This window comes from Callospermophilus lateralis, chromosome 7, assembly GCF_048772815.1.
Source record: "Callospermophilus lateralis isolate mCalLat2 chromosome 7, mCalLat2.hap1, whole genome shotgun sequence".
NCBI lineage: Eukaryota > Metazoa > Chordata > Mammalia > Rodentia > Sciuridae > Callospermophilus > Callospermophilus lateralis.
The window spans coordinates 11,969,908-12,039,495 of NC_135311.1; the positions used below are offsets into that span (position 1 = coordinate 11,969,908).

General features: G+C 49.3%; 3 protein-coding genes across 4 annotated transcripts in view; all 3 read right to left on the minus strand.

The window, feature by feature from the left end:
- Window positions 1–2,455: 2,455 nt before the first annotated feature.
- Cfap45 (cilia and flagella associated protein 45) lies at window positions 2,456–44,172 on the minus strand. The gene is made up of 13 exons (XM_076862399.1): window positions 44,137–44,172; window positions 31,002–31,079; window positions 24,252–24,377; window positions 21,820–21,962; window positions 19,824–19,968; window positions 18,972–19,142; window positions 17,753–17,931; window positions 15,580–15,709; window positions 10,705–10,851; window positions 6,564–6,677; window positions 5,808–6,001; window positions 2,876–3,100; window positions 2,456–2,534 (listed from the first exon to the last, which is right to left on the minus strand). Exons 1-13 carry the CDS (start codon window positions 44,170–44,172, stop codon window positions 2,456–2,458), a joined length of 1,767 nt encoding a protein of 588 aa, XP_076718514.1.
- Window positions 44,173–44,397: 225 nt separating this feature from the next.
- On the minus strand, window positions 44,398–51,676 carry Tagln2 (transgelin 2). Its single transcript, XM_076862350.1, has 5 exons — window positions 51,596–51,676; window positions 46,669–46,876; window positions 46,011–46,185; window positions 45,640–45,742; window positions 44,398–45,193 (listed from the first exon to the last, which is right to left on the minus strand). The coding sequence occupies exons 2-5, from the start codon at window positions 46,846–46,848 to the stop codon at window positions 45,052–45,054; spliced, it is 600 nt and encodes a 199-aa protein (XP_076718465.1). The 5' UTR covers window positions 46,849–46,876; window positions 51,596–51,676; the 3' UTR covers window positions 44,398–45,051.
- A 1,893-nt stretch (window positions 51,677–53,569) lies between these two features.
- Igsf9 (immunoglobulin superfamily member 9) overlaps window positions 53,570–69,588 on the minus strand; it is a 16,228-nt gene continuing 209 nt past the window's right edge. Inside the window, exons 2-20 of one of the 2 annotated variants that reach the window (XM_076861922.1) lie at window positions 69,304–69,492; window positions 63,608–63,760; window positions 62,702–62,856; window positions 62,370–62,487; window positions 60,380–60,521; window positions 60,123–60,268; window positions 59,890–59,984; window positions 58,602–58,742; window positions 57,921–58,037; window positions 57,599–57,749; window positions 57,289–57,412; window positions 56,878–57,053; window positions 56,376–56,626; window positions 56,082–56,166; window positions 55,821–55,997; window positions 55,511–55,553; window positions 54,368–55,222; window positions 53,976–54,103; window positions 53,570–53,751 (exon numbers count right to left, since the gene is read on the minus strand). In XM_076861922.1, coding sequence (XP_076718037.1) covers window positions 53,570–53,751; window positions 53,976–54,103; window positions 54,368–55,222; window positions 55,511–55,553; window positions 55,821–55,997; window positions 56,082–56,166; window positions 56,376–56,626; window positions 56,878–57,053; window positions 57,289–57,412; window positions 57,599–57,749; window positions 57,921–58,037; window positions 58,602–58,742; window positions 59,890–59,984; window positions 60,123–60,268; window positions 60,380–60,521; window positions 62,370–62,487; window positions 62,702–62,856; window positions 63,608–63,760; window positions 69,304–69,492 — 3,428 coding nt within the window. Of the gene's footprint in view, window positions 53,752–53,975; window positions 54,104–54,367; window positions 55,223–55,510; window positions 55,554–55,820; window positions 55,998–56,081; window positions 56,167–56,375; window positions 56,627–56,877; window positions 57,054–57,288; window positions 57,413–57,598; window positions 57,750–57,920; window positions 58,038–58,601; window positions 58,743–59,889; window positions 60,033–60,122; window positions 60,269–60,379; window positions 60,522–62,369; window positions 62,488–62,701; window positions 62,857–63,607; window positions 63,761–69,303; window positions 69,493–69,588 lie in introns of both variants that reach the window. The other variant, XM_076861921.1, reaches the window with a different exon arrangement.

Consider the following 69,588-nt stretch of genomic DNA (forward strand, 5'->3'; position numbering starts at 1 on the left):
AATAAAAACAAAAAAAAAAAAAAAAAAAAACCACCCTCACGGAGCTGGGTAGCCTAAGATCTCAACTAGTCCCGCACTCTCAGAAGATTCCCACTTCTAGGAAGTAGGCTCCTGTTGGCAATCCAAGCCAGCCCTGGAGCCGAGGACACCTGTGTAGCGCTTCTCGAGAATCCTGAGAGAAGAAACAGAACCTCTCTTTTGTGGGCCAATTCCAAGGCAGAATTTTTCCCCTCATACTGGAGATTGAACCCAAGGACATTCTACAACTGAACTACATCTCTACATCCCTAGCACCATTTTTTTTTTTTTTTTTTTTTTTTGAGACAGGGTCTCCCTAAATTACCCAGGCTGGCCTTGAACTTGTGATCCTCCTGACCCAGCTTCCCGAGTTGCTGGGATTACAGGAATGTGCCACCACACCAAGCCAAAGATATGAAATTCTTAGACTGGAGGGGGCAACCCAACGAGTTTCTCTCCCAAGCCACCTTCACTTGTTCAGAGGCAACCGTGTTCTCCTTTCTCCTCTAACTGCTCTGTGTCCAGGCCCTGTCCAGACAGTGTCACCCTTGGGCCTTGGGATCTGCCGTGAACCACAGCCCTGCTTTTTCACCAGCAGCGGCTCTTTGATTTCCACCTGTGAACATTGTTCTCAACATGGGTTCCCAAGCAGGCAGTGAGTCCAAGAACCCCTTTCTCCGAGCCTGCATTCCACAGGGGCCCACTCTTTCCCAGCCCTGAGATGGATGACCTAGGTGTGCACCTGACAAAACTCCAGGCACCCAGGAAGGGCTCTTTCTGACCTTACTGGGGAAGAGGGTTCTCCAAGATAGGAAAGGGCTTATTCTGTGGACCTTGGCGGTCTCAAGATGAGGTCAGCAGGGTGCCAGAATTCTTGGTGGCACTGCTGTGTCTTTCTCTCACCCTGGGCTCAGTGCCACGTCCTCCCAAGACCCTGACAGGGGCAGGTATCAGCTGGCTGCAGTTAGGAGTGCTGAGCGGAGAAGACAGTCTTTTCCCCCAACAGCTGGGGCGCTGCGCGCCTGGCTGGGTGGGGCAACGGTCTTCCCTAGTGGGGAAGGTAGAGAGGGCAGCCACTCAGTCCTGAGGAAGGGGAAGCACAGGAAGCAGCTTGCTGACTCTCCCGGGGCCCCATGAAAAGAGGACTCTTGCCCCAGGCCCTTGTAACCTGGCGTTGCAAACACCAAGGACGCGCCCAGCAGCTGTCCTCTGCCTCCTCTAGTGCAGGATGCATGGAGGAAGACAAGACTGGGCTTTGGATCTGGGAAAAGAAGCAAACCCCTGGGGGTGGGGAGGAGCAGAGGGGCACCAGAGTTTGGGGAGCTAGGTGGAGGCCCTTTACCCCCAGGCACACAACACCAGGAAGTGCTCCATCATTGGAATGTGGCTCTCCCACTCCAAATAACTCCCAGGGTCATTCCAAAAAGGCTGAGATTATTCTACAGGTACATAAAATTGGGGGAGGGCCGAGAGGCTTCCAGGAAGGGGCACCAGGTCTATTGTCGTCACTGAATGCTCAGAAGGTGGCTGGTTCACGGCAGGTACTCTGTTAAGTATGTGAATGTGTGAATAAGGAGTGGTTTGGAGCAAAATGAGAAAAGTTAAAACAGAAAAATGGTTTGGGGGAGCCCCACTTACGGGAGTGGGGTTGATCAGGGAAAGCCCAGCCACAAGAGTGGGAGGGAAGCTGTGTTTGGGTAAGGAGCTGGGTCCTGGGTGTGCCCTGGCAGGGCGGGGCCGGTGTCTGTGTTGCAGTAGTACATGGACCAAGCTCCAACACCAGCCCCCTCCACAGATGTGGTCTGAGTCATGGTTGTGAGCCCCGGAAGAGCTCTCCCTCCCCAGCTTCACCCCACCCAGCCCTCACACCAGCCCTCCCCAACCCAGCATCTGCCTCAAGCCTGGAAATGCCTCCAAACTGGCAAGTGGACACTGCAGGAGATGGCAAAAAGCCAGCAGAACCCAACTCGAAGGGACCCCCTGGTCTAGGACATCCTCCCACACTTGGGTTCCCATAACCTTTTTATTTATTCATGTATTGTGGTACTAGGGATTGAACTCAGGGTGCTCTACCACTCAGCTACATTCCCATTACTCCCTCCCCTTTTAAATTTTAAGTCAGGGTCTCACGTACCCAGGCTGATGACCTCAAACTTGTGACCCTCCTGCCTCAGCCCTCCCAAATCACTGGGATTACAATCACACCTGATTCCCCGGAACCTATTTTTCTCCACCTTTAATCCCCTGGAGCAGCCATATCCCCACAACAACAACAATTAAAAAAAAAAAAAAAAAAAAAAAAAAGCTGTTCCTTAGAAAAGTAGAATAGGTTTAATCCGTAACTATGAAATGTCTAGGTTAGCAGCAATTAAGGACACCCAAAGACTGGGAAGAATCTGTCCCCTGAAGGCATCCTGAGGGTCACAGAGGCTCCCCCTCAGTTCACAGAGGTGGTGGGCAGGATGTTAGCTTTGCGCTCAGCTTCAATGCAGTATTTCTCGGGAAGGCCAGTGGCTCTGTGGAGAGAATGCAGGGAGGGTGTCAGGAAGGGTTGGACCAGAGTGGACGCAGAAGAAAGCAGGCCTCGGGTGAGGTTTACAACACCTGGGGACCCGTACCCCAGCCTTCTCCTATAATCCACCCCCCAAGCCAGTATACTGCCAAGGAGCTCCCAGAGAGCCAGGAAGACCCAGTCCCAGAACCTTCTTCTGGAGCCCAGTTTAGAGCCCAGCCTAGAGCCAGGAGAGGGGTCCCTCCCTGAACACCTGTCACCCCCAAATCTACACTTTCCAGACTGCCATGCCAGCATCTCTTAGGGGAAGTGAAAAGAGCCAGGGAAGAAAGGGTCCCAGTGCACCTCAACTCCTCGAGTTTTTTCTTCTTGATATCATCAATGCGCTCACGGCGCTTCTGGGCCTCCTCTTTAAGGCGCCGGCCCTCTTCGAAGGTGGCGATCCGGTTCTGCACCTGCTTCTGCTGGTTCTCTCGTACCTGGCGTCTGAGCTCGTTGGCATGCTGTAAGCGCTCTGAGGCCTTTTTCTCCTCCTCCATCTTCTCCTTCTCAATCTGCTCTCTCTGAGCCCTGGGGGAGGGGCACAAGGAGTGGAAGGGTCTAGGCTGAGCTGGTCCTGCCAAGGGAAGGCGGCTCCTCTAAAGGACATGTTTCAGAGACCACAGCCCTCAGGCCCCAGCCCACTTCTTCTTCAACTCAGGGATTAGCATGAAGGCAGTGTTCTGCCTCCTCCCACCAGCCACAACCAGCCTCAGGATCATGCAACTGTAAGTCAGGGGCATGCTTTAAAGGGCCTCAGGCCTGGTGTAATGCTCTGCTGTCACGGTGGAGAAATTCTTAATAATTTTTTAACAAGGAGCTCCATAGTCTAATTTTTCATCGGGCTCTGCAAATTATGTAGCTGGTCCTACAACCAGGATTTCACCCCCTGGGAGCTATTTTTCCTACTCTTCCCTCATAATAATGCATAACTCCTCTCCAGCTTGTTCTAATATATCTTCCTTCCTACCTTCCTCCCTTTCTCCCTTCCTTCCTTTCCTAACAATAATAACGTTAACAATCTGCATGCATATTAGAATCATCTGCAAGATTTCAAAAGATACTGATATCTGGGCTGCACCACACACCATTTAAATCACAATTTGTGGTATAGCTTATCTGTATTTTTTAAAAGGTCCCAGGCATGTCTAAGAACCACTTGGTAGGATAGATTAGGCAATATCTGCTTAATCAACAAGCTGAGAACTAAAGGCATCCCTCTGCCCAGAATCAGGTAGTCTCTAGGGAGGCCATACTTTGGGCTTGTTTTTTTGTTTGGTTTTTGGTGGTACTGGGAATGGAAGCAGGGGCTTCCCACACGCTAAGCAAGGACTCTACCACTGAGCCACATCCCCAGCCTAGGTTATACTTTTGAAGTGGGAAAATTTGGATTGCTAGCTGTGGCAGAGGCACTCTTAAAGAAAAGGCACCCATCATGGAGGTCACATGGCCTGGAGACACTAGGTCTGGATGCTAATCTAGGACAGCAAGTAAAACTGAACTTCTCCAAAGGCTGGTCCAACTTTTAATAACTGGCTAGTGCACATGCTTCAAGAAAACAAAGCAAAGCAGAGACAAATGGGTCAGTGGCAAATGTAGAACTTTAATTTCATTCCATTAAAGGCACACAGATGTACAAGGGCACAAGGCCAGAGAGGAGAGGGGAGACATGGAAGGCAATCTGGAGCCCTAGGGCAGGATCTTTGGGAGCATTTAGGAAGCTGCCTTCTTTACCAGTGTCCAGTGACCACTGGCACAACCCCAAGGGCAGCGAAAGCTAGAGTCCCAAAGGGCATCACAGTTACTGGGTAAAACTGAACTTCTCCAAAGGCTGGTCCAACTTTTCCTGCTACTGTGCAGGAAAGATGGATAAATAAAGAGAGCTTGCAATCCTGCAGAAGACCAGGAATCTGGTTCTGGCAAGGACAGAGCTTTATGGAGAGCTGCTCTGCCTCCGTTAGGAGTCTAGATGGCCTAGTCTAGGACACCACTAACTGAAACAGGATAAAGAGAAAGGTCCTATAGCATGGAGACCAAGAAAACGAGGTCCAACTGTTCAAACTCCACCCACTTATCTAAGCATAATTTCTGATTCCCCAAATTTCAATTTTGTCTGTTTTTTTTTTTTTTCCTTTTGAAAAATTCTGATCTCACAGAGGCTGAACCAGAACAAAAAGGAAGCTGTTCCCAGTTAAGCCAGATCTGGTGGTAACAGATTTAACTGGTAAGAAATAGAGGGAAAACCAAAGGTACCTGTGATTACTGACTGCTTTGAGGGAGGGTCAGAACAGTGATGGATATGAATGCTTAGCTTCCACTTATATGTCGGAATTACCACTGAGCCAAAAGTATACAAATAAAAGGATAAAGCGCTACTGTGCAGGAAAGATGGATAAATAAAAGTGAGGTCAAAATATGAACCTCTAACATCCTTCCTACAAAATAGGAAAAAGCGATTTTGATTAATTTCTAATGCTCTCCGTGGCATCCACCACAGAGCCTGGCTGGATGTGCTCAATACATTTTTGTCGAATCAGTGGCAAAGATATACTTTAAAGTCCTGCTCCAGTGACACAACCCTTAATGACTGAGGTTCTTCTGTCTCCCCCCTACCTTCTCCTACTTGAAGCTTCATCACTAATCTGCAGACAGATGGGGACGGGGCGGGTGGCGGTCAGAAGGGACTAGATAGACCTTTATTTACATTTTACTTCTTCAGGATAAATTATCCCCATAACCCCCAATTCCTTAAACACTTCCCAGATGCTATTTTCAAATTCTCTAATCCTGAAATACTTGGCTTGAGTGTTTTGTCATTGTTGTTGTTATTTGTTTGGGATTGTTTTTGCGGTAGTTTGTATGTTTGTTTGGGTTCATACTCCATACTGGAGATAGAACCTAGGGACGGACACTCTATCACTGCACTACTTCTAGTCCTTTTTTTTTTTTTTTTTTTGCAACAGGGTCTCAGTAGATGAGAAACCTGAGTTGCTAAGGCTGGCCTCGAACTTTCCATCCTCCTGGCTCTAGCTGGGGGAGGCCTGCAACACCACCCCTGGATTACTGGGTGTCTGAAGTATGTCAACCGCCCATCTAGCTGGAGTACTGCATGGATGTGCATCTATCTGTTAAACTGCCAGAAGGCTCCCCTTCATGCACTGTGCCCCTCCCTGCTGCAGAGCCCACACTGGTCCACTACAGGGCAGACACGAAGCCAAGATTCCCGAGCCCCTCCTACCGAAGAATCCTCTCGAACTCTTCCCGGTCCTGTTGCACCTGAACGGCGAGCCTGTGCTCCTTGAAAGCCACCTGTTCCATCCTTGTTTTCCGTAGTTTAGCCTCCGTTTCTATCTTCTTCTGTGCATTTTCCTTCTCCTTTCTGCGCCATTCTCTGTCCGCAGCCTCCTGGTTGCGCTTGGCCCGCAAGGCATCCTGGGAAGGTGGGGGGCCAGTGAGAGCCCCGAAAACCTCAGGTCCAGACCGGGCCCAGGTATCTTTGGTCTGTTTTCTAAAGCACCATGGGCTTCTCTGGCAGCAAATTATTTTAGGAAAGAATGAAGGAATCCTAGCCTAGAAACTTCGGGGTCAGAAGGCCCCCTGAGGGGGTCATCTTGGCCTTCTACCCCTACTCAGTCCACTTCTTTCCCTGTTCCTCAGACTCCTCCAGGCAGTCCCCTTCAGTGCTTCTAGTTTTAAAAACTGCTAATGGTGGAGAGGCCATAGTTTCCTCTGGTGACCTATTTCCACTTAAGGTGGAAATTCCTTTGTGGTGCAGCCAAAGACTTTCACTCAGATCTTAAGCCATAATTCTGTTCAAGCCTTACTGCCATGGGCACTGGGGGGCAGAACCACCCCATCCTCCTCAGTCTACTATAGAAAGCCTGTGTCCTCTCTTTTATACCTCCATCCTTGAGGCTAGTTTACAGGCCGTCAAAGGTACAGCTGCTGGAGTAGCAGAGAAAGAGGGAAGTCGAGACGGAGAAGAAACAGGTACCTGTTCCGCTTGGTAATCCTGAGCCCTCTCCTGCAGGGCCCTCAGGCGGGTGAACTCCTTCTCTTTTTCCCTCCGGATTCTGTTCTGCTCAGCCTCAAACTCTGCTTCTCGAGCCTGCAAGGAAGCAAAGGCCTCATAGAACAGTTCTCATTGCCCCAGCCTTGCCCAGACAAACAGGGTCCCCTGCAACACATTTTCCAACATCTCCCCTACCACTCCTTTTAAAACAGGCAAAAGAGGCCAGGCATACGGTACACATCTGTAATAAACACAACTCAGTGGCCAAGGTGGGAGGATTGCAAGTTCAAGGCCAACCTCAGCAACTTAGTGAGACCCTCAAAATAAGATGCAAAAAAAATATTCTAGCTCAGAGGTAGAATATTCCTAGACTCAATCCCCCAGTACATTAAAAAAAAAGAGAGTAAAAAATAAAACAACATAGAAATGAATGAACATTAAAAAAAAAAAGAGATATAGCACCTGTAAAATGTTTCATTGTTGAAAAAAGGCTTCCCCCTGAATTATCCTAGGCAATTCTGATCTTATGGGATGGACACTATTGATGAGAAAACTGATGTTCAGGAAGATCGAGGATCCTACCTAAGATCACCCAGTCAGTAAACTACCAAACAGGATTTGAACACAGCATCCTGAGCCCAGTTTTAAACTCCTTCCATTACATCACAGTCTTCAAGTTGCAGGGCCACTGGGCCAAGTAACAAATGTGGCTCCCTGCCTGTCTTGTAAAAGCAGAGCGCAGGTGAAGGTTATCTCATTAGTCCCTGGGCAAAGGGCCAACCACCCTTTAGGCAATTCCCCAGTGGTTAGCAGACACCTAAAGAATGAACCATCAACATCAGTTCCCTTACCACCTCTGTGAAAGAAATGGCATCTCTAAAGCTTCCAATCCACTATTTCTGTTACTATTTCCCCGCCCCCCTCCTCCTTCTTTTCCTCCTCCTGTACTAGGGGTGCTTTACCCACTGAGCTATACTCCCAGCTCTTTGTTGCTTTGAGACGGGTCTTGCTAAGTTGCTGAGGGTCTTGTTAAGTTGCTGGGTGGGCCTCAAACTTGCAATCATCCTGCCTCAGCCTTCCAAGTCGCTGGGATTACAAGCATGTACCACTGTGCCCACCTACCAACCACTGTTTCTCAAGAGACCAGTATTTCTCAAGTCTAACAACAAAGGTTGAATGGAAATGTGATCTTCCTATAAAGAATCTCTGTCATCCCTTGTTCATCCTGCCCAACAAACTGTGTCAGCTGGTTCCTTTGTTCTACCTTGCCCTGTATGGCAGGGCAGGGAACTTGGGATGATTCCACAGCCAGTCTCTGCCTTTAGCTCTGAAGGGTTAGTTCTGGCTGCAACACCATTGAAAGGCACCAGTGGGGGAGGTGAAGGGCTAGTGAATATAGCCATGAGGTGCACAGGGATGACCTGCCATGTATATGACGATGGTCCCCTAAGATAATGTCACCCGTGGTGTTGGAGCCATCTTAGTTGGCATACACCTGTTACGTTCAACAATGATGAAATCACCTAATGACTCATATCTCAGGATGTATCCCATCATTCAGTGATGTGTGATTGCACTTAGACACTTAAAGTAGACTGTAGAAGTGCCCGAGTATCTGATCCTTTTGCCAGTCCCCAGCCTCTCCCAGCATCACCTGCCCATGTCCTTTCCATGGAAGAATACAAGACATATTTCCCTCCTGCTCAGGGATCTACAGTTCCTGATCATACCACCCCCCACCAGTTTCCTTCAAGGGCCAAGGCACCTGCCAACAATGGCTCTCAGCTCTCCAGCATCATTTCACCACCCTCCTTCCTCATCATGACCACCACAGACTCTCAGCTGCAGTCAGCAACTCTGTTCACCTGCTCCTGCACATGATCAACTCATTATCACCACAGCACCCATTCCGGGAAGCCACTGTTGCGTTCCATTCAGTGTACACTGCATTACTCTGGGTTCTCTCAGCCGAGTCTAATATTGGACACACATTGAAGCATTCAGTATATTCTGAATCAATCAATAGCTACTTCCCATGGCTGTTATCAAGATTAAATGAGACAACAGAGCTAGGGGTGTAGCTCAGTGGTAGAGCATATGCAAGACTCAGAGTTCAATCCCCAATACCAAAATAATAATAATAATAATAATAATAATAATAATAACACATGTAAAACACTTAGCACAAGAGCTTAAACACACAGTCTAAGTGCTCAGCAAATGGTGATTTTGTAGTCATTGTTATGCGCAAACCACCTCCATAGTTGTGCATTCTTGTTCCATTGCTTGCATAAATCCAAAATCCAGTAAGAAAACTGAAGCCAAAAAAATGAGCTTTCCTAAATGTTCAACATCTCTAGCAATTAGAGAAATGCAAATCAAAACTACACTGAGATTCCATCTCACTCCAGTCAGAATGGCAATCATCAAGAATACAGGCAACAATAAATGTTGGCGAGGATGTGGGGGAAACGTACACTCATACACTGCTAGTGGGACTGCAAAATGGTGTAACCACTATGGAAAGCAGCATGGAGATTCCTAAGAAAACTTGGAATGGAACCACCATTTGACCCAGTCATCCCACTCCTAGGTTTATACCCAAAGGACTTAAAATCAGCGTACTATAGTGGTGTAGCAACATCAATGTTTATAGCAGCTCAATTCACAATAGCTAAACTACAGAACCAACCTAGGTGCCCTTTAACAGATGAATGGATAAAAAAATCTATACATTCACAATGGAATATTACAAAGCCTTAAAGAAGAATGAAATTATGACATTTGCAAGTAAATGGACAGAACTGGAGAATATTTCACTAAGTGAAATAAGCCAATCCCAAAGAATCAAAGGCCAAATGTTTTCTCTGATATGTGGATGCTAATTCCCATAGGGGTTGGGGAGATAGTGGTATTTTGGACTAAACAGAGGGGAGTGAAGGAAGGGAAGAGGGGATGGGGGTAGGAATGATAGTAGAATGAATCTGACATTATTACCCTATGTGCATATATGATTACATGACCTAAGTAAAAACATGTATGTACTATCATGTATAAATAATTAAAGCAAGTAAAAAAATAAATTCAAAAAAATAAAATAACGGAGCTTTCCTGACTTTCATTTTCTGTGATTTTGTATTCAGCATAAATGGGCATACCAAGGATGCCTTTCCAAATTATAACCACAGGCCAGGTACAGTAGTACACGTTTATAATCCCAGTTACTTAGGAGTCTAAGATAGGAAAATCGCAAGTTCAAGGTCTGTCTCAGAAACTTAGTGAGACACTGTCTCAAAAAAAATAAAAATAAAAAAAAAATAAGGTCTGGGGATATGGCTCAGTGGTAGAGCAGGGCTAGGTTCAATCCCCAGTACCACAAGAAAAGAAAATCATAACCACACCCTCTCCCCACCCTTCATGAAGAACCCCTCTACCTGTTCTTCATGAAGGAGCACAGAAAAGTGAAATGTTTTCTGTTGTCATGAAACTTGAAAATTTGCAGAGGAGACAAAACTGACACATGAAGAAACAATTTTCCTGCCACATTGATTCCTTCTTCCTCTTTTTCCCTACACCACATCCATTCTAAATCACGCTTCCAAGGCTTCCCTTGTACTTTCCACAGACCCCAATCATTTTATCACTCAATTTTGCCCCAGAAAGAGTCCACACCTGTGTGAGCTAGAGCCACCCATAACCGTCTGCAGACAAGGCTCTTTGCTTCACTGGTTGTCTTTGCAAGGGGAGGGACAAGTCTTTGTTTTCCGAGTCTAGCACCCAATATAGGATGCTCAACACGGAATTTACGGGGTTACCAAGTCATGAGGAATCTAGAAAAACTTCACTTTCACCAATCATTTTCATTTACTTCCATTCCTGCCCATGACCCACAGACCAACTTCTAACGAAGGTGTTCATGAGGATAATCACACACTAATTTGGATGTCCTTTCTAGGATATTCGGTTAATGAATAAGTCAGGCCAAGGAGAAGAGGGGAGCCAGGTCCTTGAACAAAGGATGTACATTTTTAAAGTGCAGACGTGGCTACCTTCTGTAGGAAGCCCCTCTCCTGGCTACAGACATGCCATTGCGGCTCAGAGGCCCCAGGAACCAGGTCCTTACCATCTTCTTCTTGGTGAACTCCATCACCATCTGGTCGGCCAGATTTTCCTGAGCCAGCAGCTCTGCTTTCTTTCTCTGGTTCTCGTCGTTGATGCGCTTGATCTCAGCTTGCATCTGCACTTTCTCCTGATGCCTTCGTTCCAGGTCCTGCCGGTGCAAGCAAGAAAGCCTTGGAGTTCAAAGAGGTAAGAAGAAGCTCCTGTCTTCCTGACAGTGAAAAAAGCCACTGTCTCTCTGACGGCGGGGGGAGGGTTGGGGGCGGGAGATGCAAATGGACGCGGACACAGATGTGCTGCCTGCAGCCCGAACCTCTTCTTTCAAGGGCTGACGGTGACTGCTACCAATGGCCTCTCCACCGTCTTCACCCACCCTGAGTTTGCCATGGCCTCTGACACTGCTGGTCGCCAGACACCTTTAGGAAGTGGAGGCTCTTAAACTTCCACTCTGTGGCCCCCACATATTCTATAAATCCTAGTCATGTGGCTTTTCTCCTGTGCCATCCTCCTGCCTTCAATTTCCTTCTATTTTTAAACTCGATTTTTTTTTCTTTTTTTCACTTATTTTTGACTGATAAGCACAAACTTTCAATTTCCATTCAGCAGTAATAACTAAGAAAATAAATATTGCCTGGAAAAGCTGATCCCAGCCACTGGGGAGGCAGAGACAGAAGGACCACAAGTTCAAGGCCAGCATGGGCAAATTTAGTAAGACCCTGTCAGGAAAAAAATAAATAAAAAGGTCTGGGGATGTAGCTTGCTGTAGATTCAATCCCCAGTACTGAAAAAAAAAATTAAATTTTTAAAAAATGTATGTACGTGTATGTGTTGTGTGTGTGTGTGTTGTGTTGTGTGTGTGTGTGTGTGTGTGTTCCCCTAAGTGAGTACTTTCTATTCATTGGGTCACTTTGTATAGACTATCTTTTTTTTTTTTTTTGTATCAGGGATTGAACTCAGAGGCACTTGATCACTGAGCCACATCCCCAGCCCTATATTTGGTATTTTATTTAAAGACAGGGTCTCACTGAGTTGCTTAGTGCCTGGCTTTAGCTGAGGCTGGCTTTGAATTGGCCATCCTCCTGTCTCAGCCTCCTGAGCCACTGGGATGACAGGCGTGCACCACTGTGCCTGGCAGTATGGGCTATCTTTAATACCTAAATCTATTCGAAAACGAGGAAAGGCAGGCCTTGTGTAGGTGAAGAAACTGAAACCAAATGTTAACTGACATTCCCAAGACCACACAGCTAATATACCCTACGGCCAGAATTTTGAAACCTGCTCTGTCTGAATTAAAGTTTTACCCTCCTACAGAAATCACCCTGGATTATTCCAACTTTCGGTTCTCTCTCCATTTATGAATTCCCTCTGTACTGAGGTGATGCCACATTTCTTGAGAGTTGATCATACACGACCTTGTAGAGTCCTGTTCATTTCATAGGTGCTCACTGAGTCCCAGCTAGAGGACAGGGACCTGTGTCACATCCCCTTTCTTCACCAAAAGTATCTTGCTCAATTCAAGCAATACTTAAACTCTTGATAAATGAGAACTACAGAGAGTGGCACATGAGGTGGGGGGTGGGGGTCTTAGACACAGAAACGTGTTTCTGAGCAATGGAGAGCAGAGTACCAACATGACCCTGAGGGATAAAATCCTTTCTAAGGAAAGAACCCCTGCCTTTTCCAGCCCTGAGCCTCCAAAATCTCTCAATGATCAGATGTTCAGGCACGTTCTCAGGTCACAAAGCAAAAGGGCATTGCAATTTTGTGCAGCGGCCCACAAGCCAGCACCTCTGATCAGTCTCAGACTCCTCCTTGCTTCAAACTCTTCTACCCACCAGCTCACCCCACCTCCCATACTATTTACAGCTCCCTACATTTCTTCAAAGACTAAATCCTTCCAGGCCTTCCAGCTCCTCCTCGGCTCTGCTTCTGCCCTGACACACTCAAACCATGCAACCCTGCCTGTGTGTCCTCCTCCAGGGCTTGGCTCGCAGCCCAATTCGGGACTCCCTCCTCCATGAAACCTCTGAGCCAGGGAAACACAGCAACCATCTCCTCCAAGCTCATGTGGTGCCTGAGTCACAACGGTGCACATTTCCCCACTCTCTCTGTCCTCCTCTGCCCGTTCCACTCTTCTCCTTTTCCAGTTTCGAGCCTGTTGCCACCCCATGCCTTGTTTAATCTCATTGACACTCAAGGCTAAGGAAGCTGCTGATCTCTGATCCAGAACACACAGGCAATCGGGTATTTGTTGGCTTACTTCTTTACCTATTTACGCACTCTCTGGTTTGTTGTTTGGGTCGGTTCATTTCATTTCCGAGGAACAAAATGACTTTCCCTGTTTCTCATCTTTGAAGACCTTCAAAGCAGCCCAGAGAAACTCCCTGCACTCTCTCTCCATCTTGCTAGCAAGGTGGGGAAACTGCCCTTGCACCCCCTGAGATGACACGGCAGCTCTCAAGCTGGGCAGGCACAGGGATCTGCCCTGAAGTTGCCTAATAATAATACTTCCTGGAGACTCAGGGAGTGCCTATTGGAGGGACATCCAAAGGACAATGACACAACGCCAATGTGATGGTGTTGACTCACTGATTCCTGGAATTTCTAGTGTGGCCACCAAGTCCCGATCCCCACCATCTAGTTGGGTTTTCCAGTTTAGTTTCTCCCTTCCCTGCATGTTTGCCCCACACCTCTCCTTCCTGACCCTCTCTCACCCCCTCTCTCTTCACCAGGAACTGAAGTAACTTGGCCAGGTCTTTCTGTCTTCTTGACCCCCTCAGTCCCCTTCTCAAGCACCTCACCAAACCATGTGCCCTCGGCTTCTCCAACTATCCAGGTGATCTTCCTCCCACCCTTCACCCTGGGGCCTCTCTCTGCAGGACCTTCATAATTTGAAGTCTGCCCGACTGTGGGACTCTTTACAGTCCCCAGTCACTCACCACTACGGAATGCGCCGGTCAACATTTATGGATGTTTATCAAATGTAAACATGGGAGAGGGGCAAAAAAAAATGTGCTCCACAAGTTAAATGGTACCATGAAAAAAAAAGAATCAGACAAACCAATGCAGGACATTTTTAAGGCACACGGCCTGGGGCTGGGGCTAGGGCTCAGTGGTAGAACACTAGCCTAGCATAGGCAAGACCCTGGGTCCAATCCCCAGAACTACCAAAAGAGAAAAAGAAAAAAGCTAGCCTAAGGCATATGACCTGTATGCCTCAAAATTAATGCGTGGTGAGGGGGATGGGGGGATAAGACGGTTAATGGGTACAGGGACACAGTGAATAGCAGGAATCATTTCTATGTTCTGTAGCACGGAGGGATAATTACAGCTGACAACAATTAATTGAACATTTCAAAATAGCTAGTAAGGAAGATTTTCAATGTTCCCAACACAAAGAAACAATAAGTGTCTAAAATGATGGATGGGCTACTTTCTCTGATCTGACCATTATACATTGTACACATGCAATGTATACGATATGCAATGTGCTCCATAAAGATGCACAATTACTGTGTCGATTAAAACTAAAAATACATTTTAAACAATAAATCAATCAGCAAATGAGGAAATTCTTCTAAATCAAAACGTACTAAAGAGACTTAACCAGCTGTAATGTACAAACCTTGATTGGAGCCTGTTTTGAAAAGAAGAAAAGAGTTGAAAGTACATTTTTGAACAACTGAGGACACCTGAATATGAATTTTGTATTAGGTGATAAGAGGGAATCATTGGATTAGAGTTTTTGATGGAGGATGTGATAAATGGTACTGTTGGCATGTCAGAGTGACCTGGTTCTTCAGAAATGCAGGCTGGTACAATTGGTGACTACATGTCAAGATGTCTGTAATTTAAACTAGATTAACAATTAGCAAAATATGTATATACACCTAGAAAGAAACAAGCCACAGCTGGGAGAAGTGGCCCACACCTGTAATCCCAGCTAATCAGGAGGTCGAGACAGAAGGATCTCAGGTTTGAGATCAGCCTGGGCAACTTAAGAGAGACCCTGTCTCAAAATACAAAAATGAAAAAAAAAAAAAAAAAAAAAAAAGCCGGGAGTGTAGCTCAGGGTACAGCTCTCTGGATTCAATGCCCAGTACTGAAAAAGAAAGAAAAAAACAAGCCACTAAAACAAATTGTTAGCGATTGTTAAATCTAAATGAAAAATTGATGGGTGTGATACAGTGTTTTCACCTTTTCTGTGTGAAATTTTTTGAATAAAAAAAAAATTGAAAGGAACAAAACAAATCAATGCTCCAAATCCCTGCTGTGTCCCCTGCTGTACTTTTGTTTACTGAAACAGATCAGATAAGGCAAATAAAAGAGGAGTTTTTAAGTCTATTTAGTTTGGGCAGCTATTTCATCAGTTTTTTGTTTGGTTTGGTTTGATTTTGCAATAGATATTCCTACTAATTTTATTTGGGTTGGCTCCACCACACAATTAATGACCATGGGATGCTCTGCACTTTGAATGAGGTAACAGCGGGGAGCCTGGAACTAAGACACTGCTACTGTTCATACAAACTAGATAATAGACCTAGATAATTGAGGGAAGACTGTAAAACTTCCCTGTGTTTATTTGTGCAAAGCATGCAGCCAGTATATTTCCTTTATGTGTCTGTTCACATGGATATGTCACTGAGACCCAAAGTCCCCAGGAGACAGGGACAGTGTCTATCCAAATCACTGCTCATCCCCCAGCATGGCACCGTGGCCAAATAAATGTTTAACATGGCATTAAAAGGTTGATGGTGACGATGTTGTGAAATGAGCATGTGCCTAACAGAAATCAGCCCACACCCTGAATCCCAAAATCTTGGAGTACTTTGCTGTGGTTGCTGGGGGAAACTTGGCATGACCTGTCTAGCCCTGTTACCCGAAGGTCTTCCTCCTGCAGCTGTTCCAAATACTCCAGCATCTGTTCCTTCTCCTGCTCCCGCTGCTCCGAAAGCAGAGATCGCTCTTCCCGGTTCCTTTCCATCTGCTTCACAATGTGCCGTCTTCCCCTAGGAGGGAACGGCACCACAGTGTCTCAGGAACCACGGGTCCATGTCTCTCTGCTCTAACCTCCATCCAAATAATCCCCAAGACGGGCAGTTTCAGGGACAATTTGACACATGCCCCTTAACCTGGATAGGCTTGATGGGTCCAGACCAAAGTCCTTCCCCAGCAAGTCCTGGGGGATCGGTCCCTCTTTTCTCAGCTATTGGCTCTGGGGACCCATCCTTCCTGAGATTCCTCTCCAATCTGTTTGCCCAGGAGTCACCCGACAGCTTAATACAGCGTCTCTTTTTCAATATGTAACTAGTTACTGGAAGCCTGTTCTTCCCAAGTCTTCTCAGAGTATGGGAAGCTAGCATGGTATGCTAACCTCACAGAACTGCACAGAATTTAAAAGTCTAATTCCTCTAGTGCTTCTGCTATCGCCCAGTTTATCTTGTCTTCCACGCCTAGCGTGACAACTGTCTTTTTTACATTCTCCCTCACATTTGCGACTGTCGGCTGCTGGTAGACAGGGCTGAGTCTGACGAAGTCTCTCCACTGGGCAAAGCCCAAGCTCAACAGTAAGAAGCAGAGAAAGTGGGTCTACAATCAGCACTTCCAGGGATCCCTGTGTGTACTGGGATGTCAATGAACTTGGAAGCATGCAGACCCCCACATCATGAGTCAAGCCTGGGAGAATGGGAGAAGACCAGATCAGGATAGAAATCAAGGGCAGCAGTATGAGACTCCCATTCTGATGGAGCACTTGAATGGCTTCACACTTCAGATAAAATAAGCAGGAGTGGTGAGCAAAAGATCTACATGGAAGCCGGACTGGGCTCAACCAGGTCAAATCATTGGCTCTGCCTAATGAGGCAGAAGTTTTCCCTTTATCGGAGCTATTTATGCAGAAGGTAAACAGCCACTTAGCCACTAAAATAACTTTAACTGGGAGCCTAAGATGGTCTACTGGGTAGCTACTAGAAGCACAGAGATGAATGGTTCAAGAGCTTACAAAGCACAATTCTCTTTAGATAAAACTGCCCTCCAACGTGGCATGAAAACTGCTCACAGAAGTAATTCATGTATCATATGGTTCGTATTCTAACTCTAGGACACTCTGATTCTGTAATCTACCTACCCTAGGACTTTCCCTTTTCTGCAAAATGAAAAAAGGGAAAATGAATTTATTCATCCTAATGTGAATGAGGTACCTATTCCAGGCTGAACACCCTGCAAGGCCCAGGAACTTCAGAAACGAATGGCAGGACCTCTGTGCTCAATAAGCTCCCAGTCTAGCGAGGACCAGGGAGCCACAACACAAGTGGCACCTGAGAGTATAAATACGGAATGGCAGGGTACAGACAAGGAAGCCACTAAGCCTGCCTGGTGAAGTGAGGGAGGGTTATCAGGGGAGGTGACAGCAAAGTCACATTCTACAGAAAGAAAAAGATCCCCACGTAGATCCTTCGCTCACTGCTCCTGCTCATTTCATCGGAAGAATGGGAATCTCATGTTGCTTCCCTTGATTTTTATCCTGATCTTGTCTTCTCCCATTTTTCCTTTTCCAGGAGGGAAAAGAAGAAGAAGAAGGGTAGTCAGTCAAAAAAAGAGGGAACAACAAAAGTCATGAAAATTGCAGCCACTTGTAATGGCAGACGCCTGTAATCCCAGCTACCCAGGAGGCTGAAGCAGGAGGCTCACAAGTTCAAGGTCAGCCTGGGCAACTTAATGAGACCCTGTCTCAAAATTTAAAAAAAAAAAAAAAAATTAGAAGAGCTAAGGGTGTAGCTCAGTGGTAGAGCACCCCCAGGTTCAATCCCCAGTACTGAAAAATAAAAAATCGTGAACCTGTGACAAGAAGCCTGAATTGTGGCCAGATTGAGAAGCACCTGTTATGATCTTGGAAACAGGCTGTAAAACTTCTGGGATTCTCTGCCTCGTTCCATAGGGGTAACAGATGATGATGACCACCAGGCCTCACCTCCTCCCTCTTTTCAAAGCGACATGGACCTCAAGAGGTATGGAAATGTCTTAGCGGAGAAATGCCCAAGCCACATCCTTACCGTACTCTTTCTTCTCTCCTCTTCCTGTCCAGTTCCTCCTGCCTTTGAATGGACTTCTGCCGCTCCACTTCCATCATCTGATTCAACCGCTTCTCCTCTGCATCCAGTTCCTTTTGTATCTGCTGCTTCTCTAGGATTTGGGCATCCCGGATGGCATGGCACTTGGCATTGAGGATAATCTAGGGAATGGAGACCAAAGTGTGGCACCGGACCTGGGGGAAAGGTCAGGAAGGGATGCCCTGTGGGTCCAAGGAAGTGTAAGGGGGAGAAATGGAAGCAGAATATCTTGAAGTATACTGGCATTGTGCATGGCTGACCACAAATCCAGAGAAGCAAGAACATTCTGGTATTTGTTTTCCTCTTATAAATTCCTGGGTTCCTACTAGATGCTAGGATCTGTGCAAGGACAGATCCAGAATAGCTTCTTTCAAAGTGTTATGGTGTTTGGGGGTTAATGGATTGTCCTTTGGGACCCATGAGCCCCAAGTTTAAGCTCAGTGAAGTTAAAACAGTCTAATGAGATCAGGCCACTAAGAGTATAATAAGCTGGAAGAACCCAACATGATACAAAAAGGGATGAAAAACCTGGGTCCATCCATAAAAACCACGATGTAAAAGCCTTGGGAAATAAAAGGAGGGATACGTAAAAAAGATTGACCTGGAAGACAGAAATCAGAGATGAAGGTGTTGGGGAATCAGCATTTTTCATTTGGTCAGGAAATAAACCGCATGCAAAAGGAATTACAAAATAGAATTTCAAACGAGTCCCTGGTCTTTATGCTCTTAGCCAAAGGATGCGCTCTGAGTACTCAAAACAAATCCCATTGCCTCAACCACCCTCTGTGGCCAGAATTGAACTAGCAGGATAAAAATAAAAAGCAATATCCTCCCATTTGTTTATGAATCATGGTTCAAAAAGGATCTCCTACATCTTAGCTTATTTGATCCTGCCAATAATTCTGCCAAGTAGTGTTACCGTCCTCATTTTACAAATGAAGGAAGTGAGGCTCAGAGAGGACAAGAGGACTTGCTCAAGGTCACACAGCAAGCAGGTAGCAGAGCCGGTCCTCTCTGATCACAAGGACTACCTTGATCACAAGGTATACCTTTCCCCCACTCCCCAGCTCACCCCCACCGCCTCGCACCCACTGCTTCCTCACCTTGCCCTGTGCGTGAATTCACGAGGAAGTAGAGGGTGGCGGTGAGATAAGGCACCCACCTTACTCATGTCCTTGAGCTCCTCCTCCTGCTCCATCCGCAGCTTGTCGGCCCTCTGCAGGAGGTTCTGGGCCCGCTCCTTGGCCACCTCTTCCAGCTCACTGAGCTTCCTGTTGCTCCTCCACACCATCTCCTTCTGTTTCATGATCTTCTTGCGAGTAGCCACTGCATCCTAAAGGAGGTGAGTCTGGATCGGTGGAGGGGTTGTCCCCCTGTGCTCTGTGCCTCAGCCCATCACACCATCAGAACTGGGCATTTGCACAACCTGGCTTTATTCTCTGCCCCTTCCTTGGCCCAAGTAGCCCCCATTCCCTTCCAGGCATTTCTCTGATCGCCATTCTGCAACATTTCTTTCTTTTTCTTTTTTTAGCTGGGGATGGACAAAATACCTTGATTTTACTTATTTTTACGTGGTGCTGAGGGTCGAACACAGGGCTTCGCGGGTGTTAGGCAAGCGCTGTACCACTGAGCCGTAACCCCAGCCCGGCTGCAACATTTCTAACTAAGTACACCTTCACCCCTCATCTCAGGACCCTCAAAGTAGGGTCAGTTCTCACTATCTGGAGACGCTATCCTCTGCCCAGAACTTTTTTCTTTTCTATATGGTATTGGAGATGGAACCCAGAGTGGCAGGGTTCTTTACCACTAAGCCAAATCCCCAGCCCTTTCTGTTTTTCATTTTGAGACAGGGTTTCTCGAAACTGCCCAGGCTGGCCAAAGAACTTTCGACTCTCCGGCCTCGGCCTCCTGGGTTTTGCTGGGATTACAGGTGTGTGCCGCCTTGCCCGGATCCCCTGAACACTTGTATTCTGCCACCCATCTGCAGAGATCAAGGTGTAGGGAAGTAAGCTACCACAATGGCTTCCTTCTCCTTCTTGAAGGCCTGCTCCCTGGCCTCCATTTCTTCCGTGGTCGGGACGTGGGATGCCCCTTTGATTCGCTCAAACTCCTCAGGGCTGATGATTAGGGATTCTCCAGAGGGATCCTTTGATGGGACACTGAACCAGGAATGAATGGAGTTAGGGGAGCGACAGCCAAAGCCCCAGGCACCCTGCTCCAGACTCTCTCGCCCTCCCTGCGCCCTGCCAACCCTCCAGCACGGACTCAATCAGTGACAGGGGAGACTGCAACTGCACAGTCATTGGAGGAAAGGGCCTTAGGTAAGCAGTGTAGACTGAAAAGACACATTTTAAGTTCTTTTTCTCTAAGGTCCAGCTCATAGGCTCCCTTCTCGGTTCAGCTGCTCAAGACCCTCCCGACCCACACCCACCCTGCCACCCCGGGCCCCATAGATCACCTCCTCCTCTGAGCCCCCACCACACCCTGTTCTTCGTGCCTACTTCCTGGCCAAAGGGATGCAGACTCTGTCCTAACATCTTCAGCACAAGACCACTGATGGCCTAGTCTCTGGCACAGTGATTGGTACCGAGTGAGCACTCCAAACCAAGCTGTTGAACTGAACCTTAAAAATAGATGATTCCTGATGACATATAAAGGACAAGGGGACGCCAGACAAGGTTGAAATAGATGCTGGTGAGAAATGTAAATATCCCTGTCCATCCAGCTTAGAGAGAAGCTTTGAACCCTAAATATTAATTAAAATCTCTGATCAACAACTGCTGGAGACATGTCCATAGACCTCTCCTTGTAGCTGCCCAACGCATTCAACAAATCTATAGCTAATTATAATGATTACAAACAAATGACAGACTAATTAAAGATGGGGGAGGGAACGGTTGGGGGGTAGGAATTAAAGCTGCTTCTGGGTGAGGCAATTTTACAGGTACAAAGCCATAAGACGCAGACGGTATAAACCAGGAAGTGAAATCTCATCTAATAAAACCAGTGTGTGTGTCGGGGGAGGGAGTATTCAAGAGGTAGACCAAATGAGTGAGTGTATGTGGGACTCAGCCAGGTGACATGGCCCAGCTTGGATCTGGAGTGACAGATCTAAGCGACAGGTCTGAATCTAAGTAGGGAAAAAGGACCAGCGGTTGATTCCCAATGCATCTTCAGCACAAGACCACTCCAAAGAAGGAACCCTTTCTCAGGGCCCCAGGCCTGGCTGCACAGGATGTGACCACATCTGGCTGTTGGATGCTGGGGCTGGCCAGACCAAGCTCAATAAGAGGCTGTGGTCAGGCCCAGCTCCTACTCTATGTACCAGCTGTTCTTCCCCAGCTTATGCCTCAGTCAGCATTTTCTGGGAATTCAAGTTTTTAGCGGGTAGAGCCAGAGTAGGAAGAACAGTTACAAAGAGTGAAGCACTAACTAATACGAGAGCTAAACCACTGAGCGTCATGTTGGCCCGTTGCTTTTTTTTCTGAGCTTGGCTTGAACCTCGTCTGTAGGAGGGATCCATGCAAGGGCTGCTGCGCTCCAGTCGGGGAAGCAAGGCTGAGCTAATCCCAAAGGAACCCAAGGAGCTCCTCAGATAGCCTCAGAGTCTGGGAAGGCTAATTAGGCATCTGGTCAGTTTCCCTGTGCTTCAGATTCTTAATGCAGCCAAAAGGAAGTGACTCATCTGGATCACTTCCCTTTACCGGGTTTGCTAATAGAGACTTAGAGAGGACCCACTAAGCGCCTCCCCTCTCCCAGTTCCTTAGATCCTTTAGCCAGCAGAAGAGAGAGAGGAAAAGCAGCTGGGAATGAGGGGTGAGAGTAGACACAGCAAGGGAGAAACAAGAGAGGCCCAGAGGAAGAAGGAAGACCCAGGAAACTAAAGGGGGACATGAATAGGAAAGAAGCAGGGATGGGGCCCGCAGAAGGAAACCTGGTGAGTTTCCCGTCTCCCTGCAAAATTCTTCAGAGATAATACAGGCTGAGTGAGGGAGGCGGTGGGGGCTCACATGAGTTCTCGGACCATGTCCCGGGTGATGAGCTGGATGGTCTCTGGCTTGTGATCCAGGCCCAGGGCCGTGAGAGTTTTCCGGATGGTATGCTTATCTCGGAGCAGCACAATGGGGCTGTCGCTCTGGCCCTGGGCCAGGGGCTGTGAAGTCAGAAAGACAGCTTTAGAAGCTGGTCACCCCACTTCCTGCTGTTTAGTCCTAACTTCACATGAAGCCTTCCTCTCTCCCGCGCTTTCCACCCGACTCAGGGGCAGGGGAGGCTTACTGGCCCAGACGGCAGGACCACCTTGAGTACTGGGAAAGCAGCACCGTGCTCTTTATTTGAACGTGGCTGGATGCTCGGTACTGACCGGCTCTTCTGAGACCTAGGCCTCCTATTCTCAGCACAGCACGGTCAGGGACAGTAGCAAGAAGAGGGGAGGAGAGGAGTTACTAGTGTGTATCTTAGCGCGACTTTAAAATCATCAGGAATGACAAATAAATTTTGGATCTCTAGGTTCTCCTCGCTTCATAAAAGATTCTCCTCTATCAAAGAAGGAATTCTTATCTCTCCTGGATTGCATAGCGATTTTGAAGCAATACAATCTGTTATAGACTAATACAGTCTATGATATTAGTAATTTTTCTTTCTAATAATGAATCCCTTTGACCCACTTTCTAATAATTAATTTGTGTCAAACCAAAAATAAATAAATAAATAAAAGCCATACTGAAGGAGTTACACACAGCCAATTGGCCAGAGACGCGCTCTTAAAACCCAAGATGGTGAAAAAAATCAAGGAGTCAGAATTTAGCAAAAATTAATACAGATTAGATTATGATTTTTCTTAAAAAAAAACTTCTGACGGTGACAGAGTCAGATAACAAGAAAATGCTTATTTCTGGGATTGACAAAACACAGGAGAGAACTCATTTGTCATTCGTGCATCAAGTGGGACCCTGAGGGGTGGCGGGGGTGTGGCCTTGCCTATCCTAAGAACTTTCCACAGAGTCCCGAGCCCTGCTGCCACCTGGTGCCCATCTCGGCTTCCAGGCGAGCACCACTCGGTCAAGCCACAGGCCACTTCTGCCCCCTACTGCCCGCTGAGAGACTTCCTGGACCCTCACCCTCCCTTAGGGCCAAAGAAACTGGGATGGGATCAGAATTTTTCCTTTTTATTGGCAGCACAACTGCTCCTGGAGCACTTGGCCACTTCCACACCTCTCTTTGCTATTACTAGAAAACTCCATATGGACCCGAAATAAACAAAAACCAAATGGAAGTGAAATTACGTTTCTTTGATTCTTTCCCTTAAAAATAGGAAAATTGTGGCCGAGTGGGAGTCTTCTAAATGGAAAAAAAAAAAAAAAAATGCCCATCTGGAAACCTCTGGAAAGTCTGCTCCTCTCCACAACCTCCTCAGCTGCCCCAGGTATTCACACCACCTACAATCTCCCCCCACCCGCCGCCCCTGGAACTGGGGATTGAACCCAGGTGCACTCTACCACTGAGCCTCATCCTCAACCCTTTTAATCTTTGAGACAGGCAGTCTTCAAATTTGCAATCTTCCTGCCTCAATTTCTTGATTTACTTGGGATTACGTGCACGTGCCACCACATCCAGCTCACAGCTCGTTCTTCTGTCTCTTCTCTTTCTCTTAATCTTTCACGATCCCCCTCTCCGTGTCTCATTCTCTATGTCTCCTTCCTTCTCACCCATGGAACTGTTTCGGAGGAATTCTCTACCTCTCCCTTTCTGGACTAAAGGGATTGTCAACCTTGTAGTCTGGATGAGGCTTGCAAATAAAAACCTTCCCATTTCCCAAATCTACGTAATTGTTTCAGTTGAGCAAGTGAGAAAGGAGGTCATGTGTGCTGTTCTCTGATGCTCTTCTTTGGTGGAAAAGGAAGAAGCTCCTCTCCGTCTTCAAGCTGTGCCCACCAGCCCTCAGTTGGTTCATCCTGAGGCTTTCACTGAGCAACGGCGGAGCTCCCTGTGGCTGAGCCTCCCTTTGACATCACACCAGATCTTAAATGCTGAGAGGGAAGAAGCCAGGCAGCCCCGTTTACACAGGCCATGCTAGAGGCCACACTAGAGATCAACAGTACTGGTCTCAGGATTCCCCTCTGTTCTTTGTCTGAGATTTATCTAACAAAGTGTGATGACTTTGACCTGTGGGACACTGGTCTGGGTCACTGCCCAGGTGACAGATACATGGAGGGACTTGCTGAGGGCTACTTTTTTTTTCTTTTCTGGTACTAGATATTGAATTCAAGAGTGCAATACCACTGAGCTACATCCCTAGCCCTTTTTATTTTTTTTATTTTGAAACAGAGTCTCACTAAGTCAGACTTCCCAGGCTGCCCTCAAACTTGCAATCCTCCTGCTTCAGCCTCCCAAATCACTGGGGTGGTAGGCATGCACCACTGCACCCATTTCTGAGGGTTACCTTGACACCTCCAAAGAGGCTCTCGTCTACTTCAGAGTTCATAGCTTTGGTCCGATAGCGAGTCCTATTTCGTGACCTGTTGGAAGCTGAAGAAGAGGAGCTCAAGATGCCAGTTGTGCTTAACGGCTGGAAAAAGAAAAAAAAAAAAATTGGGGTCATCATAACTGAGTGGCATTCAGACTCTGGGCAGAAAACACTGTCAGCCCATGTTGGGAACAGAGGGTGGGCATGTGGGGAAAGTTAAGGAGAGCACTTGTGTGAGCCCTGAAACATGGGGGACAAATAGCAATAGGTAGACAGCATCCTCACAGAAGAAGGAGAGTCCCTTGGCAGAGACAAGGCACACTGGCACCATGAGAAGGAGCATTTCGGTAGCCCCTGCGGCTGAAGAAGGCCAAATTGGTCATGCAGTATGGAAGAAAGGATGAAGGAAACAGAGGTGGCAGGAAAGGAACGACACTTCAACTCATTACTCATGTGCTTCCAGTGTCCCGTATGAACAACCTCTCATGAGGCAATTCACGCTACCACCCCAGTCTTGCCTCCAGTCTTCTCAGCTTCAGCTCTAGGCCCCCTTCACAAATTACATATTAATTGACCTCTCCTCCATGCCTTGCAATCTCACAAGGTCATGGCAGGAATCAGAGGATATAAAAGATGGAAAAGCACTTCCCCCACTACTGAGCATGTGGTCGACACTTTAAAACACTTTAGGCTATAGATGGAAGATGAATGATCACCAGCTACAGTAAGGCAAACCAGTTAACCAGTTCCTAATGTCCACTATGTGGCTTTTCTCTCCCAGAACTCCTTTAGTGTACATTAGTCATTTAAGCCCCAGGATCTTCTTGTGTTTGCCAACTTTCCATTGTAATCATTGTGGGAATCAGGGCTCATCTCCGACGATGGAAACAGAAAACACCAGGTGTTTGTCTTCCTATTTGGGCAAAGAAGCTAGGCTTAGCCAATGAAATCACCCCAAGCTGACAATGCCTAGGGAAATACAGATGCAAGAAGCAGAATCAAGAAAGTCTTTCTGATAGAGCAGCATGGGCAGCCATACCCAGAGTCAGGGGTAACATTGGTAAGGACACAGGTAGCAGCATCCTGCAATCCAAGCTGACAGTGTTAGGGGACAATGGTGTACCAAAGGGTCTTATGAGATCCTTTCTACTTTTGATTTGGGCCTTGGTTCCAGCCATCTGTTTGTTCCTATTTTCTAAGCCTAGTTTCCCAGCTTTGGTGTCAAATCAGTGAGCTCTCCAAAATCCTCTCAACACATTCCCTTCTACTTTAGAGTCTTGCTATGTTACTTATAATCGAGAATTCCAATTCAACACCCTTCATTCCACAAGGTCAATCCAACTGCAGAAGGATTGATCCATCCAACCTCTAGGAGGCAGTTTGTACAAGGAATTTTTTTTCCCCCTGTACTGGGAATTGAACCCAGGGACACTCTACCACTGAGCAACATTTCCAGCCCTTTTCATCTGTTTTAAGACCTGGTCTCACTAAGTTGCCAAGACGAACCTCAAACCTGTGGTCCTCCTGCCTCAGCCTATCCCATCTCCTGCCCAAGTCCCTGGAGTTACAAGGATGTACCACCACACCCAACTCCAGGCTTAATCTAAAACTGACTCAAATCTGTCTTTGGACACACACTTTGAACACCCCTACACACACTCCCCCGCACACACACACACATATACACACAACACAGCTCTATAAGCTGGGCTACCTTGGGGGAATGGGCTAGACATATTGGGTCCCTCCAAGCCTGGGAATCAGCAGCCATCAAGGGGACAGGGTAAACAGAAATAAACCATGCATTCCAGGTCACTGAACACCGGACAGTGTTTTGAAAGCTCTCTGATCTGCCATTACCAACCAGACCCCCCCAAGCACCTGTTCCACCTGTATCGAGGTTTTCACACTAAATTGGGCAATTATTCTCCAGCTGGCTCTGTTCCGAACAATGAGCACTGCTGTGTGTGCCTTTCCCTTGCCGCCTGGCACAGCCAGCAAAAAGCTTAAGAGGGAACCTCCCTTTACATCCTCAGGCAGCCCCAATACAGCAGAGCAGAAAAGCTTGGATTTATTAAAAGGTAAATATAGCAGCCCTGAGGATGCCTAATAACAGCCTCTGAAGGGTTATTATATGGTGGGTGGTGAGCGACTGCTCCTCTTTCCACCAAAAATAGAATAAGAGGAAATGAACAGAAACTGCAGTAGGTGGGATTGAGACCGAACATTGGGAATAACTGGAAAAGATGGAAGAGGCTTTGGATCATGAAGGATGGTCTGAGTTCTGTACCTAATTAAGAATGTGCCTGACACACAGTGGGAACCCAATATGCATTTGTTGAAGAGCAGTGAATGAGGCTGAGCAAGATGACTCTCAAGGCATGCAGACCACATAGAGATGGGTGCTTTGGGGAAACACATCTGCCCTGCTCCAAGTCACTCCACCAATCCACGTTTTCCAGATCACGTATGTGGTCTGCATTGTGGATAATAATGTATGTGAAAGGGCTTTGGAGTACAGATGGAAAGTATTATTATTGTTTTGCATTTGTTTTCCTGTTTCTTTTCAAGGGCTCCTACAGGTTTTCTCTTTGTGTGTCGGGTCTACCAGGCTCTAGTTCCCGCGAGGGCTCAAGCTGCATCTTCTCCTTCCTGTGTTCTTAGTGCCATGGTCCAGGGCAGTAACCACAGGAAATAATTGATTGCCCGCGCTTAAAAGTCAGAGCAGAGGAAGGAGAACAGATGACCACAGAAAAGTGGCCACTGGGCAGGACAAAGGGAAGCTCTGAGCTCTAGGATTGGGTGTCTGAGAAAACCTCATTTGAGAACTGCTGAGTTTGAAGCCACAAGCCTTACCCCAGGGTTAGAATAATCAGTTTTGCCAAGAGTAACAAGAAGGATTCAGGAGGTCACTACGTAAAAGTACTAGAAAAAAATGAAAAACCAAGCAGAAATGGAAAGTTGGATCCCTCTGGGCTGGAAGCAATAGCCAAGAGTTTCTTTTAGGAGGTGAAGTGCTGATTTTTCATCTTGCATGACAAAATAAATATCTCCAAGAAGCTGAGCAGTGGCCAGAGAGAAGCCCAACTAGTCCTGCTTGGAGTGAGGGGGGACTGTTCTTGAAGGGAACGTAGCGCTCCCCAGCTCCCAATAGCTAAGGAGGCAAGGGGGGATTGGGAAAGATGAGGATTGATAAAGATGCCACCCCTGCTTGGATATGTTCATCTTAGTGACTCAGCTTACTCTCCATACACCATATCCTCCCAGGAGCGTGTGAACCCAGTTAGACAAGTGGAGGGGGATGCCAAGTTCAAGGCCAGCCTCAGCAACTTATGGAGACCCTCAGCCACTTAGCAAGACCCTGTCTCAAAATTGAACATGAAAAGGACTGGGGATAAAATTAAAAGCTCTGTGATGAAGTGCCCTGGGTTCAATCTCCAGTACCAAAAATAAATTAATAAAAATGTGACCAGAGCTAGGGGCTCTTTGAGACAGATGCAGGAAGATTAGCCTTTAAATGGATATTGATTTATACTTATTGATATAGGGTGTTCTTCATAACACATATATTTGGGGGGGGCAGGTATACTGGGGATTGAACCCAGATTGCTCTACTACTGAGCTACATTCCCAGCCCTTTTTATTTTTGAGACAGGGTCTCACTAAATTGCCCAGGCTGGCCTCAAACTGATGATCCTCCTGCCTCCACCTGTTGAGTAGCTGGGATTACAGGGGTGTGCCACCACACTCAGTTCAAAACATAGTTAGTTTTAAAGAAAACGCATTCTGAGAAATATATAGGTATTCCTGCAAAAATGTTTGTATGGAGGATATACACACAAAATGTGTCACCAAAAGCATCTTCACAAAGACGCTTAACAGTTATTTCAAATAAGCTTTACTGTCATAAGACATTTCTTGTGTTAAATAGTTTTTTCCCCGAAGTAGGTAACTATTTTTATGACCAGGAAAAATAATAAAACTATTTTTAGTTGAAAATAAAGTGTAACAGTGGGCTTGGAGCCCTGACTCTGATGGCAAGAGTATGGAGTCCATATAAACCACAGCACTGCACATGCTGGGATCCAGGATGTTTAATGCAAATCTAACAAGACAAAGCTGGAGCAGGACTGGAATGAGTCAGTGTGGAGTTTCCCTGACGTCATTGCAACACCTGTCAACTGAAAAAAGACAAAGGCATGTCCTTTCCTAGATGTCCTCTGCACCCTGGGATCTTGTTCCTCTTTTGTATACAGAATTACCACAGGCTGGCAAATTCAGACTTTAGACTCTTAGCTTGGTCTCACTTCCCTTTGTGTAGATTTTGGTTACCAAGAAGATGGGTATGCTCACACCCAAGGACCCTTGCCTTTTATTCTGAATGATCCATTCAGTTATCCTCTTTCTTCAAATGGATCGGGTTGCCTATCTGTACTGAGGTCCCTGACCCTCCTTTTGGAGGATGTTATTAATCATAACCTTTGTAAAAGTCCTGTGGGTCTGTCCAACCCTAAACCTCCCCAACCTGCCACCTCTTTTCACTCCTCCTCACCCTCTCAAAAGCTAGTGAGTAGGCTGGGCGTAATAGCACATGCCTGTCAATCTAGCAGCTCGGGAGGCTGAGGCAGGAGGATCACAAGTTCAAAGCCAGCCTCAGCAACAGTGAGGTGCTAAGCACTTCAGTTAGTCCTTGTCTCTAAATTTAAAAAAAAAAAAATACAAACTAGGGCTGGGGATGTGGCTCAGTGGTTGAGTGCCCCTGAATTCAATCCCCAGTATTCCAAAATTAAAAAAGAAATAAAACAAGCTAGTGAGAAACAAAACATGGTGAAACATCTAAGTAAGCCCAGCCACTCAGGAGGCTGAGGCCATATGATCACAAGTTCAAAGCCAGCCTAGCAAGACCCTGTCTCAAAATTAAAAATATAAAGGATTGGGGATGTACCTCAGTGGTAGAGCATCCCTGGGTTTGATCCCCAGTACTGCCAAAAATTTTTAAAAAGCTAGAGAGTAGCACCACACGTGCATACACGTACACACACACACACACACACACACACACACACATACACACACTGTCTGCCAGCAATCACTGTGACTCACTACTTCTCCAAGATGTCCATATACCAGTCTTGTCTGAGGATTTTAGAAGGGCTCACTCAGCTGGCCAAATACCTTCCCTGAGTGGCCCTAGGGTAGGGAATCCCTGAGCCTGTGATCCACAAGTCTTGTCCAGTTGCAACTTACTAATTCTTGAGGGCTTGGAAATAGAAAACTTTTAAACAGGAGAAAATGAGAGTTCCATTACTGTATGCAAGAACAAACAGACATTTAAGGACATGCCAGGTGTGATGCTAGAGCCTCACATACATAATATATACCCTGTACCAGGGGAAGGGGAGACACTGAATCAAATAAAATGCATAACTGAAAGGGGACTTCATTTCAGAGAGTCCTCAAAAATTGGGAATTGCTCTTTATTGAAGACGTTTTTATTTCACAATTAACAAAGTTCTTCAAAAATCCATTAAGTCCCAGAAGAGCAACGCAGCCTCTAAGCCTGAAATGTCTTCAAAATTACACCCAAGTAGCCACCTTTAGCACTGGTATGCCAAACATTCTACCGTGAGTTTCAATAAATATTGAAATGAGTCAGTGTGCCTCCCCCAACCCTGCCAGAGCCAACACACTCAAGCACAAGTGTCCTCCTCATAGCTCCTCCCATGTCTTGTTGTCCTTTTCTACGTCCATGACCCTATGCAAATTTCAAGCCTGCCAGACCTATCCCAATCTCTCTTCAGGGCCTGGCGAAAGGGGACCATTCCTGTTCATTCATAAATGAATGAATGTCTATTGGCGCCCAATGAATGATCCAAAGCCCTGCTAGCAGAAGAGAAAATGAGGTTCAAGAACATGAGGTGACCTACCCAAAATCACCCGATTGCTTGTTAATGGCATAACAGGTACTAAAACCCATTATCTGGCCTCCTCACCAGTATTTTTCTCCACAGCACATCCCACAATCCCCATCTTTGGCGGCACCCCTTGATAGGGTGGGGAAGAGGGTCAGAACCTCCCTTTCTCCCCAATTCTCCCACTTAGCCCCATTGCACGTTGACAAACCCCTACCGACTCCGCCCTTAATTCCCCTTTTGAACCCCTCTCTGGTCTTCCTTTGCTTTTTCCAAGGTTGTTCTACCCACTCCCAGACCTTCCTGGCCCCCAGACCCAGACCCAACTTCTGCCCTTGCCAGCCCCCACTTTACCCCCTAACCCAGTTCAGGACACCTGAGCCACCTCGGCCCAGAGCCTCACCATCTCTGCGGCCTCCTCCGCAGCCCGCACTGCCTCAGGGCACTTGATGTTGACGCGTTCCCATGGCAACCAGAAGCCCGCGCTCCCGGCCTGGCCCCGCCCCAGGCCCCGCCCTTCCCAGCTCCGGAGGGCGGTCCCAGCGCGCGGCTAGTTTAGGAACCGGAGCTCCTCCCTCCGACCTTCCCTTCCCGTCTCCAGAGCGGGAACGGTGGCGGTAAAGGGTTGAGCCGACGGGATGCGCCCTCCTTTGGCTGAAAGGAGTGGCATTATACAATTGTCTTAAACCGGACTCGAGCCGTGAAGACCCAGGGGCGACTCACTGCCAGCTAGCTGCCCCAAGAGCTAGACCTAGCCGGGGCAGAAGCTAGACCTTCCCCAGACCCCCTCCTCCCCCGGGGTTACCATGGTTACCGTTGCCCCAGTGCGCGGGAGGCGCCCAGCCAAACCTGATCCTCCTGAGTTTGGTCCACCTCCTGCGAAGCCCGCAGCCTTAGACCAAACAAATTTCACAACAGGAAGGGGAGTCCATTAGACCAAAGAAAAAACTTCCGGCTTTGGATCTGTGCTTGCCATCTCAGGAGCAGTTTCTTCAAAGGCGTGCCTCAGACTTCCCTCTCCAAAGTCTGGGAGAGCTTTATTAAAAATAAAAGTAAAAGCTGGGCGCTCTGGCACACGCCTGTAACCCCAGGGACTCGGGGTTGAGACAGGAGGTTCGCAAGTTCGAGGCCAGCCTGGGCAACTAAGTGAGACCCTGTCTCAAAAAGGGCTGGGAATGCAGCTCAGTGGTAGTGCACCACAGGGTTCAAGCCCCAGTACTGTAAAAAATAGCGCAGGGATGCTCTATTATTGAGCTTCATCCTCAGCTCTTTTTAATTTTTTTTTCTTTTGAGACAGGGTCTCATTAAGCATACCCCATACAACAAACAGGTTGGGAACCTGCTCTTTACACTTTTTCATTTGTATGTTTTGAGGAATTTAATAATATTCTCAATTTGTTTTTTCCCTTTTTACCTCCCAACCTTCAGGGGCAGAGTCCAGCCTACATGCTCCAAGCCTCACAAAGCCTTCCCACCAGCCAGGATGTTTTTCCTTCTTCAGGTGTTGATTAGCTGAGGAAGTAACTCTGCAATTCTGTGACCCCTGCCTCACTCCCAAACCTCTCCAAACCCTAGCAGCAGTCTTTCTGAACCTTACTCCAACTTAAGCATGGAAAGCCCCTTGGGGAATAGAGGAAGAGAGACAGGGCCACCAGCTGCAGCTTCTAAAGAACTTATTCCAACAAGCTTCACATTCCTCCCCTAGATTTCCTAGCCCTTATCTCCTATGGGATCCTCAAGAGTATAAAATTGCACTCCTTTCTCCCGGAAGCCCCACGGAGTATTAGATCCAAGAGGGGAGGGGAAAACTTAAAAGAATGACCCAGTCCTTGAGTGGCTTGGGAGGGAAGGAAGGAACTCTTCTGTTTCTGGCAACTTTCTTGCCCTGTCTTGGTATTAGAACCCCCTTTCCTGCAGCCCAGGAGAACAAGTCACCCCCACTGGGGATCAGGGGCTTCCAGAAGGGTTTTTACTCAATTTTCTGCCACACTCCTCTGAGATAGTAATTGTCCCCATAACCAAAGAGGTAGTAATTGTCCCTGTAACCACTGAGGCCAAGAGAGATAACCGTCCAAAGATTGTGTTCTTTTCTCCACCCAGACTGACGTGTGTGTGTGTGTGTGTGTGTGTGTGTGTGTGTGTTACTAGGTATTTAACACAGATGTGCTCTACCTCTGAGCTACATCTCCAGCCCAGTTTTTTACTTTCTTTTGAGACAGGGTCTCCCTGAATTGCCCAGGCTGGTCTACAACTAGCAATCCTAAGAGTACAGGCATGTGCCACCACACCTAGCAGCCTGGCTCTTTTGAAGCAAAGGTATAAAGTTGAGGCAGGCAGGAGGAGATGGCAGAGTACACCTTAAGGAAATCACCTTCAGAGGTGATGTTTGAATTGACCTCAAAGCAAACAAACTCCAGACTTCCTGTTCACAGGAAGACTCACTAAAATTCACAGCAGGGTCCTAAGCTATGTCACTTTAGTCACGTATTTCTGTAACTTTGCAAAAGTAATCAATTTAGGATACATTTATTTTGGATTTGGTGAAAAATGTTTGTATGGTTTCCATCACTTGCATTATAGTTAAGTTACTATCTGTTGTCCTGGTGTGGGAAAGGCTTCCTGAAACAGCCTGTCAATGGATGTCCCGACAGCCATGTACTGGCCATATTCTTCATATGACTATGTGCTATGAAGTCTGATACAAAAAGCATCAGCGAAGTGAAAGAGAAACAGGTTTAAAATGTACAAATTCAGAAGCCAGTCTGTGAAAAAAAAAAAATTGTTCTAACCATCAGTGGAGTAAAATTTTAATTTAAAATTGTGTTGTTATCAATGCCTCCTCGGGCCAGGAAGAGACAGGGTCATGCAGCATATATAATTATACATTATGTATCTCATCAGAGAAAAAGCTGCCTTCAGAGCACATAAACTAGTTGACTATTGTTTTTCCAGCACTTGATGTTTTCTTTTTGTATTCTTCTCTTAAATAGAGTATTTTAAACACACATACCTACTTGAACTTTTCTAAATGTAATGAGATGGTCTTTCCATTTTAAAACTATTCATGTCTTGTGTATTAGTTTTATGCTGCTGCTGTAACAAATGACTACAAATTTAGTAACTTAAAACAGCATGCATTTATTACAGCTCTAGAATCTGACCCCAGTCTCACTAGGCTCAAATCAAGCTATCAACAGGGCTGCCTTCCTTCTGTAGACTCTAGTACATCTAAAGGCTTCCTATATTCCTTGGTTGATAGCCCCCTTCCTCCATCTACAAAGCCAGGATCTATGCCTTTCTCTGACCTTTCTGTAGTAGTCATGTCTCTCTGCTCTGATTTTAAGGACTCAGAAGGTTAGGTTCTGCCTACCTGGAAAATCAAAGATAATCTCCCCATCTCAGGCTTCTTAACTTTATCTTATCTGCAAAGTCCTTTTTGCCATATAAGGTAAATATTCACTAATACTAGGGATTAAGGGGTGGACGTTTGGGTGCTGGAATTGGGGTGGCAGGGGAATACCTCATCCTGTCCATCACACCTTGCAATATACAAGGATATTTTAAGGACTCTGTATTTTCAAAGACTTGAAAGAGAAACAAAATGTAAGCCATTTATTTAAAAAGTTGATACAACTTGAATCTGCCATTTGAAACTGCATTTGGGGAAGTCTCTTTGAAGATTTCAATAATACAAGTGAAAATTAACAGATTTCTGACTTGGATGTATATCAACAGTATATTTTTTGCTTTTGTCACCTATGAATTTATATATTAAGAACATGAGGGCTGGGGATATAGCTCAGATGGTAGAGTGCTTGCCTCGCAGGTACAAGGCTCTGGGTTCGATCCCCAGCACTACAAAAAACAAACAAAAAAAAAAAAAACATGAAATTGACTTTAAATCAACGATTCATGAAAACAAAAGTGATAAAGACAAGCCATGAAATCAGTAGAAATTATTTTGAAATTCAAAAGCAAATTATCACATAAATTTCAGATCATTCCAAAAAGGTAATTCAATAAGAGGAATAGACAAATTTTGAATAGAGTAAGTAAGCACTTAGATGGCTTTGTAATCCAGTTAACAAGGAGAAGAAAATCACTTGAACAATTGGGAGAATATGAAATTTCTCGTTGATTTAACAGAAAGCATTGGCGTGGATGGAAAGTACGTGAAATTCATATTGGTACACTAGAATGAGACAAACTGATTAATGAGTGCCATCAATTCAAAGAACAGTTAAGATTAATTACTGAACAATGCTCTGAAATCCTACAACTCACATAAAAAAGAAATTTAGGGCAGATTTTCCCAAATTTGACAACCATCATAAAAATCAACATGATTTTACCCACAACAAATTGTGAAATGAAACATTCTAATCTATTAATAATAATAAAAGTGTTGATCAATCCGTGTCAGGGGAAAGAATAAATTATCTTTCTATTCTCTCTATTAAAATTAATACGATAAAATCATTGCCAGACGAAGAAACAAAGAATATGCAATCAAAAAGACAGGGATTTAAAAAGAGCTTTTTTGAGTTGCTTTAGGTAGTTAATTCATATAAATCTTAGGTTGCTCTTCTACATGTTATAATGTTTATAGAATTTGCCAGGCTTTAAGTTTATAATTTGTTGTGATTTCTTTTATTATTCTAAATAATAATTAATAATTTGGGCATTGCTTTTTCCAAAACTCCAGGCCCCATAAAACCAGATTCCAGCCCTGATAAGCAGGGAGTCTACTGTTCCCTTCTCTGGAAAACTTGGCTCAAAGCGCAGCCACATCCAGTAGGTCTGGGGCAAGTGCCCTTGCCCTCCCCTCCCACCCCCAGCCAATTCTGCCCACTCCTCCCTTCACTATTTCTTTCCCCTCTTTTACCTCCTTTTTCTCATCTCATTTCTACTTTTTTATCTCTGGAATCCTTTTCAGTCTACTTGGGTCCCCAAGCTTTCATTTCATTCTCCTCCTGTCCCCTGTCCCCTGTTCATCCTATCCTCCCTGCCCAGCAAGCCAAGGGGTGACAACAGTGGGGAAGGTTAAGAGGTTAAAGATGCCAGAGGAAAAGGGCAGGTCCAGGTTCTGGGCTCAACCCTGACTCCACCCCTGGCTGCCTGCCCCTCCTACCCACCGAGCCAGCACTCCTGGAGAAGTGTCAAAATAAAGCCTGAATGCCAGCTGGCAGGCAGGAGCCAGGAGAGAAGCTGAGTCCGGAGGAGCCAGGAGCAGAGCGGCCTGATCAGAGCCCAGCAGTCTCGTGCTGGACTTGGCCCTGGCATTGACTCTCCACCTCCTACTGGGCCTTGGAGCCTTGCTGGGTACACTGACTCCCACCCTGCTACACCCCACCCCCCCACACACACCCCAGATGCTCCCTACACTGGCCAGTGCAGGAGACATAGGAAGTTCAATTCTGTGATGAATAAGCATATTGAAATGGGAGGAGCCTGGGAAACAAGGTCCAGCAGCGGCAGTTGGCTGAAATGAAAAGTCTGGCTTCTCACTTAAGCATGTGTCCTGCCTGTCTAAGAGCAATGAGAAGGGAGCCTGGCTCCTTGCTTCTAGCTCTCTGTCCCCCGCCCCCCACCCCCACACACACACACAGTGAAATGCATTTAGGAACCTGCACTTCCCAACCCTGGGATTCTAGGTGTTGAAGCTGGATGAGAATAAAGAAGGTCAGGAAGTTGGACCAGGGGTGGCTAGGCCATTGATTTAGAATGAAATGGGGTTTCCACGTTCCTGTGTGGAGTAGAGTATGTGTTATGCACATGTGGGTTTTGGTTAGTGGTAATGTTTTGTTGGGTTTTTGGTTTTTTTTTCCCCCACATTTTCTCGAAACTTCTTTGCTAAGTCCTGAGAGTTGCCCAAGATAGGGCCCTCCCTCCTTCCCTCTGGACCTTCCCCATTCCCTACACAGCCTCTGTTCCCATTGTAGGATGCCCTTTGGCCCTCAGTGACACACTGTTTCTTCTACCTAGTCATAATATCATGTAGGATCTCCTGGAGGAAGTCCCCCCATACTGTGTTCCCTGGGGGGGAATGCAGTGAGAGTCAGATCAGCAAGGTTTGAACCCTGGCCTGAACCTGGTTTCCTCATCCATGAAATGGGGTAACAGCCCCAAAGAGAGATGCTACGAAGATAAGGCCAGGCTTGAAGAAAAGTTGCTTTGCACAGCACCCTGCAGTTTTCTTCCCCCTTTCTCTCCCCTGTGCACGGCAATATGGTGGTGGTGGTGGTGGGGGGGTGTCTTTGTCTTCAGTGCAGCATAAACACCACCCGTCATCAGGAAACAGATCACAAATTTCTGCATGGATGCTAAAGAGGCTGTTTTACTGTCCCCCTTCTTCCGGGAACACTTGAACTCTCCAAACTGCCCTACATTCTTTCTAAATGAAAGTAAGTCTCAAAACATAAATAAATACTCAAATGCACGAATTATTTTATTCTGTTTCTTGCCTTCCCTTCTTTAAAATTCCCTTTCTCTTCCCTGTTCTTAAAGACCAGTAGGCTTTCCTGCTCCAGCTCAGGAGACTATCTGGGGCAGAGGGACAGGAGGATCTGAAAAGCAGGAAGAAATTTGAAATGAGGGAGAAAGAGTAGGGGCTGGGGCAGGAGGCAGGGTGGAAGTGAGGACTGCTGGAAGGTGTTTGGGGCTGGAGGCCCTAAGTCTAGAGAAGGGAGAGGGAAAGGAGGTCAGGAGGGCACGGGCCAGAGGACACAGTGATATTGGTACCTTTCCAGGAGGGGTCAGGTCATACAGAGAGTTGCCCAGGATAGGGCCTCCCTCCTTCCCTCTGGACCTGTCCCCATTGCCCTATATGTACAGAGGAAACACCAGGGTAAGGACAGAGAAAGCCCCTCCTGGTCACCAACACTCTTCCTCACATTCCCGAGGCACACACCCTCCCAGGCCAAAGCGAAAGACATCAACAAATCAGCAGCCTCTCTCCCTTCTTGAACATCTCCACCCTCCTGCCGACCCAGGTCCTTGGACTGGCGTTACCCCGGTGCCCTGGACACGCCTCCACTTGCCTGGCACCAACCTTCCCTCCTACGTGACCAGCATGGGCCCTAGACTGGGTGGCGGATGCTGAGATAAGGCCAAGGAGGGGAAAACCGCCAAAGTCAGGAAGTTACAAAGCCTGGTTCCCCTGGCAACCCCACCACAGTCACCAAACAGTGCAGGGTCGGTGAGGAGGAGGGGGAAGGACAACTCCCAGTTCATAGCTTGGACGAGAGCCCTCCCAGACCTCAATTTTCTGGTTGCAGAAACTTCTCTCCCATCTCCTAGGGACTGTGCAGCCTAAGGATGGTGGAGGAAGCCTGTTTAAAAAGCAAATCGGAGACACCAACCCCTCCCAGCTTCACCCCAGGTTCTGTGTCTGGAAATAGGTCTAACTGGAATCTGCATTTCTGACTAGCATTCCCGATGATTCTGCACTGGCAGTTCTAGGACTTCACTCAGAGAACAGGATGGGTTTCAAGAAGCTGGGACTCAGGCTGGGGATGTGGCTCAAGCGGTAGCGCGCTCGCCTGGCATGCGTGCGGCCCGGGTTTGATCCTCAGCACCACATACAAACAAAGATGTTGTGTCCGCTGATAACTAAAAAATAAAAAAATAAAAAATAAAAAAAAGAAGTTGGGACTCCTTGTGAAAGTTTAGGAGAAAATACAAGGTGGGGCTTGGATAACCCCCATCATCCTTTGTCTTCTGGGGTCTGTAGCAATCCCATCTCCAGGACTGCTTGACTCTGGATATTTTTCTTTTTTTTTTTTTCTTTTGTTCTTTCGTGTGTGTGTGTGTGTGTGTGTGTGTGTGTGTGTGTGTGTCAGAGAGAGAGAGAGAGAGAGAGAGAGAGAGAGAGAGAGAGATGAAACCCAGGAGCGGATACAACATCTTTGTTTGTATGTGGTGCTGAGGATCGAACCCGGGCCGCACGCGTGCCAGGCGAGCGCGCTACCGCTTGAGCCACATCCCCAGCCCAGACCTTTTTATTTTTTATTTTGAGGCAGGGTCTCACTCAACTGCCCAGGCTGGCCTTGAATTTATAATCCTCTCAGGTACTTGGATCACAGGTATTCACCACCATGCTAGGCCAGCTTTGGGTATTTTCAACATCAAGTGGGTGACCAGGAATCCTACAGTTTCTAGGCTGCAGTTTTTTTCTTCTCTCCAAAGAGCATGGAGGGCTAGGATTGTGGCTCAGTGGTAGAGCACTGGCCTCACATGTTTGAGGCATTGGGTTTGATTCTCAGCACCACATATAAATAAATGAATAAAATAAAGGTCCATCAACACCCAGCAGTGCCTCCCTCATTTCTTGGGGCTGGGGATTTACAGTTGGTAGAGTGCTTGCCTCACATGCACAAGGCCCTGGGTTCAATCCCTATCACTCCAAAAAAAACCCAAACCAAAACAAAGAGCATGGAAATACTAAAGCATTACCAGGAGGTAACAAGCCTCCCTGGGATTAACAGATATGCAAGTGCCTTGGATGATCCACTCTGGGGTATTGTCCTGGTGGTAGTTTTTCTTGCTGGAGGTAAAAGTGGGGTTGTCTAATGGAGGGCTAAGAAGGTCAAGGATCCTTGAGAATAGAAACCCAGGCAGCAGGATCCAGGGCCTAAGCCGCAGGCACTCTCTCTAGTTCCCACCTAAAGCAGCCACATCTCCTTGGACTGCAGAGGTGTCTGAGGCAAAGCTGAACTTCCGGTACTCCTTGCCAAGCATGACCTCTCCCTTCCCCCACTGAACCCCGGTCTCCACTCACAGGAAAACCGCAGCTCAAACCAGCCACAGACTGAACCCTTCCCCTGGGTCAGCCATCTCACAGGCGAGCACCAGGAGAGGCTGAGCAATAGCTTGAACTTCTGTTCCTAAAACATTAAGTCTCAGTTTGTCCACTAGCTGAGCTCAGAGAGTTACTCTACTCCAGTCTCAGTGTGTTCATCTGTAAAATGGAAGAAATTAACTCATTTTCTCCCATAGATGTGGAACACCTAGAAAAACTTGAATCCAGCCAGCTGTGGTAGCGTACACCTGTAACCCAGAGACTGAGGCAAGAGGATCTCAAAATAAAAAATAAAAAGGACTGGGGATGTGGTAAAACGCCCCTGGGCTCAATATTCAGTATCCAAAAAACCCTTTCATATATAATTATATGATACAAAGAGAACTATATTACAGCAATAATATGTTATTATATTATTGTAATATGATATTTATTGTTATATTTATATTATTATATTATTGATATAATAATTATACTGTAATATAGTAATTAAAATATCAATTAATAATATATATAAGCTCTAGATTATGATTTCCAACCTATTTTAATGCACCTGTGTTAATTTCATTGAAATATTCACAAAATTGAGACCTGGGACTATTGGTTTGATATTTTGTGATAGTAGCCACTTCTCCTGAATTTCCCATCCTGTTCCATTGCTGAAACCAAAGGATGTCTTTCTTGACCCCTCTCCCTCTCCTTTACAGAGAGAGAGCACCAAATAACTAGAGCTTCATTTTCTTCTTGCCATCTCCACCACCCTGCCCTTAACCCAGGCCCCCGTCCTTTCGGCCCAGACTACTGTAATAACTTACTAAGCCTGCCTGTCACAGATCTCCCCAATCTTAGGCCGTTCTCTACCCTGGAGCCTCACAGAACTCTCTGAATAAAACACAATAGGCAGCTCTTCATTCCCATGCTTAAAATCCTTCCGGGGCTTCCCTTCCCCTCAATGAAATGCCCAATATTAGCCAGGCATGGTGGCACACGCCTGTAATCCCCGTGACTCAGCAGGCTGAGGCAGGAGGATTGCAATCAAAACCAGCCTGGATAACTTAGAGACCTGGTTTCAAAATAAAAAAATAAAAAGGACTGGGGGTGTAGCTCAGTGGTAGAGCACCCCTGGGTTCAATTCCCAGTATCACACACACACACAAAAAAAAAAAAAAAAGAAAAGAAAGAAAAGTTAGTGGACATCCTCCTCTTCATAATGCTTCAGTCCCACAGGGACCCATATCCTCTCCTAGAACCCCAAAGTCCTGTCAGCAGTGGGGTAAGTGGTATAATAGCCCCAGTGTCTGTGGCTGAGGGGGTGACGGTGATTTGTCCTTCCCTAACAATCCCTTCGCACCCAGGTCTCTTTGACTACCCCAATCATAGGCAGGAAAGGAATAGCCCCTCTCCATGGCCCCACACTGAAACTTGACCTCTAAGCAGAGCCGGTGACTGCTCCGTTTTCTGGAGAAGCAATCCCGGCAAGCTCTCCCACTCCCCTGGGCAGATCAGGGGAGATAATCCCTAAGGTCCCCCAAGGCTTTCGGGAATTCCAGAGGCTGGGAGCCCGACCTGCATTCCTCCAAAGGCACATGTCACTGTCTTGTTGGATCATCACGGCCCCTGTGCACGTTTTATCTCCCTACAGGACCACGCACACTTCAGGCAGAGATCATGTATCAGTAACCCCTACCCCGTAAGGTCTGACACAGAGTAGAATCTCAGTGATTGTTGAATGCATACATGAATGGAAAGGAAAATGAGCATTCCCAGGCAGAACTGCCCATGTTCCTCCAGTAGGAGATGAGATTTTTTACCTGTTATTGAAGACATTCCCCCTGACCCTTCAGAGATTCCAGAAGCTAATAAACTTCAGAGTCAAGAGGATCATTTTTCCTTGTCTAACCTACATTTATCTAGATGCAATTTCAGGGCATTTTCTTCTAATCTACCTCCCTGACCATTGGGACTAAAACCCATTTCTTTGCAAGGAGACAGTTACTAATTCACTCTTTTAGCCTTTTCTTCAAAAAATTTAATCCCAGGCCCCGTATTGTTCCCTCTCTGGGGTCCTATTGTCCAGACCTTTCCTTGTTTCACTGCTCCTTGGGCCTTTTGCCAAGTTCTCAAAGGGTTCCTTCAGCTGTAGAAGAAGGGATGGGACATTTTGTTCTCTATGAAATCATGTACAAACACGGATGCCTACGCACAAAGGACCAACACCTCTGTGCATAATCCTCTATCCTGACTCAACACATACGCATAGGAAGCCTCTTCACAAGTCACGGACTCAGCTCCTGCCACCTGAAGCCCTATGCACTGAATTCCCATACACCTGGGTGAACACTCACTTGCATACGAATAGACTGTACAGCTCTATGCTTTTTACCTACAGGTGAGCCAAACTGGGCGGAGCATCAGAAGCCCTCTTCTTCCTCCTCCTCCCCAGCTCCCTTCCCCAACTCTCCTTCCCATTGGCCACCCTGAGCCAATCCTACTTTCTCTCCACCCCCACAGTGATTTTCCATTTCAAGGCTGAAGGCAAACAGTAAATGAACCCAAGTTGGCTTCTACCTGGTCTCCCACCCGCCAATTCCTCAATGTACCTTCCATTTGTCCAGAGCACACACACCAGCCTCTATTCCCTTCTCAGACTCCACTCCCCTGGCTGTAGGAGGCTTCTTGGGTTTTTATTGTTTGGAACTGAGCGATAGGGAAGCATGGGACCTGAGAAATGAGTTGAGTTTCAGCTCAGATCCAGTGACAAGCTGGGTGGCTGGGACTCTGGATTGATTGGGCACAGTGTTACTAGTCCAGGGGAATCACAAACAGGAGGGTGATGTGACATTCATCCAATATTCATTCAACAAATATTTATTCAGCACCTTCAACATGCCAATCACTACAAGAACAAAACCAACAAAAATCTGCTTCTGAGCAGTGTACATTCTATGGGTGGAGACAGAAAATAAATAAAACATATTTGGTGTCAGGTAATAAATGAAATCAGGGGAAGAGGATAGGACACAGGCTAAGGGTGGAGTATGCAATTTTAAATAGGGTGATTAGGACATTTGAAGGAGATAAAGGAGTGAGCCACGGTGAGACCTGGAGGAGACTGTTCTAGTTAGCTGGGACAGGCCTATAAGTGCAGTATTATCAATCGCCCACAGTGTGGAAAGCCAATGAGAATGGGGTACTAGGAGATGGCAAGAAGAGGGGACGCTATACAGAGAGCTCTTTCTCCTGTTCACACTGCCGGGACCCAGTCTGGGCTCCAGGGCCTGAAGGAGTAGCTCGAGAAGTAAGGAGGTCAAATCATGGGTGAAACTGTGACCTCAGGTTTCACAGTTTTTTTTGCTAAAAAGTAAACAAAACAGCACAAAAACTTGGAGAGGCCAAATGAAAGTCAGTTCCAAAAGAAAGTTACAGAACCCACCGTATCAAGAGGAGTCATGAAGTTTCTTTGAAAAAGTTGGCAGGTGGATAGCGGTTGCAGCCAGAAGGGAGATAAGTACCTCTGAAATCCAGTTTGCCTGAAATAACTCCTGTTATTGTAGGAGTGCAGCTAGGGCTACTCAAAGCATCTTTGACCACATTCAGTAGAGCAGGGGTGATAGGTCCTGGCATCAGCTCTCTCCCAGCTTATTATCCACACAAACCCCACCTTTATCCCCCCATGCTTCTTGAGCACTTATTATGTGCTAGCATTCACTATACAAAGTGCTGGCCACATGGATTGCATGTGATTTTCACGGCAGATTTATGAGGAATTATTTTAGTTTACAGATGAACACCACTCCAACACCACTTTCATCCCCTGGTCCCTCCAAAGCTCCACTTCTGGCTAAGCCTGGAATTGCACAGGCTCAGCTGGACCTTCAGTCAGGTGGACCTGGGATAAATTCCTGATTCTCTGCTTAATTGCTGGGTGGTCTTTGGCAAGTTTCTTGTCCTCTCTGAGACCCAGTGTCTTCATCTGGGGATAAAACAGGGGCAATAATAATATGCTAACATCCACCTCAGACTTTTGTGAGAATCTGCTAAGAGATGGCTAAGGGTCAGCACTGGGACATACCATGTCTCAGAAAACCGGTAAGTGTGTGACCAATAATGTATAGCTATAAATAGTTAAATCAGAGAAAGTTGAAACTTGGGGAGAGGGGATAAATATCAGTGAATTCAGTGTTTTCTCTGCAATGACATCCCTCTCTCCCACTGGCATTCTCCAAGGCCTTCCTAAATGGGAGGTAAAGGGGTGGAGTGATAACTAATCCCCTGGGAATTTGCACACAGGCTGCAGTCTATCTTATCTGTGCCACAGCCCATGGGAGCGCAGCAAGCAAGCAAATACCAACTTTCCCACAGTGTGGTGTCAGGAGAAGGCTGAGATCCATGGACCGTGGTATGGTAACACATAGTGGGTGCTACCCAGAAGAGGTAGCCACAGTGAGGCAGGGGAGTATGTGGGTGGGGTGGAAAATACAAGTTCTCTGCTTATGAACCCTGCAAAATCTCTCATGCTCAGGCACCATGTTATGTCTTTCTCCTCCAAGGAGACAGAAATACCCAAAACAGGGCAAGGGAAAAGGATGAGGGTGGGCAAGTCCCTGAGGCTGGCTGGTGGGGGTGGGCCCTAATACAAGAGCCCAGGGTCCCTCAAGTTCTCCCTGGGAAGTCAGCAGGTCTGATCAGCATAGCTCGGGGGTAAGGTAACACTTGGGGACTGAAACTGTGCGTGCAACATTCTTGCCCAGGTGGAACTGAGGACTGGAGACAAGTTTGACCCAAAGTTGATTATCTTGGTCCAAGGCCACCTGGCTAGGCTTTTCCCAGAATGTAGCTCACAGGTGGCTGCCTGGGATAGATCAAGGTCTCTTCCCATTAGCCACCACCACCCATTCATTCTTGTTCATTTCCCAGCTCCACTTCCCCTTCATGGCTGCAGCCCCATCTTAGCCTCCAACCTGGCGGTGACCTACTCCAACCCAGGCCACCTGAACCCCGAGGCTGCCTGAGGGGCCTCCCACCTGGAGACAGCTGCACTTGCCAGGACTCAAGGGCTGTGCTAACCCCCTACATCGGGCTGCAGGGGTGGGCCCAGCTGGAGGCACCAGGAAGGACTGCCCAGTTCATCAGGTAGGGCGGGCCTCACCTTCCTGTGAATACTGCCCACATCGCAGTTCTGCATTATGGCTCTCAGCCCAAGGACAGCTGTGAGGTCCTATCCCTTCCCAATCCCAGCCCGCCTGTCCCTAACCAAGAACAAAAGAGGATGGGGGAGGCACCTGAAGATAGAGCTTAGCACTGCAGTCTTTTATCTCTGCCCTCTCCCCTGTACCGTTCTCTGCACTTTGCCTGGTATTCCTCCCTTCCCCACAGTGGGCACAATGGCCCTAGACACAGCCAGAGTCCATCCAAAAAACACTGGGATTCTTTATTTAAATCAGCAAACTCATATTTCTCAAGCCCCACACCATGGTGGGCAGCCCTCCCTCCTCTGTCCCTTCAACCCCACCCCTCAGCCACATAGAAGGGAGTGGAAAATAAAAAGCCAAGAGGACCTCTGCTAAAGAAGGCTGCCCCAGATGTGCAGTGAGTACAGCCCAGCTGTGGCTCGGGTGGCAGTGGCCACAGGCCCCTCCCTATAAATTAAGTCCCCGCAGCCACAGCTGTGGGAGAAGCATACTTGTGGAAGGATGGCCAGTCCAGCCTCGGGTCAGAGGGCAGCATCCCTGACTTCCAGCCAAGGAACGGACTGAGAGGGCAGAACTCAGGGTCAGGAGAGGTCAGAGGCAAAGAGGAGAGGCCAAGCAGGGAGAGGGAGATTTACCCCTGCCCCCAGAATTTGGTCCCAGGGAGAAGTCGATCCAGTTTTGATGGTGGTGGTGGTGGGGGGGAAGGAATGTATTAGTAAGCACAGGAAGAGAGGCTGCCAACAGGACAGGTTGGATCCCCACCCTGGCAGAGAGGAGCTGAAGGTCTCCAGGGGCTCTCAAGGAATGTCATTGCTAAAATATACAAATACATATATATTAACGGTTCACAAGAGGACAGGAGCAGGGTGGGATCAGAGGATCTGGCGTGGCATTCCATAGCCGGTCATGCCTGCCTGAGACGCCCCACGGTTGGTACCCATCTGTAACCCAATCACGTTCTTGCCCTCTTGCAGCTGGTTGTCCGAGAAGTTCCGAGGGTTCTCCTTGGATTTCCTGGATGGGAGGGGAATGCTGGTTGGAAGGAAGCCAGAGGCTGCCCCAGTACAGCTCTTCTTGAACAGAGCGCAGGCTCCCTAGTGGGCTCAAGGGCTGGCACTGACCCTGCCCTTGAGATCCTTGAGCTGTCTGAAGCCACCTCCTCACCTCTCCAAAGGGACAGTCACTTACCACCCCAGGGAGCTGTAAGGATGGAGTAAGATAGGAAAGCGCTTTGTTGTTTTGGTTTTGTGGCTACTTTCTGAGGTACTGAGACTAGGGATGGAATCCAGGGGCGCTCCATCACTGAGCCAGCACCCCTCTTGATTTTTTTTTATTTTGAGGCAGGGTCTCAAAGTGGCAGAAGCTAGCCTCCAACTTGCAATCTTGCTGCCACAGAACCATCAAATATTTCTTAGGAAAAGGAATGGGCAGGGCTGTATGGCTCCCCTAGCAATACTTACTTAGGAAACCAATTGGGATCCCCAGCAAAGAGCCCATCATCCCGGGCTACCGCCAGCCCACCCAGGTTCATCAGCGTCCGCTGCACACACGCCATGTTCTTTCCTGGAAAGATGAATATATTGGCTCAGCAGGGCTGAGATCCTGGATGACAGGCCTGGCTTCCAAACTCGTTTTACTCTTTGTTCCCATTCCAAGCCCCAACATGGCCCAACTCCTCCATGAAACACATACACACACACACACACGCACACACATACACATAAACCCTTCTTTGTCTTCAGAAAGTTCAAAATTTGTTCCTTCTCTCTGGTTGAAATGGACCAGCCCAATCTTTGGTGTCCTGGAGGACAGCCCCCAGGCCTTCGCCCACCTTCCCAGAGATCCACAGTTTGGAAGATGTCAGTGGTGTTAATTCCATAGCGCTCGGCTGCCTGCAGGAACTGAGAGATCTGCTCCATCTGCTTGAAGGCCATGGTGGAAGCCTGGATCTTCTTCACGGGGGCCTGCCCTTCCGGGTATAGTCCATTAATAAGCTCACACAGCACCTGAGTGGGGACAGCAGGTATCCAGAGGTGAGGATATGCCAACTTCAGATCAGCAGGTACGACCCTCAGTACTAGAGATAGTGAGCCAGAGAGGTTCCTTCACCTGGAGCAAGCCTCAGGGTCCCTCTTGCCCAGCACACTGCCTCGAAGCCCAGAGTGTACGGCTAGTGTTTAGTCTTTCCTTGTTATGCCAGTATCACTGCCTAGAGCCTACCCTCCCACAGCTCTTTCTCAGCGCTGTTCTTCCTTGATGTCACCTACAGCCTTCTTCGGGGTGGAGGAGGCACATACGCTCTTATCTTCCCTCTGTGTAGAGGGAAGAAAGCGTGGGTCCTCTCATCCTTGATAAAAAAAATTCAGGCCAAGGAAGACCTTGGGCCTGCATGCCCTCATTCTTTCCTTCTTCGGTTCCTTAATCCTAAATCCCCCCAGACCCCGTCCTGCTCTCTCTGCATCTCCAATCCAGTAGGGCACAGCTCTCACCGTGCCATCCTTGAGCCAGATCTGGAAGTTTTCACGTCCAGGCTGGGGTCGACCCACGTCCTTGCGGCACTGGCTGGTGATCCACTGGATCAGGATCTGCTCCAGGTCAGTGTCGTACTGTTTCTCTATCTTCTGCTGCACCTCCCGGCTCAGGCCATATGTAGGTCCCCTGTTGGCCATTCTGAACAGCTGTGGTGGCTACAGGAAGCTAGTAAAAGGACAAAAGCAGGCCCGTGGTCAATACTGTGTCCACACACACACATGTGGAGGATTCTGCCTGAGGAGATAGACACCCTAGTCTCCAGGGGGAGCCCATGGTTGAGAAATAGAACTGCTGCCTTATAAAGGAAGCTTCACCTTGACCCCTAGACGTAGATGTGGGCTAGAGTAGAACTTCTCAGAACTCTGGGAAATGTGGGGCCTCATGGACAATTTCTGGATTCCCCCCAGACCACGATAAGCAGTCTGTCTATTATATTGAGCATTCCCACTCAATTTCATTTGAACAAACGGTTCTCTTACTGGAATGAAGCATAAGACCCACTGGAATAGAATACGGGGTAAACGATTGGGGGGTACAGATCCTTATTTGGGATGGTCAGCTTTTGCAAAAGCAAACTGCACAATTCAGATCACATGTAGTAGGAATTAACAGAAGATGATGGGCAGAAGCAGTCTGGGAGGGCTTGCTGAAAGAGGGAGGCAGATTTTAGCAGGCAAAAGGATCATCCTGAAAAACCAGGCAATCAAAACAAATTTTTCCTTTTCCCTTCCAGGAGCTGTGGTGGGCAGAATAATGACTCCCAAAGGGTGCCCATGTCCTAATTCTCAATACTTGTGGATCTTGGGATGGGGAGATTATCCTAGATCATCCAAGTGAACCCAATGTCATAAACAAGGACCTTTAGTAAGTGAAAGAGGCAGGGTCATGAATATGCAATGCAGGTGGTGGCTAGAAGCCAGAAAAGGTAAGGAAACTGAATCTACCCTCATCTCCTCAGAAAGAATGCAGCCTTGCTAACCCTGGATCTTAGTAAGATTCCTGTTGGGGTTTCTAAAGATACTACACGTTTGCCACTAAGTTTGTAGTAGTTTGTTACAGTAGCGACAGGACAGTACTGCAGGAACCTTGGGTGGTATTTTCCGGAAAACATGAAAAGAGAGGGAAGCATGGGGAAGCACACAGAAGGGTTTCTTGAACTTTGAGGACCTTGGTTAGCAAGTACTAGGTGGTTTCTGACCACTGGCCTGAGGTGGAAGCACCTTGCAGTGGGCAGCCTGCCTTCTACCACCACTTCATTGCTGAGGTCCCTCACCCAGGGGCCTGCTGAGCAAATCCTGGTGGTGCTGCTGATGCCAAGAGGAACCAGAAATAGAAAACAGACACAGACCCCCCCATTTCCTGCCCCAGCACCCCCCTAGAGGGGATCTACTGTCCTCTGAAATGGAGCTGGTTGGTTGCTCACAAAAGGGGATCCCCAGGACAAGTAGGTACCTGTGCTCAAGAACAGGAAAGGGAGCCACCCCTTCTTCCCACATTTGGCTCCAGGCCAGGTCAGACTGAAGGAATGAAGTCATCCTGGCTCCCTCTCTGAAGCACCCCAGGTTAAATAATCCCGCCACCCCCTCCATGGGCTTCAGGGCTCTGATGAAGAACAAGGAGCCAGGCTGCCTCAGAGAGCTTCATACCCCTCAGCCCCAGAGGTTGTGTGTCTCAAGACGGACCCTTCCCCCACTTAACAATATGGCTGCTCCCTTCTACTCCAGCTTATCGAGCTGCACATTTCCGGCAGAAATCCTCCCCATAAATCAGTTATTTTTAAACCTCATTAAGAGTGACCCAGCCCCCACTTCCCCCTGCCTGCAAGCTGGGCCAGATAAATGTCAGTCTGGGTCTTAACCCACACCACCAGAGCCCTACACACAATCAGCTGAGGGAAGACAGGCGGGTGGCATGGCTGGGTCTCAAGAGGAAGAGAGACAAGATTCCCACCCTCCAGCCCAGCCCAGCCCAGCCCAGCTGCTCAGCCACCACTCGGTCTATAAAAGCCTGTAACTTGTGTCCACAGAGGAGTAGCTGGAAGACTGTAGGGAGAAGAGGGGGCTAAGGGTTACTATCATTAGCAAACCCCCTTTTCCCAGTCCAACTTCCAGACCTCTTTTTTTGGGGGGCAGTTTCTCTAGGTCACCTGGGTCTCAGGGCTGTTTCTAGAGAGCCAATCAGCCTGAGGTTCAGAGAGCACTATAGCACAGGTACATAAAGGGCAGGAGAATCATTAACCCGGACACCAGAGTTAAGAGGGAAGAGAAGGACCCCAAACCTTCCGGTGTCCCCCGCAACCAGGGTAAGACAGACATAGCCGCCCAAACCTACCTCAGGGCGAAGGGTGAATGTTTGGAGCCCCTCCCTAATTCTGGGGCCTGGACACAGCTGGCAGGGTCCCGGCCTCCAGCTGTAGCGTCTCTGCTCCACTCTGGGTCCATTGCCCTATAGCCCTGGGGTGCCAGAGCCACAGGGTAGAGTTTAGGGAAGGAAAAGTCCCAGCTAGGCCCAGCCAGGCAGGCAGCTGTTCCTCTTCCCCACCCTACTTAGACAGGCAACAGCTGATGGGCTGTGGCTGCTGCCGCTGAAGAAACCCACCCTAGGAACACCCCGGGGACCTACCTGTGCCCTCTCTCAAAAGAAGGGAAAACATCAAGTCTCCCATCAGGGTGGAGAAGAGAGAGGCCCAGCTGGAAGCCAGGTATGGGAGATACCCAGAGCTGGGGAAAAGGAAGGCAACAGCTGAACAACTTGGGGAGTGGGTGGGCAGTGAGTCCCTATAGAGCTGACTGCAGCCGTGACAACAACTCTCCCCCCCACCCACAATGTTACAATAGTGGGGAAACTGAGAAAGGGCCACCAAAGGCAAGGCAGCCCCAGCCCCAGCCCCAGCCAGAACCCTGGGGCTTGAAGCTCACCTCACCCTACTGAAGGCCAAGGCTGAAGGAAAGGGGAACACCTTCCTGGTCTGGGGTGGGGGGGATTTCAGAGTTCTTGACTGGGGTGTTAAATTGGGAAGACAAAGGGACTCTCCGTGGACTACACAGATGGAATACAAAGGAACTTCCCAGCTCAGATTTGGGGTTGGGACTATTCTGAAAGAGAGATGCCCCAGAAAGACAGTGGGAGGACTGTGGTTAAAGGGCAGCTTTAGGGCAACCCCCAACCCAAGGGGCAGCCCCCTCACCACCTAGAGTCCTAAGCAGAAGAGAAAGCTGAAGTTATACAAACAGGAAGCCACAGGCTTGCTCCAGAGGAGGGGAGGAGGTAGAGGCTAGGCCGTTGCTATGGTTTCTGTGTACCAAACACTGGAGGCAGGGTGGGGGCACCAGGAACACCCACTCCACAGACTTCGCGGTGAAGAGACTCTTGGGCACAGGGGCACAAAGTGGGATCTTCACAGCAGTTCTTGGGGACAGTTAGATGCCAGGGACTCCCCAAGAAGGTGGCTGCAGAGGGTGTAGAGAGCATTTGGAGATGGCAAGTCACCAGTTTGGGACAGAGAAGCAGGTTCAAGGTAATTCAGAAGAACCATACAGGGGAGGCAAGGTGTGTTCTGAGAATGCAAAGGAACGGAATGAAGAAAGGATTAGAGGCCAATCCCCAGGGGGGCAGAGGCCATGGTGGTGGTGGTGGGGGGCGCATGGACAAAGACTATTTGTGGGTTCTGAAATGGTAGCGTTCTGCTGGCCCCGCCCTACCTTGGCCTCTTCAGCAGTTTGAGGTTTGCGGGTTAAATAATGAGAAACTGGGAGGCGGATTGGAGGTTGGAGATGGGGAGATGTCCCTGACTGGTGTTCTGAGTCACAGGCAGAACCGGGGGGAACCCATCCGCACCAAAGGTCTCCTCCAGCACCGCATCTCCACATTCGATCCCCGTTTCTTTTTGCCCCACTGATGCCCTGATCCCCCAGAATCTCTGGGTACAGTCTCCTGGAGGCCTGCGGAGTTGGGGAAGGTAGCATGCCACTTCCGGTCCTATAGGTCCAGCCCCTTGCAGCCGCAGCCCCCACCCCCACAGCCACACCCTGGGCCGTTACTGAGGATGAGTCACCCACCGCCCCGGCCCGCCACTGGGGTGACGCAGTGGTCTGGGAAGCCCGCCCGCAGCCCGCGGCTACCACCGGCTTTCCCAGCAGCAGGGGGCATGTGGGAGGGGGCGGCGGTTGGACTCAGGCAAGGCCAGCAGGGCCTGGAAAGCAGCCATTCTCCCACACCGACCCCCCAAAAGTCAGGGCACTCAGGGGCGCAATCAGGGCAGCACCCCCCAAATTGCCTGAGGTCGAAGAAGTCTCCTGGAGACAACTGGAGCTTTACAGATGGCGAGGCCCCTGGGACCCACGCGCCGAGACCCCCCGGCCCCAACCCATGCTCCGAGTCCCCAGGAAAGCGAGTTAGCAGCAGGTACAGGAAAGATGGCCTGAGGTCGCCGTGGGCAGGCAGTGGCCACACGTGCTCCAGGAACCAGGAAGTGAAGGGTCACGCGTGAAGACCCGGGAGCGCTGAGCTAGAGCCAGGTGAGCGCCAGAGCCTGGACGCTCCGCCGGTCACGGCCAGCCAGCTCACATCCGACGCCCTCGTTTCATCCTCCCAGCCGGGACGCGGCGCGGGAGCCAGAGGGTGGGGCTTGGTGCCTGAGCCCCTGCTCCAGACGGACGCCCCGTCTAAGCTCTAGCAGATCTCGCCTGATCTCATCGCCCAGCAATGCCCGGTCAGGACACGGGGACCTGACAGCACGGGGCGGGGCAGAGCCGTCTTCGGACCCTGCCTGGGCTCCAACCCGAGATCCCCAAGATCCCTGGAGCAAGTTGGAAGTTCTGGCTTGTTGCTTTCTAGATACCACGTATCTAGTGCCCCCCGCCTTGGTCCCCGGGTCCTGCTCACCGTCCAAGAGGGCGGGAAAACGACACACGCACGGCAGGGGCTGCAGCGGCGAGTGGTGCGCCAGGGCTGGCTGGCCAGAGGTTTTTCTGGAGGGTCCCGCCTCAGACGGGGCGGACCGGGGGCGGGGCAAGGGCCAAGAGGGTTTAAAGGCGCCGCAGCGAACTAGCCAAGAGAAATGCTTGAGAAAGAGACCAGCAGTGGGCTTGACAGAGAGTTAAAGGATCTGGAGAGTCTAGGGTGTAGCTGACGTGGTCTCCACCCATGAAACACTGCATTTCCACCCAGGAACCTATAGACTTGGGTCCCAGTGGGAAACCTGCCCTTATTAGACTGCCGGCGTCTTTATGGGGGAAAGAAGCCTCCCGTTTTAAAGAGACTTGGCAAGGTAAATGGAGGCACAAGACCCCCACACAGCTCCCAACTGACTAGGGTGTGACAAGACAGGCTGGCAGGCTAGGACAGCATCCCCACGTGGTCTTGCTTGCCACCTGCTTCAAGCCTGGGCAGAAACTAACAGTGAGGTCACTCCTTGCCTGGGGCCCAAGGGGTGTGGTCGGAACTGAGACCTGGATTCGGACAGCATCTCTCTCACCCTTTCAGCTCCTCCTCTATGATTGTTTTTTGTATCTCTTCCTAAATCCTGAAGAAACTAGAAGAGGGTCAGTGGAGGAGGTTGGCAGAGGGCTCCTCTGTCTCTTAGGCTGAAGGGCGGCATGGTTTAGGGATCCAAAGATTACCTCCCACTCTTTCAGGATCCTATTGAGCTAAGTACCCCTGGGTGCACTTTCCTGCTTACAATCACCAGTAGAGTATTTTTTTGGATTTTGTTTTTGCAATGCTGGGGATGGAAAAACAGGCCCTTGCAGATGATAGGCAAGCAACACACTCCCAGCCCAGTGAACTTCTTCACCTATGGTAGAGTCCCCTATTAAGCCTGGAATTCAAAGACATCTACAACCACCAAAGACATCCCCTCGACCTTTCTGTTCTCGATCCCCTCCCTGTTCTGCCCAGATTCATGGAGTGGGAGAGTTTTCATTCCTTGTGCCTTTACAAAGGCTATGCCTCTGCCTGGGATGCTTTTCCATCCTCGATTGTCATCTCACCTGCTCTGGCCCCTTACCTGCTGTGTGACTTTTGGGAAAATTACTAAAGCACTCTATGCTTCTGTTCCCTATCTGGGAAACAAGCTAACTGTGCTACCTGACTCATAGAGCCGTAAAGGATTAAGCAGTACTTGTGAAAAGCTTAGAGCGGTGCCCAGCACACAGTGAATGCTATTATCACTATTACCACCTTCTGCAAGGATCCCCAAACTCCCCCATATGTAGCATTTGTCCCGGAACACACTGTAAGCTTTCTCTAAATGTCAACTCCAACTGAACTCATTTCTTTGTTCTACATAATAAGCAACACATAGTTTTATCACAGAACTTATCACATCATACTGTAACTATTTCTTTACTTGTTTGCCTCCCTGGGTGGAAAGAACTCCCCAAGGGCAAAGCCTCCTCTTCAGGAAACTTTGTATTTTCTCACAGCTTCTAACTTAATGGCTAGTCTTTAGTGGCTAACCTTAGTAGCTGAATGTACCCCATTCATTCAGAGAGAGTCCCTTTTTCTTTGAGGGTTCAGGAATTTCCCCACCTCTTAGATTGAAAGTGAAATAACATCAAAACATTTTTCAGATTTTTCTTTATTCATCTGTAAAAAACTTCATTCACACCACAAATAAAACACACACACACACTCACACACACACACGAGGGCAGACTAAGATCCCTGCTTCAATCCCCAGATTCACCTAGGGGGGTTAGCACATACATCTCAGACAAAGCTCCCCCAAGCCCACCATCAGGGTCAGTGCCCGAGCACCAAAGGGGCAGGGAAGATGCCCATGTTTGGAGCTAGGTCTCATTGGGGGCCTCCTTTGCAGGTCCATAGGCTTTTTTTCCAGCCTCACATTAGTGGTGTTCACAGCAGAGTGGCCTGTTCAGGGTGGGAGACTGGCTGTCGAAAGGCTGGTAGCCGGGCCCTAGTGGCATCTCTGCGGCGGCGGAAGGCTAGGAATTCCTCCCGCAGGGCAGCACAGCGGGCTTCAGGGCCAGGAACTTGGGCAGTGCTCAGGAGGCAGCCCTCCTCTGGAGTCTTTCCACCTGCAAGAGAAGATAAGGGCAGGACAATGAAAGAAGAGGCCTTGTGGTTCAGTGGAGGAAGGACCAGATGTGAAGCCTTTTGGTGCAGATGAGCCAAGGAAGCAAAGACACAGTCTGTGGCAGAGGAGCCTGGGATACAGGGCCTGTCTGTGCAGACGAGTCCTAAGGCGGCAGGGGCAATGTGGGACAGTGCAGAAGGCCTATCTTTCTGGAGATTCACACACCCAGCTCTGGCTCAGCTTCAGGCTGTGGCCGGGAGCTGGCCAGCCCAAGGTGCAAAGTCTCCAGCAATTCCATGTCTCCAGGGTACTCTGAGTCCCACTCATAGTTCTCATCCACAGATGTGTTCCTCCTGTTAAAAGGGACAAACATGTGGTATGGTGGAGTAACAGTGGGTATCCAAAAATGTCTAAACCCAGGGTCCCCAAACTCAGGTTGGGCCATAGGTTTTCTCTGCAAATCCCTGGGCCTCAGAAAGAGGTTCTGAAAGGAGACAGGTTCTCCTGGTCCCAGAGTGGAGTGGAGCAGGGAAGGTATAGGGTATTGGGTGGGGGGAAATGTGGGACAAGAGGACAGGACTGCGGTCAGGGCAAGGATGGGCAGGAACTTCCCTCACCTCTTGCTGACGGTCACCACATGCTCCCTTCGGGGCCACCTCTCAGGGCCACTGGCCCAGCTGCTGGTGTCTCCTGGAGCTGGGCTGAGGTAGCTGCCCCCTGCAGAGGGGGCTGTGGAGGGAGGCCGGAGGAAGGAAGCACTGCCCCGCCCACTGCTCTGGCTGGTCAAGCTGCCCCGAGGGGCAGCAGGGAAAAGGCCTGGAAGTAACCGTTCTCTCAGTGTCCAGTCAGTTGTGTAAGGGGACTCTGAAGTGGCCCCAACTCCTACCAGAGCCCCGGGAAGTGCTGCCCTGGAGGATACAGTAGGGGAGTCCGGAGTGCGAAGGAAAGACGCGGTGTGGCAGGGCCGGGTGTCCACGTAATCGGGGGGTGGCACAGGGACAGGCTCCTCAAGAGGGGGCCAGTCCCCATCCACATTCATCTCCCGGAAGAAGGGCAGGCTCAGGTACTGGAGAAGGGGTCCAGGACCTGGCAGGGGACTTGGGGGAGCTGCTGGAGGAGACCCCACGGGGCTGATGTCTGCAATACAGAGGGGCTGGGGTGCCCCACTGGGGCTGCTGCTACTACAGTCAAAGGACCGAGCCAGACGCTGGACTGAGGTCCTAGGTTCTGCCCGCTCCAGGTCTGACCTTTCTTGGGGGGCCCCCACAGTGGGCCCCATAACAAAGCGCCCATCTGGGCCCCGGCAAATGGGTTCCAGGGGTAAGGGTCCCCGGTTGGGTGGAGGATCCGGATGGGGGCTGGGGGGCCGGGCAGGCTCTCCCCAGAGCAGACTCTGGCGCAGGCTAGGGAGAGGGGAGCCCTGGAGCTTCAGCTTGGCCACGCTGTCAGGGCTGCTGGAGCCTGGAGCAGAGCTGGGGAAGGACAGGAGATCAGGGTCTGGTCTTGAGAGGTTTGGTGCACAACAAAGCAGAGCTAGGGAGAGCAAGTGAGGAAAGGACTAACATGGTGGAGGGGTGGGGGGAAGGTCCAGGCAACACTGGACCCGCCTCCAGGCTGGGGCTTCTGCATTCCTGTTGTCACCTCCCTCCAACTTCTGCTCCGGGTCCTCCCATCTCTCCCAAAGATACAAAAGAGGAAGCAGAGGATACTGTCCAGTACAAGGAGAAGACAAAAGGAAGTCAATGAGTGGAGGAACTTACTGTGGGGCTGACTTTCTGGGCGGAGAGAAGATAAGAGGTGGATCTGTAAGGGTGTGAGAACAGGAGGTGATACAGGCAAAACACAAGCCCCTCCGGGGCCCCAGGTGCTGACCCTCTCACCCAACACCAGTGGCCCAACCGAACCCCATCTAGCTGGAAAAGAGCAGGCAAGACGGGGTGCAGCGAATGCATGGGGGGGGGTTGTCCTCCTGGTGGGAAGGACTTCCGGAGGGGCAGGCCCTTCAGGTGGGCTGAACTTCAAGTGGCCAAGTGCTCTGCACCCACAAGACTGAGGGTGAAGGGTACCTACCCTGACGGAGGCGTTTGCGTCTGCGGCGGGCAGCCCTGCGCCGGTTCATGAGGCAGGCCGCCAGGATGCTCACCAGGACGGCCACGCCCAGGAAGCAGACCCCACCCACCACACCCGCCAGCACAGGTTGGGGCAGCAGGCCTGGCAGTTGCGTGCGAGATGGGTATACCTCCAGGCCTGGGTGAAGAGCCAAGAGGGAGGGTCAGTGAGCTCGGAGTTCCTGCAACCCCCCAGCACCCTTCTCCCCCCGCAGGTTCTCACCTGAAGTGGAGACGTTGGCAGTGTTGCTGGGATCACTGACATAGCTACCGGCAAAGGCCACGAGGCGGAACTCATAGAGAACATCCTGGGGGTGGGGATGGAGTGCCAGGAAGCAGATCAGGCCCCGGACCACCCACTTCAGCCCCATTGGTAAAGACTTTGCAGTTGGGGGGTAAGGATGAGGTGAGGAGGAGAGGTGAAGATGGTCAGATAAGGTAAGATAAGAGGTTAGGGGATGGAGGAGGACACTGGCCAAACCCTGGGAGGACCCTCACTGTACCATCCAGCACATACCTTGATGAGGCCTGGTACCAGCAGCTGCATCTCCGTGCCTGCCACAGCTCGGTCCAGCACCTCCCAGCCCTGGGAGCCTTGCCGTCCTTCCAGGACATAGCCATCCAGTCTCTTAGGGACCATTTCTGGGGGATCCCAATGCAGGAGTACCCCCCGGGGTGTCCTCACTGCCACCAGACTTCGGGGAGGGGACAGGGGAGGCAGCATCTCTGTTGGGGGCGGCCTGGGGGCAGCCGGTGTGGTAGGAAGCCCTGATTGGAGCAGATAGGCAGTTCAGGGATAGGATCCCCAGCATCCCTCATCCTGCCCCTGCCCTGGCCTTCCACAGCCTTAAGATACCCAATCATTCTGCCTGAGCCCTTCCACACCCCACTCCAGACCCCAAACTCCCCAACACCACCTTTGCCGCCTCCCCATCCCCAGGTCCCTTCCGTGTCTTGGTTTTCCCTACCAGCCCTTCTCCACCCTAGTCTCTGCTACTCTGGAACAGGAGCTCTCTCACCTTCTGGAGCAGACAAGACGATCTCACTGAAAGGCCCACTCCCCAGCTTGTTCTGAGCTAGGACGCTGAACTGGTACTGGGTGTAGGGCTGCAGGCCAGGCACGAGGAGGTGGGCATCCCCCACAGGGACTGCCAGGGACAACCAGTCATGATGGGCTCGGTCAGGACGCTTGGCCCTGGGGCACAAGGGGAAATGGGGAGCATCTCATGAACTAGGAAGTCCAGGAAGGTTTGGGGTCCAGAGATCTGACCTCCACCCTCCCCCTCAACTGTCCAAGGTCTGAGGACTTGGGCCCCAAACACCCAAGAGTCACTGGAAACAGGGTCAGCAGAGCTAGTTCATAACTAGGGACAGAAGAATGGGAGAAAAAGCAAACAGAGGTAGGGTGTAGGCCGTTGTAGTTCACTTACAATGGAGTATACCAGACACTGAATCTCTGCAGATAGCCACCATCAAAACCAGGCTCCCAGGAGACATTGGCACCCTTGGGCAAAGGCACCACAGAAACATTGGTGACAACGTGGGGGCTGGTGCCTGGAGAGGGAGGATGGTCAGGATCTTCAAGGAGGGTGAAAAGTTTGGGGAAGGCTCCGTTGACCCCCCACCCATTATCCCAAGGGTCCCACACCCACCATCCCCCATCTGATCCTCAAAAAAATGACTCCCCTGTCTGCCCTTCCACATAGTTTCCCCCCAGCTCCAGCCCATTCAACCACTAACCCAGCACGTAGACATTGGTGGTAGCAGCCACTCGTGCTACAGAATTGCTGGCACTACATTCCCAGCGCCCGTGGGCCTCCTTGGTCAGTGGTCGAAGAATGAGGCTGCTATTGCGGTCCACCTGGGCCTGGCCCGGTAGTCCCCGGCCCACCTACAGAACCACTGGTCAGCCCTGAGGACACACGCAGCCAAAGGGGCCACTCATCTCTCTAGGCTGCTTGTGTCCTCCCCGCCCTGCCTCCGACAGCCAGCTCCCTCCCACAAAATGTCCAGGGGCCCAGAGGCAGGGGAGTCCAAGAAAAGCAAGAGTCAGGAGCCTTACCTTGACCCAAGAGACAGTAGGAGGAGGGTCTCCTCTAGCAGAGCAGGGAATGAGAAGCTCCCGCCCTACTTCTTGGAAATATTCTTCCTTGGGGCGTTCTATAAAAGCTGGGGGAGCCTGCAGGCCAGATCTATATTAGGAAGGATTTCTCTTCCACAGGTCTGAGGTTGGGTACTCCCTGCCTCCAGGTTCCTTGCCACGCCCTATCTCCATCTCCATCTCATTCCTTCTGCACCTCTCAGTTTCTGTCTAGCACACACACTCACTCTCCCTCTCTGTGTTCCCCAGCAGGTAGGGTTGAGGGGAAATGGTGTGATAGATAAGGACTGGTGGCCAGGCAAGACTCTCTGGAGATGTACAAACCCCTGCAGGGGGGGCCCTGCAACTCCGGAAAAGGAGGCAGCCTGGTTAAGTTGGGTGAAAGGTGGAGCCGACAGATATCTCATTTTGTGAATGTGGTGCAAAGTTGATGGACCACCTCCCAGCACCATTTTGCAAAAACCTGTGGGTTGTATCTGACAACTGCTGCTGTGGCCACCCGGGAAACAGGGACTTGAAAGCCCCTTCCCACATACCTGCCCTACCCCCCATCCCATCAGCCTGGCCTTCGCTCACATCTTCAGCTGGCTCAGCTACCTGAGCCACTCCTGCTGCAGGCTCTGGACCTACCCTGGGCCTCACCTTGAGCAGCACACGGGTCACAGGGGAGGGCCCAGCAGTACCAAGGCTGTTGTAGGGGGTACAGGAGTATTCTCCCAGGGCGTCCTCATTCCCAAGCGCAATGATCAGTGAACCTTCTGTGCCCTGGGACCAGCCAGGGAACTGGAGGGAAGAAGAGATGACAATTTCAGAAAGAAATTCAGCACAGGCAAGGTGGTGAGGTAATACCCCGGAGAGGGACTCCATGACTCTAGGTGTAGCCCCAACTTCTCTCTGAATTCCAAACCTCCATTCCTCTGCCACAGAAGGACCCCTGCCAATGGATATGAGGCTGTGACCGCACAGCTCCAGGGATGCCACAGAAAACAATGAGAATGAACCCCCGGAAGTGAGTTACCCAGCGCTCCCTGCCTGCTATAATCTCACCTCCCTGTCCTCCTTATGCTCCACCGCTAACTTCAGCATAAAGCACCCCCATCCTCCTCAGTAAAATGTGATCCCTCACTTTCCCGCACTCCCCCTATCCCCCCAAATTAGGGCCCAACCATCTTCCTGTCCTCCAGCTCCAACTCCGTAATCCCTTAACTGAACCATTTCTACAGCCTCACAACCCCTCTCCCTTCTACTCCGTCGGACAAACTCAACTCCTAATCTCGGCTCCAATGCTATCTCCCATTATTACTGAAAAAAACAACTTCACTGGCTCCCACTACCGTAAGACTTTAAAAAAAAAAAAAAAAAAAAAAACAATGTATTGAGTAGTACTATTGTAAAAACCCTGACGTGGTGATTAAAAGATGCAAGGAATTTACAGTCTCTGCAGACAAACAAAAGATCCAATCACCCTGGGATGAGGTAATATAAAGGGCATGCGCAGTTTTTCCTTTTGGCCCCAACCTGTCTTTCCAGGTTTCTCTGCACCATGCATGTCCCTACAGGTATTGCAGCCACCACCAAACTGCCCAATTCATTATTTCATAAATGCACTAAACCATCAAGTCTTTGGTTTCTACAGGGAATGACCATCCCATCTCCAAGGCCCATCACTGAAGTCCCAGAATCCACGGCTGATCTATCCTCAACCAGGCCTAAGGGGAGGTACTTAACTGCATCCCTGGCCCTATTGCTATCCCACTTCCCCAAGACCGTGCCTTCCTTCAGGATTTCCTGCTGATCCCCACCCAACACCTGCATAGCACCCAGTAAGAAGTTTAGGTTCAAGGAACTGAATTAAACTGAGCTGACTCTATCTATTCCATTTGGTCTTCTGACCAGGATCACACCAAGTCCCCCCATCCCAAGCCTGTACCTTGTCCAGCTGCAGGGCTTGCCCATCCTTTGACCAGCTGACAAAGAGCAGTGGGGGGTTGGCACGAACTGGGCACCGGATCACCCCCCGCATGCCTATGGGCAGGGGTGTCTCTGGAGGCATCATTGTCACCTGGGCTGGGTCTGGGGGAAGCAGTGACAAGTTGAGAAAGGGCTTTGGCCTGGCCCAGGGGAGGGGAGCAGGCTTGGGAAGGAAGTGGAGGTCAGGCTTACAGAGCACAGTGAGGTAGGCAGAGGCTGAGGGCGGACGCGGGAGGCCATTGCTGGGCACACAGGTGTAGCGACCAGCATCATCGGGCTGGGCAGCCTGCAGTCGCAGGCTCCCATCCACCAGGATCCGCACTCGGGATTGCAGGTGGCTGCAAGGCGACACGTGTGAGGGAGGGCCTAGGCCTCGCCCAGCCAAGGGTTCCCTCAAAGACGGCTCGCCAGCTCCCCACCTCCACTGCTCCAAACGTGGGTCAGCTCACCTAATGTGAAAGACATTAACGCCATCCAGGAACCAGCTGTAGGTGAGGTTGGCGGGGTACGCCTCAGCCTGGCAGGCCAAGGAAACATCCTGCGAGGCATTGACTGTGCTGTTCTTGGGGGGCAGCACGATGACAGGGGGTCCTGCAGGGGGCACAAGAGGAGAGAGGTGCTCTCAGCCCACAGTCTTCCCAGACTCTTATTCTGTTACTCTTCCTTGACTCCTTCCTCTGAAACAGAGGGCTCTGGAGATCTGAAAGGGAAACTTCCCCTATGCATAACAAAAACCTCTCCCTGAGCCCTGTTCCTCTTCCCAAATTCTCCCTCTTCCCCCAGGGGTAACTTCATCCACCTGTGTGTCAGGGTGTGGGGAGAGTCCGTCTGAACTGTTAATTTACCCTTTCTTCCCTACCCATCACATCTTAAGTCATATCCATGTCTCCTACCCTAGTCCAGATACCCCATAGCTCACCCCAAGATGCCGCAGCCACCTGGCTCCAGGTTCTCCCGTCATTGCCACGCTAATGGCCACTCATACAGAAAGGCCCCCTTCAGCCACAGAAGGCTTCTGCTCCAGAACCCACAGCAGCCCCTGACCCCTGCCACACTGAGCTCACCTTTCTTGACCTAGTCCTGTGGGTCCCATGATCTAAGCACTCCCAACCTGGCCACCCACCTTTTCATACATCAACCCTAAAAAACATCATCAGGTCAAGGTGACACCTCACCAGGCTCACTCCCATCCGCCTCTGCTCTCTGAACTCCTAGGGTCTGGTTCATCCATATACCTCTTACAGAACTGTCTCTGACTGCTGCAGCCTGCTGCTCGCTACCCTTCCTTGGCCCCACTGCGTAGACAGACAGTAACAAGAGGTAACGATAGCAGTCCATGCATATAAAGCATCTGCTGCAGGTCAGCACTAAGTACCTAGCACTTTGCCTGTTCATCTTACTAAACTCTCACAAGAACCTTTGCAGTAGAAATTACTGTCCCCCCTTTTTAGCATAATTTTTATCATTATTATAATATTATTTAATTCTGAGGATTGAACCTGGGGATACGCTACCACTGAGCTACCATCCACAGCCCTTTTTCTTTTTTCTTTTGAGACAGGGTCTCACTGAGTTGTCCGGGCTGGCCTCAAATTTGCAATCCTCCTGCCTCAGCCTTCCAAAGAACTGGGATTATAAGTGTGTGCCCCTGTTTCCCTTTTGTAGCTGGAAGAAATAAAGGTTCAGAGACAAAGAGATTGTGAAGTGACTTGCCCCAGGTCCCAAGGGAGTCAAGATTCACATTCAGGATTTCCTGAAGCCAGAGACTATGCCCTTAACTATCACCCGGCACTGCCTTTCCCGTGGTACCATGGAAAGCAATACTCCCACAGTCCCACAGGTTAGTCTTATTTTTCCCCAGGTAGATAAAAGTCACTCTGAAGGTGGACTCCAGACTTCACATTTCCCAGCTTTCCTTCTAAAGGGAAGGTCTTGGCCAGGATTTACTATGTTCTCCGCTGAACCTAAATGAATTCTTATCACAGTCCTGAGCAGTGGATATGAACTACCACTGAGCTACATCCCCAGCCCTTTTGATTTTTATTTTGAAAAAGGGTCGTGCCAATTTGCAGAGGCTGGCCTTGAACTTGCAATCCTCCTGCCTCAACCTTCTGAGTAGCTGGATCACAAGTGTGTATCATTGTGCCTTATTGAGATGAGAAAACTGGGGCTCAGGAGGGTCACCTGGTTCACAGTTTGACACTGGCACCCAGGTCCTTTCTACTATGTAACACATTGATGAACACTAAGTATTTATTTGTCCGTTCACTGATCCAGTTAAAATTAAGATGCTTGTTTTAGAGTAACAACTTATATTTGGAGCCCTCTCGCCCTGCACAGATCCTCCCTCAGGCAGAATCCTCCTCCCATCCTGCTATGTGCCTTCCTAGCCATAGGTCACCTAGGTGTCCCTGGTCCCCAGCCCTCCCATCAGAGCACCTAGCACCAGCAGCTGGGTGGAGTGGGTGATGCTGCCCTCGGTGCTGGAAGCTTCGCAGGTGTAAACTCCAGAGCTGCCCCGCTCTACCCTCTGGATCCTCAGTGTTCCGTTGTGCACCTAGGGAGGGAGGGAGAAAGTTCCCTTCCTGCTGGGCCAGCCTCAGAGCCTGCACTTCCCAGGCTGGCCAGCAGAGGGAGGCAGAGCTTCAGGCTCGGTGAAGCCAATACCAAGCCCTCCTGGGAGCCCATCTTCCAGCCCAACTTTGGCCCCCTCTGTCCTCCAGCTCTGCTCCCACCTTCCCCTCACACTCCAGCTGGCCCACTCTGCCAACCCAGGTACTCAATTGCACCTGACCAAGGTCCTGTCCTCGGAGCTTCCAAGTCACTTGAGGTTGGGGGCTTCCCTGGGCCACACAGCGCAGGGTAACTGGCTCCAATTCCTGCACTTCCAGTACTGGAGGAGGTGTCTCCTGGAATTGAGGGGGTGCTGTGGGGAAGAAAGGCATCAGGAGCTGCCAGAGGGGTTATTAGCCCAAAGAGCAGTGTCTACGTCCAGGGAAACAAGACTACTCAGGACAGCAGCCCTCAGCCCACCCAGCTTCATGGGAATCCCAGCTCCGGGTCACCCTATCTGCTGCACGGGGGACCAGGTAAGAATTATACCAGGCCATCCCCACACTGGCCTGGGCTGAGCACAGACTGAATGCGCAGGGCCAGGGGGGGAGCTAAATGTTCTGGGAGTCAGTCTTGGGTCCTAGACTCAGCTCAGATAATAACCAGTGGCATCACCCATTTCTTGGTCCAAGTCTCACCTATGAAACAGAAATGATCCTAAGCTCTTCCTTTTTAGGGGTGAAGGAGAATTAATGAGGCCCTAGGTGTAATGAGGTTTTGAAAACATCAAATGCTATATGTAAGTGAGCTGCTTAACTCAGGACCTAATACTGCCCTCTCCCCCATCCACTATCCTGGCCAGAGATGCCTAAGGAAGGAAGAGGAAGTGGAAGTTCCTGACGTTGAGACTAAGAGGCTGATTGGATTTAGATTTGAAGAACTGAAAGGGCAGGAATGAGGAGGGGGATAAGATGCAACCATGAAGTGAACAAACAAGGAGTGCCAGACAGGGTGGGGCACTGCAGCCGCAAGCACGCACGTCCCCCTTCCCCTTCTAACATCATCTAGGGTCCCCATCATTCTCCTCCCCTCCCCTCTCCACCACCTGCTCCCCAGCTTCATACAATTGACTGTCAGGTGCACCCAGGAGCCGTTAGCAAAATCCTCTTCTGGGCTGTGCTGATCCAGGAAGAGCACGCGGCACTCGTACCAGCCCTGGTCCTCCACTCGGAGCCCCTCGATCCGGAGAGATGCTCCTGTCTGCAGTCGGACTCGTCCTGGAGAAAAGCCCTGAATCAAGTTGTTGAAGAGACCCCACGGGAGCCCCCAAACCCTAGTCACACTGGCCATTTTCAGAGGTCAAGAACAGTCTGTCTCTCTGTCACTCTGAGAGAGCAGGGTCTGCAGAGGCACAGATGGGATTAGGGTCGTGAGGGCAGGTCCCTTTGTTCAACTTCTGACTGCTCCTGTCTGTCAATAGCTGGTACCCAGTCCAGACAAAGTGAAAGCCAGAGGGGTGGCTGGTGGACAGAATGTTCCACTGAACTATACCCGGCTCCCAGGACTGTTGGGAAATGGGGTTTGAAGAGGCAGCACTCGGGTCTGCTCTGGATTTCTACAGGATGGTCCCATCCCTGAGCACTTTTTGAAGGGGGAAGGCCTGGGCTCCCAAGGGTACTCTTCCTTTCAGAGGACTCTGTCCCTGGAAACCCCGGTGGTAGCTGGGGCCCTAGCATGGACCCAGGCCTTGCCTGCTAAAGCCCCTAATCCCTCAGGGCTATTATCAGCTGCCTAAGCGCCTTAGGGTGGCCAGAGTCCAGCCCAGCCAGGCAGCAAAGTCAGCAGCCCCCTCACCCCGTCACGTCCATGCCCCAGGGCACTGCAACCCTGGCTGACTGACCACATGTAGTTCCATAAAGCCACACACCACAGCACAAGCAGATACTTCATTCCCATCCCGAGTAAGCATCCATGGCTCAGTGCCCACCCGCTTCAGCCACCCTCTCCTGATGGACGCCTGCACTCCAGACAGACTCATGAGGCCCTGCAGTGTAGCCCAGGGCGATAGGCACACGCTTGGGAGCCAGAGAGAGCTAGACACAAGCCCAGTGCTGCATACTCCTTTGGGCAAGTCGCTTAACCTCTGCCAATTTCAATTTCCTCATATGTAAAAATGACAAAGTAAAAAAAAAAAAAAAAAAAAGGGGTGGATGGAATTGGAAAAGCCAATCCTCTGAAAGGAAAGCAGCCAGCATAGTACCTGTTGCTCAAATAAAGGGTGTTTAACAAATGAACAAGCTCCAGATTTGAAATCGGAACCCTGCCCTCAGTCCTGGCCCTATCCCTTACCTGATAACGCATCATCTCATTTTTCTCTCCCACATCACTGAACTGTGCCACCGTGTGCCAAGTCACCCTACCAGAAATCCAGTCTAACCTAGATTCTTCTATCACCCCTAACATGCGCTTGTTCATTAAATCCTTCAAATCCTACTACTTCACTTCCTTCTCTATCATCTTCATCTGAAGGTCTGCAGTATCTCTCTCCTGGGTCCTCCAGGCTCCTCCCCTACACTCACTCCCCAGCTGCCCACCTTCACCTCCGATGTGGAGAAATGTTGTTTGTTTGTTTTGCAATGCTGGGGTTCAAACACCAGGGCCTTGTACGTGCTAGACAAGCATTCTATCACTAAGCTGAACCCTAGCCCAAATTTTGTAAATTTCCTGGGGTATGTAAATGCAGCTCCAAGACAAGAATTGCGCCATCCTAGCCTTCTTAAGGGAAACCCTGGAGCTATTAGTGCACCCACCCCCTCCAGCCTGCTTCCATTCCACATCTAGAGTGACCAGACTAAAACAGAAGCTCCACCTGCAGTGCCCTTAATGCCACAAGAGCCTTCAAGTCGAGACTGGCTTGTGATCTTAGGCCACGTCTTTTTTCTTCCAAGAATGGGTTCCTGGGGTGTGGATCCTCCAGGAAGGGTGGACCCGCTTAAAGGGCTGGGTATTTAAATCTCCACCCAGGAGATAAGACAAAGCCTAGCAGGTAAATATTTAACATAATCATACTCTTCCACCCACCAGCAGATTCCTCAGTAACCCTCATCTGCCTGGCCACTAAGCGCTATGGACCAGCAGCCTGGGGCCCCTTTGCCCCAAGTGATGGAAGCTCTTCATTATGACAATCTCTGAGCTCCTGAAGAAGAGGGGGAAAGGACTGAGTGTTGAATATGGACCATGTAACAATGGCACTGTCACCATATTTAATCCTCCTGAGAATTCCAATGTAGATGGAGGAACCGATGTTAGGTTTCTCTCCAAAACCTCACGGCTAGTAAGGGACAAAGCCAATCCTCTGTCTCCAGTGTGCTTTCCACTGGGTGTTAGGATCCTGTTGCATAATCTATATATTCTCACTTGGGAAATGTTAGGAGCCAATAGCCTACAGCCCCAAATATCTGTTAACCAGAATATCCATGCAGCATATATAGGTCCTAACTTTCCTGGGAGATGGGACTGCTGACCCTGCAGAGATGCACAGGGGCAGGAAGATGGCCAGGGGAAGCAATCCTGGAACTCCTGAGTCCTGGGCCCACCTCCCTGAGGTCTGCTGTCCACACACAGGGCCAACCTGATGGACTTCAGATTTCCCCTTATACAGGGGTGTGAAGGAGACAGGGGCACAGTCTCTGTTCTCTCGGGCTCTCAGAAGGCAAGAAACCCACACTCATGAACATGGGCAGGTGCATGTGCACACATACAGAAATCCACAGAATGCCTCAAGTCTGCCCAGCCATTGAGCTAGGAAGCAAGAGGAGTAAGGAAGATGGAATGTAGCAGAGGGTTTTGAAGGATAAAAAGGTAGTAAAGGGAGGGACTAAAGGGGACAGGAGTTCTAAATGGAGAATGAAATACCTTTTTTATCTTTTCATTACCAGGATTGAATTCAGGGGCCCTTAACCACTGAGCCACATCTCCAACCCTTTTTATTTATTTATTTATCTATTTATTTATTTATTACCAGGGATGGAACCCAGAGGTTCTCAACCACTGAGCCACATCCAAGCCCATTTTGTATTTTACTTAGAGACAGAGTCTCTCTCAGTTGCTTAGGACCTTGCTAAACTGCTGAGGCTACTTTTGAACTCTTGATTCTCCTGCCTCGCCCTCCTGAGCCACTGAACTTGGCTATTTTGGGGATATTTTTATTTTTTATTTTGAGACTGAGTCTAAGTTGTGATTTTAATTTTTTTTTTTTTTTTTTTACATACTGGTAATTGAATCCAGGGGCGCTTAATCTCTAAGCCACACCCCCAACCCTTTTTATTTATTTTTTATATTTAAAATTTAATTTTATGTATGTATGTATGTATGTATGTATGTTGGTATCCGGGATTTAACCCAGAGGCGACCAACCACAGAGCCACATCCCCTGTCCTTTTCATTTTTTTATTTTGAGACTGGGTCTCACTATATTGCTTAGTACCTTACTAAATTGCTGGGGTTAGCTTTGAATTTGCGATCCTCTTGCTTCAGTTTCCCAGACCACTGTGGTTATAGATCTGTACCACTGCACCTGACAAAATTTCTGATTTATGTATATATATTAAAAAAAAAAACTCAGTCCCCTCTGCTGTGAAATTTCTTGAAACTCCAACCCCCACCCCCGCAAAAAAAAAAAAAAAAAAAAAAAAAAGCACAAAAGCCCATCCCACAAATTGGAAAAGTTGGTCTAAGATCCATCCTGGGAAAGCTGGTGCAGACCAAGCCCAAGCCCAGCCTGGCTTTGCCCTGGTGCCTGGTCTATTTCACATGAATGCTCCGTAGACATAATAACCAATTTAATCCTACTATTAATGCTTGCTTGTTTTATACTGCTCTTTTACTATTTTTGTACTAGTTTATAAATCTGGTTTCCTCTGCTAAATGGCGCCTAGAACCCCCAAGATCAGAAGCTCTCCCTTCAGCATGATCCCTGAAGCTCTCGTCTCCCATGGTTCCTCACACATTCTAGGCCAACAACCTCATGCCCAGTCCCAGGCCCATCTCCTCTCCGCTGGTCCAGAGGGTTTATGACAGAACAGCATTGTTCTTAGCAACCTCCACCTCCTGTTGCTTAGCAACTGCAGTTCCAAGTCCCCTACACAAAGGCCGAGAGGCCCCTTCCACACTGGGAGGCAGTAAAAGGGTTAATGGGCTCAGGGGCCTCCCTCTGGGGTCCTGACTCCAGGGACCAGCTCTGGCTGACTGGGAGCTCCAGACTGGTCACAGGCAGGGGTAGGAACAAAGGGAGGAAAGCCCCCAAAGTCACTGCCTAGGGCCCTTGCAGCTCAAGGAGCAGCAGAGGGCCAGAAGGCACCCCCACAGGTAGACAGGGTTGCTAGCCATCCAGTGGCTTACCTGCCTGGTACCCCCAGAAAGGAGAGAAGCTGGCAAGAAGGAGAAGCATTTCACGTCTACCTGGTGGAGTCCCAGGGAAAGCCCTTCTCCCACCTCTCCTCCACCTCCCCCTTGCCTTGCCCTTAGTCAGACAACATTCTCAGCCAGACAGCCCCAACCCCCCAACCCCAGGCCCTGGCAGGCAGAGACAGGGAGGGAGGGCTGGTGAGCACAGCCGTTTTCTCCTCCACTTTGCTAATTGGGGGCCCCTTTCATCAAGTCCCATAGGGCTGGTGTAGACACACACACTCCCACCAGGCTGTTTGCCAATAACTGCCCCCAGTTTGAAAATAAACTCTTCCCTTCTGCGTGCGGCACCTGCCTGCCCTGCCTCCCCACTCTGCTCAGCCCGCCCCGTGGCAAGAGCCCAGCCAATCCCCGGGCTTCCCTCAGGATTCAAACCAAAGAGGGAAAAGGTGGGGTCTCCCCATCAACATGCTCCCAGGTAGCCTTTCCTGGTCTATTTCACATGAACGCTCCGCAGACAATAATAGCCCTCTCTTACCCAACAGCCCAGACCCTTAAGACCTTCCCATATGCCCACTCAACTGTTCCGATTTAAGCTCCATCCAGGATTAGGAACAAGTCATTTTGGGGAGTCAGCTGGGAGAGAGCAGAAGGCTCCAGAGAGGCCACACACTATTCTATACAGGGGCCACCAGAAGCAGCAACCCAGTCAGCCCCATCCACTTACTGACTTTTGGGAACAAAGGACCTCCCCAACCCCAACATGCTCTTCTCTACAGAGAATCAGGCCAAGCCCACGCTACAGAAGCAGAGAGGTCATAGCCCCACCCACCCTGCGGGCCCATGACTCCCTAGAAACCTGCAATCCTCAAATTAGTATTTTGGATAGTGAGGGAGGGGGAAGGGAGCTAGCAGACAGTAGAGCCAGGGACTAGGATAAGGCTAGGGGGGGACATCACAGAAGGTCAGAGTGGAGTCTGGGGGGTTTCTTTTTTCTTCTTCTTCTTCTTTTTTGGCGTGTGTGTTGCTGGGGATGAAAACCAGGGCCTCACTCATGCTAAGCAAGCATTCTACCACTGAGGTACATCCCCAGCCCGAGTCTAGGTTTCACCATGAGCTCTAGGAATAGTGATTAGAGAAGAATGAACCTTTGGAACAGACCATGTGGAATGCTCAATAGCATAACTGTAGAGTATGTGCACTGTGTGTGTGTATGTGTGTGTGTGTGAGGGAATGAATCCTTCAATGAATTAACAGTGCTTGGGAGCAGAGCTATCTTGTTAAGTAGAATAAAGGCAGTGGAGCTGGAAATGAGACTGGGCAGGGACAGAGCAGTTCCTAAGAGGCCTTGCCCACCCCCAGTTCATCTTTATTGGTCATCTGTCCCTCCCTCCCATCTGAGGTGAGTGCTTACCCACGTAATCAGGGTCAATTCGGGGAGAGTAGAGGCCAAACTGGATGAAGATGGGAAGCAGAAATCCAAATCGCAGCCACTCGATGACATGCAGAGGGGGTCGGCCAGCTGGGGGCAGCAGGTCACAGCCCAGCACTGCACTCTCCCCAGCCTGGCCCACCACAGAGACCACCTCAGGCTTCCTGCGACCTACATGGTGGGTGGCATGAGGACACAGCAGGCGACCAGAGTGAGAGCTGGGAAGGGAGGTTCCGTCAGTATCTCTGTAGGTTTCTCTGGACTTTG

Coding starts and splice junctions, on each gene's coding strand:
- Cfap45 (XM_076862399.1), bottom strand. CDS start 44,172: ATGCAGAACTGCGATGTGGGCAGTATTCACAGGAAG. Junction 19,969..21,819: donor GACATGGTCCGAGAACTCAT/GTGAGCCCCCAC, acceptor TTCCTGGTTCAG/TGTCCCATCAAAGGATCCCT. Junction 17,932..18,971: donor AGCTCAAGGACATGAGTAAG/GTGGGTGCCTTA, acceptor TCCATTCCCTAG/ATTATCCTCAATGCCAAGTG.
- Tagln2 (XM_076862350.1), bottom strand. CDS start 46,848: ATGGCCAACAGGGGACCTACATATGGCCTGAGCCGGGAGGTGCAGCAG. Junction 46,186..46,668: donor TCTGGCTCAAGGATGGCACG/GTGAGAGCTGTG, acceptor GTCCCCACTCAG/GTGCTGTGTGAGCTTATTAA. Junction 45,194..45,639: donor GATCCCAATTGGTTTCCTAA/GTAAGTATTGCT, acceptor CCTCCCATCCAG/GAAATCCAAGGAGAACCCTC.